Here is a 72,089-nt window from a genome sequence, read left to right as displayed (position 1 = left end):
CAAGAAGACCTAACAATTCTTAATATTTATGCACCCAGCTCAGGAGCACCCAGAGACATAAAGCAAACCCTATCTGATCTAAATAGCATGGTACACAATAACGTCATAATAGCCGGGGATTTTAACACCCCACTGACTGAACTAGATAGATCTTCCAAACAGAAAATAAGCAAAGAAATAATGGACTTAAACAGAGCTCTAGAACAAAAGGGTCTAACAGACATCTACAGAACATTCCACCCAAATAAAGCCGAATATACATTCTTCTCATCAGCTCATGGAACCTTCTCCAAAATAGATCACATACTAGGCCACAAATCAGACCTCAACAAATTCAAAAAAATAGAAATTATACCATGTATCTTCTCAGATCATAGTGGTATAAAATTAGAGCTCAATTCCAACAGAAATACCACTTCACAAAGTCATGGAGATTAAACAATCTATTGTTGAATAACTATTAGGTCAAGGAGGAAATACAGAGGGAAATCAAAAGATTCTTGGAACTAAATGATAATGGGGACATAAGTTATCAAATCTGTGGGATACAGCAAAAGCATTCCTGAGAGGAAAACTAATAGCATTAAATGCTCACATCCAAAAAACAGAAAGCTCAAAAATCAACAAACTAATAAACAGTCTCAAGGAACTGGAAAAGGAAGAGCAAATCAATTCCAAACCTAGCAGAAGAAAATAAATAACTAAGATCAGAGCAGAACTAAATGAAATTGAGAACAAAAGAACTACATAGAAGGTCAACAAAACCAAAAGCTGGTTTTTGGAAAAGATAAACAAAATTGACAGCCCTCTTGCTAGATGGACAAGAACTAGAAGAGAAAGGACTCTAATAAACTCAATTAGAAATGAAAAAGGAGAGGTCACAACAGACGCCACAGAAATATAAAACATTATCTTTGAATACTATAAAAACCTATATACCCAAAAACTACACAGTGTGGAGGAAATGGAAAAATTTCTGGAAACATACAACCTCCCTAAGTTCACCCAGGAGGAAACGGAATTTCTGAACAGACCAATATCAAGCACAGAAATTGGAGCAGCAATTAAAAACCTTCCAAAAAGGAAAAGTCCCAGACCAGATGGGTTCACTTCTGAGTTTTACCAAACATACAAAGAAGAACTCATACCTATACTACAGAAATTATTACACAACATTGAGAAAGATGGTATCCTCCCCAACTCATTCTATGAAGCCAATATCACTTTGATGCCAAAGCCAGGAAAGGACACAACAAAAAAAGAAAACTACAGACCAATATCCCTCATGAATGTAGATCCAAAAATCCTCAACAAAATTTTAGCAAATCAAATCCAACAGCAAATCAAAAAAATAATTCACCATGACCAGGTAGGCTTTATTCCTAGAGATGCAAGGCTGGTTCAACATACACAAATCTATAAATGCAATACACTTCATAAATAAAAGCAAGAACAAAGACCATATGATTCTCTCAATAGATGCAGAAAAAGCATTTGACAAAGTCCAGCACAACTTTATGATAAAAACTCTTAACAAAATTGGCACAGACGGGACATACCTTAAAATTATTAAGGCTACATACGATAAACCCACAGCCAATATCATACTGAATGGGGGAAAATTGAAACCATTCCCACTTAGAACTGGAACCAGACAAGGTTGCCCACTACCTCCCATTCAATGTAGTGCTGGAAGTCCTTGCTAGAGCAATTAGACAAGAGAGGGGAATTAAGAGTGTCCAAATGGGGGCAGAAGAGATCAAACTCTCATTGTTTGCTGATGATATGATATTATATCTAGAAAACCCCAAGGATTCAACCAAGAGACTCCTGGAATTGAAAGTCTCAGGATACAAAATCAATACACACCAATCAGAGGCATTCATATACACCAATAATAGTCAAGCCAAAAATCAAATAAAAAATGCAGTACCTTTTATAATACCCTCAAGGAAAATTAAATATCTAGGAATATGTTTAACAAAAGAGGTGAGAGACATATACAGGGAGGACTATGAAACACTAAGAAAAGAAATTGTAGAAGATGTAAACAGATGGAAAAAAATCTACCTTGCTCATGGATTGGCAGAATCAACATTGTTAAAATGTCCATACTACCCAAAGTGATCTATAGAATTAATGCAATCCCTATCAAAGTACTATCATCATTCTTTACAGATCTAGAAAAAATAATTCTACACTTTGTATGGAACCAGAGAAGACCTTGTATAGCCAAAGCAATCTTAAGCAAAAAGAACAAACTGGGAAGTATCAGTCTACCAGACTTCAAGCTGTACTACAAGGCTATAGTAACTAAAACAGCATGGTACTGCCACAAGAACAGAGCTATAGACCTTTGGAACAGGACTGAGAATCCAGAAATGAAACCATCCACATATTGTCATCTAATCTTTGACAAAGCAGACAAAAATATACACTGGGAAAAAGAATCTCTTTTCAATAAATGGTGCTGGGAAAATTGGATAACTACATGCAGAAGATTGAAACTGGATCCCCACCTCTCACCTCTTACAAAAATCAGTTCACAATGGGTAACAGACTTAAACCTAAGGCATGAAACCTTAAGAATTCTAGAAGAAAATGTAGGGAAGACTCTTTCAGACATTGGCCTAGGCAAAGAATTTATGAAGAAGACCCCCAAAGCAATCACAGCAGCAGCAAAAATAAATAAATGAGACCTGATCAAATTAAAAAGCTTTTGCACAACCAAGGAAACTATCATTAGAGCAAATAGCCTACAGAATGGGAGAAAATATTTGCTTTCTACACATCTGATAAAGGGCTGATAAAAAAAATCTATCTAGAACTCAAAAAAATCAACAAGAAAAAATCAAACAACCCCATCAAGAAATGGGCAAGGGACATGAACAGAAACTTTTCAAAAGAAAACAGAATGGCCAGAAAACATATAAAAAAAAATGCTCAACATCTCTAATCATTAGGGAAATGCAAATCAAAACCACAATGAGATATCACCTAACCCCAGTGAGATTGGCCTTTATCAAAAAATCCCAAAACAACAAATGCTGGCGAGGATGTGGAAAGATAGGAACACTCTTACACTGCTGGTGGGGCTGCAAATTAGTACAACCTCTATGGAAAAGAATTTGGAGATACCTCAAAGAGCCAAAAATAGAAATACCATTTGATCCAGCAATAGCGCTGTTAGGCATCTACCCAAAGGAACAAAGGACATTCCATAATAAAGACATGTGCACTTGAATGTTTATGGCAGCACAATTCACTATTGCAAGGATGTGGAAACAACCCAAGTGCCCATCAGTCCATGAGTGGATTAATAAAATATGGTATATGTATACAATGGAATACTACTCAATTACAAAAAAACGATGGTGATCTAGCACCTGTTATATTTTCTATTGCTTGAGCCCATCCTCCAAAGTGAGGTATCACAAGAATGGAAGAATAAGCACCACATGTACTCGCTATCAAATTGGCACTAACTGATCAACAGTAAGGTGCTCACATGGTAGTAATATTCATTGGGGGTTGGGAGGTTGGGGGCGGGTAAACTCACAACTAATGGACATGGTAAGCATTGTAGGAGAGAAAGAGCACACCTCAAATCATGGCTTGGGTGTGGCAAAGTCATAACATGTAACCAAAATGTACCCCCATAATATCCTGAAAAAAAAATTAAAAAATAATAAAAATGCAAACCTTGTAAGTGAAATGCTTTGTTAGAATTTCAGTTTTTTTTTTTCAAGGATCTACATTTAAAATTTTCTTTCAGTGTTAGGGTAGAAGATCACAGACAAACACAGCAATTCTCAGCAAGAACTATTTTAGGTGTATATACCGCCAGGAGTCTTGTCACCTCTCATGGAACACCACCGCCACTTCAAAATTAGAATTTTGCAAACATTTTTAAAAGATGTTCACAGCTATTAAAGATGATAGGTCTTCTGAAAAAATAATCATAGTTCCTTTTAGCTTCTACCACCACATATAGTATGTGCTCAATAAATGCTGAATTGACTAGCATTTAGCATATCAAGCATGGCACGTGAAAAGACTAATTTTGGCAAGACAGACACAGCTCCTTAACACTAAATATCAAAGGCATTTTAATAACTCTTCATGCCTATTTCTCATCGAAGAGTTTACAAATTCTTTTAGACTAATAATTCATTAAATCTCACTATAAGAATATTAGAAAGTTGGTATTTGTGTTTTCACGCTGTAATAGAAAACATGATCCAGAAGGTTAAGTGATTTGATTGCATGTGTGACAGTGACGATTTAAACCCAGACTTCCCATCTCGAGCCAGCACTGTTGCCACACATCCCACTGGTCCTGGTTGGCTGAGCGAGTGCAGACACCTGTCAGACGTTAGCAACCCTGCAGCATTTCAGCCCGTGTACCTTGCAACCTAGACCCTCTGTCTTTGTCCACTCAGGCTGCTATAACACAATACCTTAGAATGGAATAACTTATAAACAGAAATTTATTGATCACAGTTCCGGGCACTGGGAAGTCCAAGCTCAAGGTGCTAGCAGACCCAATGTCTGGTAAGGGCCCTCTTCCCCAAAGATGCTTGCTAGCTGTGTCCTCACATGGTGGAAGAAGAAAACTAGCTCCTTTGGGTATCTTTTATGAGTGCACCAATTCCATTCAAGAGGGCTTTGCCCTCATATCTAATCACCTCAGGGATTAGGATTCCAGCATATGGATTTTGGGGAGACACAAACATTCAGACCATAACACTCCCCAAGCCAGATCAGACCAGTAGAGGCAATAATGCTAAAGGGCATTATTCTGGCCAGCCCAGAGTGACCCTAATCTGCTTCCACCACATTCTACATGTTGTCATTAGCGAGTGACATTCACTGCATTAAGTCAGGAGTGTGGATGCCATCCTTCACAGGCATAATTCAGATTTAAAAAACCGTCAGTATAACTCAGCTGATGAACAGCTGTGTGTTTGCACACCAAGGAAAAGAAATGGGTCATTTTTGAAATAGGTTTTGAGCACAGCTCTTAGTTTGAAGTTAAACCCAAGTGGAGAAAAACAAATAACGGCTTTCACAAAACGTTTAACCTACCTTACTGAGCCAGATTTTACCTGCCTACCAGTCCCACAACCTCCTTGATCTCCCTCTTCTCTCACTGCCACACTGAGGCCTAGTTTTGCCTTCTTTCCCACACCCATCGATTTGAGAGACATAAAGACAGACTGCTCTCAAAGGAAGCTCCTGTATGTGTCTGACAGAGTCTGCAATTGCATCACTAGTATTAGAGAGTCTTCAGGTTCTCAGCAGCCCCTTAGTAAGAAATCCCCTGGGAAGCTTCCTTAGAGGTTACCAACTTGGTAATAGAAAAGGCCCTTAGCCCTATATCTCACATCTATTATTGAACAATTTTCCACATCTGTAAAACAAAGGTGTTGAGTCAGACAATCTCAAAGTCCTTCTTGCCCTAACATTACAAGAATGCTTCCAGAAATAAGATAATTGATCATAATAAGGAACATATCTAGCACTTGCTACGTGCCACGGATTGCACTAAACCCTTTATTTACATCATTTCATTTAATTCTTACTAATACCCCACCCCCCAGAGAGGGGGTCTTAATATTTACAGATGCAGAAAATGAGGATTGGCGAGCTTGGGCAGTAGAATCCCTCCCCATGGACCTTTACTTAGCCAATCCAGCAAATCGACAGACTCTAATTCATTTTTGTAAAACTACACTGTGATGAATGACCTCAGCGAGGTGAATGCTGGCATCGGGCAGCCTGCTTTCCGTTAGGCACAGTCTGCATATGGTTTCCCCCAGCAAAGTTGTATGTTTACCAAAAGTTAGTCGTGATTGTTCCCAAACTTTACACCAGTTATGCTTGTCATTGCAATGATACAATTTAATAAAAATAGTACATAAACCAATGAAATAGAATTATAAAAAGAAAATATGGTTTCAATAACTCCACAGGATGCTTTGAACAGTTAAGGCAAATTATACACACAAAAAATATTGTTGCATTAAACATGGGCGAGAAAACAGTGAAAGATTAGGGAATGGAAATCCTAAAAGTCTAGCCAGGTTCTATATTTATAGTGTTTCTCATGTGTCTTGAAGTTCTTATTCCACTTTAAAGAGAACCAAATGAGAAGAATTCTTAAAGAATGCATCATAAATGGAGATTTTGCAAGAAAGGCAATATGGTCCTACAACTAGGATCACACATTAAAACAAACAAACAAAAGAATCAAACCTGTCGAATGTGGATTTCTAGTTTAAATTTAACTAAAATGTTTATGGTATATAAGTTATCCCTTCAGGGGTTAGATATTTTTTCTGCCTTATGGAAGTATAATTGACATACAATAAACTAAATTTACTGAAAGTATACAATTTAGTAAGTTTTGACAGGTGTATGTATCTGTGAAACCATCCATCACCACTATCAAGATAATGAACACATTAGTCACCCCCAGAAGCTTCCTCAGGCCCCTTTGTAAGCACTTTCTCTCTCCCCTCCCCAACATTATCACTCTGCCCATCTTCAGGTAACCATCAATCTATCACTATGGATTCATTGGCATTTTCTAGAGCTTTATGTAAGTGGAATCATACAGTATGCGCTCTTTTTTCCTCTGGATTCTTTCACTACAGTGCAATTATTTTGAGGTTCATCCATGTTGTTGCATTTATCCAGAGTTTGTTCCTTTCTTACTGCCGAGTAGTATTCCACTGTATGGATATCACACTTTCGTTCATCCATTCTCCTGTTGATGGACATTTGGATTGTTTGGGGCTATTACAAATAGAGCTGCCATAAACCTTCATCAAAGTCTGTGTAGACACATGCTTTCATTTCTTGAGTAAATACACATAGGAGTGGAATGGCTGGGACAAGTATGTTTAAGTTTTTAAGAAACTGCCAAACTGTTTCCCACTGGCAGCGTAATAGAGTTTTAGTTACTTCACATCTTTGCCAGCACTTGGTATTGTCTTTTTAATTTTAGTCATTCCAGTGGGTGTGAAGTGGCATCACATGCAGTTTTAATTTGCATTTCCCTAATGACTAATGATGCTCAGTATCTTGTGTTTGTCATTCCTTCATTATTTTTGGCAACCTGTCTATTCAAATATTTTGGGCGTCATTTGTTTTACTATTAATATATATTGGGAGTTCTTTATATACTCTGGATACAAGACCTTTTCTTCCAGTCTGTGGGTTTTTTATTCTCTTAATTTCTTCTGAGAAGTTCTTAATTTTAATAAAATCTAATTTACCCATTTTTGGATCTTACATTTATACCTATGATCCATTTTGAATTCATTTATTTAATATGGTATGAGTATAAATCCAGGTTTAATTTTTTAACTTTCTTGCATATGGATATCAAATTGTTCCAGTTCCATGTTCCATTACCCTTTATTCACTGAATTGTCTTTTGTTAAGAATCATTTGACCATATGATCAACTTGTCTATCTTTATACCAACTGTTAGGTATCTATTTTCTTAACCAATTTTTATTTCCTGCCCAACTCATGTCTGGGTTGGTCGGGAGCTTTTACTGTATCCTGCTGGTTAAGAAACTTGATGCAAGAGTAAAGGCAAAAGAAAGAACAAGGTAGGAAAGAGAGAGACGGTCAGGCAGGGATAAGATAAGGCAAAAATATCACAACAGGTAAAAGGGAAAAGACTAGAAAAAATAGAGGACATTTTTTAAAATGGCATTTTCCCAATTCTGCCATCACCAAAGACCACCCGCCACCCAATAGGACCCTATCCTGTGTTTTGAAAGGTTATGTCTATAAAGTAAACAGCACTTATTAGGTAATAATTCATTTGTGTTCTCATATATTATTCATCAAAGGCAAATGCTAATCCCAGTGTTTCTGAGCAGCTTGAGATAACCAAGGTTGCTATAACTCCTGCCACAAGTAAATTGACCTTTTATAATACATATCCTGTGCAGCCTGTGGTGGGTAAGTAATTTTATGATCTCCGTTAAGGTTTTTGAAATATTCACAGTAGTCCCCAGGACGCCCACTATCCTACTGCCTGCCGAAATCACTCTCTTTTTAGAACCATGGGGTTCTGGAGCCTCAGAGAAACACTAGTCCATAGGCTTCACGGGGCTTTGCATACCTCATCACTTACCTGCTGTGTCATCAGAGCTTCAGAAAAGTATGTTCTTTGTTAATATGAAAATAACAAAGTGTAAAGCACTGATTCAACCCATGGTTTTGCGGTAACTTGGAACATCACTAATTAGCTAAAGGGATAGCCCCTTAATTCTCAAAAAGAAACTCGTAACCAGTATTTTTTCCCTCTAAGGTTGTGTGGAATTCAAATACACAGGAATTCAAATAAATCAGGTAAAGCAACTCCTAAAAGTCTGGGATACCAGAGCTCCAGACAAGATCCCAAGAAACTAAAAATGAAACACCCAGTGAGACTGTTCGAAAAATTAGTCAAAAAAAAGAAAACCCTGCCCAAACTGGATAGATCAATGCTATCAAATCCAACAGCTTGACATGTTTGAATCCAAGAATAACTCAGATCCCAAAGTGAATAAAATGATGGATCCTTAGACTGTTAAAACACCATCTTACACCCATAGTTCTCCTCAAGCAATAATCTATCTTAACACAAGGGAACAGATGTCAACAAATTAATACATGAAAAATGGGGTGGAAGATACAATCATCGATTTCAAATATTATTTTTCCCTTTTAGAAAGTATTGTTTCTTTTTCTAATAGGGGCTGCTTCCAAATGTTACTTGTCTGCCCCATGCAGAATTACTTCTGTTTTAGCACCTGTGTTGCTGAAGCAAAGGCAACTTTTGTATCTGTTGCCCTGTCAAAACAAACCTAAATTATTTCTCAACTGAATGAGAACCTGGTGGGGCTAAAAAAAAAAATTATTTCTCAACTGAAACCAAGTGCCCATCCACTGATACATATAATTAAAGAGATTTGTTCTATGAAGTTTGGATTCAGTGAGGGGCCGCACTTGGGGATCTGGAGGGCCACATGTGGCCTTGAGGCCGTGGGTTCCTCATCCTTCAAATGAGTTAGCTTAGTTATCATCTGGTAAAAGTGTATATGCCTGTAATTGACATTTTCTTCCCTTTATGGGTAGTATAACTGATACTCATCTAGGCTCCCAGATTTGTTACCGTTAGCATCAGAAAATGAAAATCAGTAAACACAAAATGAAAGCAACAACAACAAAAAAAAAATTAATTCCAGAATCTAGATAAAGTTCATGTTTAAAACAGTTGCTCAAGTAACACAAAGATCTTTGAAGGCATCTAATGCCTAAATCTGATCATTAATATGCTAGAGATGGCCTGTATGCAAATGGTAACGGAAAACAGAAGGGAAAACTGAAGACAACTCATGGATACTCTACCTCTAAACCATGATTAGCTGGCTATTTACCAAAATCTCATTTTGAGGACTAGGAGAGGGAATCAAGATTTAATTCCTAGTTAGCCATTAACTATGTGAAGTTATTTAAGTTGAAGTTCTTTGGGCCTCAGGGTTTTTTTTTTTAATCTCTAAAATGAATACAATTTTCAATGTAATTTAACAAATATTTACTATGTGAATAAAACAAAAAGCACAGCCCTTGCTCTAAATTCTGGCATTTCTAAATTCCATGACTGTTATGACTATGACGTTTCCACTTTTAGAATACTTGGGTTTATCAGGAAAACAATTAGACAGTTCAAAACTTAATTTTAAGATATCATCTGAATTTTTAATCAAGTGCATCAGAACCACTTGACATGGTACCCATTACCAAGAAATGGTGCTGAGGCGGCCAATTCCATTTGAAGGCTGACAAATGTAACCAGTGGTGTCCCACCGAACTTCATGAGGCAAACAAAGTGCTTTCTTTTTACTTTTGCTGTTTCTGAGGCTTAGCAATGACAGATGGAGCTAATAAAATTACCACAGTGCTCAAGGTCAGCAAGAAGTTTAATTAGACTCAGTTTTCACTTTGCTTCTAAAGCAGCAGCACACAATCAAATCTTTTCGTTATGAAATTGTTACAGGCCTAGGAACCAAAGAAAACACTCATATGATTATTTATTGTCAAAAATAAAATTATAGCAAATTTAAAAGTTGTAGAATTTTACTCTACATACAAAAGAACAGTTGGCAAACTGGGAGACCTCAAACCAAAGTGGTAAGCAGCCCCACGCACAGCTGTTACAGCACTGTTTACAAAGCATAAAGGAGGAAGTATTTTGCCCTCTTTTGTGACTTGCTGTTATATTGCACATTAACGTTCTTTTTAAGGGAAGAAGAGCAGTTTAGTTGATTTGTCTATACAGTGGTCCCCACCTTATCCTTGAGGGCTACCCTCCAAGACCTCCGGTGGATGCCTCAAACTCAAGTACCAAACCCTAATATACTATGGTTTTTCCTATGCATACATACCTATGATAATTTACAAATTTATAATTTACAAATTTAATTCATAAATTAGGCACTGTAAGAGATTAATAATTACAAAGTAGAACAACTGTAACAGTCCACTAGCATCACTACTCTTGTGCTATGCGACCACTATGTAAAACATGAACACAAGCACTGCAATACTGCAAGGGATTAAGCCGGCTCCTGAGTGACTAACGGTCAGGCAGCATCTACAGTGTGGATCCTCTGGACCAAGGGAGGACTCACCTCCTCAGAGGGACAGAGCAGGACTTCTCAAGATTTCATTATGCTACTCAGAATGGTGTGCAATTTAAATTGTAAGAACTGTTTCTAGAATTTTCCATTTAATATTTTTGGATTGCGGTTGACCATGGGTAACAAACTGCAGAAAGCAAAATCTTGGATACTTGGAGACGGGGAGACTACTGTAGTTGATTGGTTTGATTTCACCAAATCATGCTGACAAGGATGCAAAGCTTGTATTTTGTGTTTTGTTTATAAGCAGAACTAGTGTTTCAGGGAAATCAGGATGACTTAGTTTTGGCTAGGTGGCTATGGGTGGTTGATCTTAGGGTATATATCTAGACTGTGGCCTCAGTTTTTATTTTTCTTTAACATTCAATAGAATGTTCAATAGAATTCTAATATTCTATAGAATTCCCTATAACCAGGACAATAATTTTGGACTATCCTTATGGAATCAACTTTGTTAAATAGAATGCTTTTGTTGCAAAGGGATTTTACATGTGATACACGAGTTGTAAGCAGCACAAAAAGTTCACAGTTTTTATTAGCTGTAGTACTGACTTTGAAATGACTACCTGAATAGTAATCAAAACCTCAGAAAGCCTTCTCTATGTCTTCTCTGACTAGACAATCCCATCGTTCAAAAATCCCAACACACAAAAAAGTGACACACTGAATAGAGAGTACAATGTTAGTTTCTGAAATTTTATTATTTTTAATACATACATTTCACAAACAGAAACCCTCTAACACCACGCACAATTCCACAACCAAATGCTTCAATTTTATCAACATTCTTTAACTATTTACACTGTCTTCCCTCAACAAAAGTGCAATCCAAGACGTCTTGACAAGGTATCTTTATCGACAAGAATATATTTTTGAGCTGGTTTTAATTGTGCCCGTCCATTGTATTTTCTTTCAATTAGCTGGAATAATAATAAAGTCAACAGGACATGGAGATGAACTGAGTTAGGCAGCATCCTATCACAGGAAACAAAACACTAAACAAGAGCACTTCCTCCTCACCTCCTCCCCAACCTCCAATGACAATTACTTAACAGCTGCTACCAGGAGACTAAAAAAAAAAGCAAACTGGAGTTACCGACCTGGCCACAGGAGAACAGACTGCGTGTTAAGCATTGGTCTTGCAGGACTAAACAAAAGATTCGAGCAAGTTAGTTTTGGTGCTCTAGTAAGTTATATATCAGTCAATCTGTTATTAAATAGTTTTAGGGTTTGAAAACCTAGTAAGATTCTTTCTTGATGAGTTAATTTTCCCGAAACAAATATGAAAATAAATTTTTCTCAGCAAATCAACTTCCACAAAAAACAAAAATTAAAGGGCATTTTGGGAATGCTCCTCTGTAATCGGAATGGGAATTCACCCAGCTCCCCAATTTCACGGCACCATGTCTGCCTTTCAAGGTAGAAACCCGGTATATCAGTTGCTTCAGATGTAATCGGAGAGTGGACAGCTGAGATGGCCTGAAGAGACAATGATCAATCAGAAACTGTCTTCTCACTAAAGGAGGTAATTGTATTTGTTCAAGGTATAAAACTTTTAAAAATAAATGATAAAAAAAATTTTTAAGGTAGATGAAAAATGCTTCATGTTATTGAACACTATTCATCAGAGAAACAGAAGTTGGACCTCTTGGGTAGCTAATATTGTAACAACAATAAAAATAATCATCTTTCTTGACATATTCCAATTCCGATCAAGGTACTCAGGGCAAGTGTGGGGTATTAAGGCCAGCAGATTTCTAAAATAAGATTTATCTTTATAGTGTTGCATACCCAATTATATTTTATTCCCAAATCAGACAAATTTTCCCTTTTACATAAGAGTGAATTATTTTAAAGGCAATAGATATTCCGGGTATGATACCCTTCTCTTTTTAAACACCACATGTATCCATAGACTCCTAACTTTATCATCAAAATAACGTCCAGAAGTAATTTTACCCAATTATAGTGAAACCTCATCATACTTATTTTTCCAGGAGTAGAAAACAATCTAAAAAGAAAATATGGAATGCGACATACACTATGCCCACAGCAGTTTTAAACTTAGGAGCTTACTGAATATAGTGTACAGGTCAACTTTAAGCTTCAGAACAACAATATAAAGCAGGTTTCACTATAAAAATTTAGGTGGGTTAAAGACCAGCATTACAAATATTTACTATTTAAATTCAGAAATGAAATCTATATGGTATTCTGAAGACAAGAGAAACTTACCCATTTTTAGACTTGGATACATCAGAGAATCAATAGGGAAACAGTTAATTCACAATTACAGCTTTGTGTATTAAAAACAAATTTGCAAGAGGTTATGTCTTATAGTCCTCTTTTAGTTGCATCAAACACTGTCAAACCAATAATGATTTTCTGCTTCTTATAGGCATTTTGTGCATTTCCCCTCACTGTGAAATATTTTTCAGATCATCAAACATCAAACCAGATGCAACAAACCAAATAACAACCTTCCAAACTGAAAGATGAAAAATATTAGTTAACACATTGGCTCTTTAACGCTGTGCTGTTTCAAACAAAACATCAAATATTTCATGTAGAACTGAAACTCATTTGCAATAATGCCTAAACACTTCTGAAATGAAAAACCCCACTGAGAAAAAAATGGTATAAACCAAATGAGTAATATAAAATGTTCACATCAATCCCAAATTTGGCTATCCATAAAATGATTATGTTTCCAGCATTCTTTTAGCATATATGCATATCATACATGAAATTACCAAATTCATTTTTGAGAAATCATATTCCAGTTCTGTAAGGGTATAGGATGTCAGTCTATTTAAATCATTAAGATCTAATGAACAGAAGGTTGTATTTTGGAACGCCCAATGCTATGACTAATCAAGTTCTATATATGATCATCTTTTTTCACCAACAGTAAGGTATCATGAGATCTTTAGAATGATCTATTTTCAAACATACTGTTATACATTACAATCAGTGATTTTCCAAAGTAAAACACACTTTTTAAAGAAATATTAAAATTATTCTTTTCTTGATCATCCTCTCAAACAATATTTGTCCTTTCTCGCCTAACGTCAAATCTTTGATTTTGGAAACTCAGTATCAAATGGGTTAAATGTGGCCATAAGAAATCTTGGGGACAATAAATATGGCAATTTTTGGTTTTGAAACTCACCCGTTAGATTCTGTGGCTGTGAGATTTACCTGTGAGAAAAATCTGACACTAAATAGCACTCTGACAGTGCAACTTGTATAAATCATCACTGCCCAAATCACGTTATTCATGGATTCTCTTTAAGATCTATTTTGACAAACTTCAAAGACACAATTCAAGTGAGAGAACTCTGCCTTTGTGCCCTGAAATCAGTATGGATTATTTCCAAATTCATTTCATATATTCTCTGTTATAGGTCAACTTACCTAAAAACATTTGCAATACCCATATCTTTACTAGGTCTTACAATTTGGGTGTCATTTTCAGCATGAGAAATTGACTGTTAAATTACAACAGTGATGGAAACGGCCCTTGTGCCAATTTCAACCCATCTATTGGTGTGAGTAAACTGCATGTCAGCATGTGCTGCAGGACACTAAGCCGAGATGGACTAATACACTATTTGCTCTCCAGGCATAGACTTACATTCATTTGTCACATATTTTTGCCAAGGCCCAGAGAAGATCTAAAAGTGGGTCTTTAGAAAGTTAAGATTTTAGTAAGAGTTTTCTTCCAACTCCTATCATGCTTTTAGTCTACAGCCACATAATCCCTTTCTTCAACTCATGCCATCTTCCCCCATCACCTTAAAGCTGCACCAGAGACTCTGAGTGAGAGTGAACCCCTACCCAAACTCACGGGATTACCCACCTGGGCTCTGGTCATAACCACAGACTAACACTCAGGAATCGAGACAGGGCAAGGGGCAGCCCCCGTTTTAGTGGCGCACATACACAAAGTAACTCTCCTTTAAATTAGAAAAGAAATTAATGTCACAGAATGTTTCCCTATAAAAGATATGTAATAAAGTAATAATATCAATAAAATAGCTATTACTAAAGCAAAGCTTTCATCAATAAGCTTCGAGAACTTTGAAGGAGGAAAATGGCTTCACGAAATGGTAGTCCAGGTTCCCGCAGTGTGGACACTGCTGGACGTTGCTATACTCGGAGAAGTACTGCATCCCGATCCGCACGTCGATCACGGGCTTCCCACAGTGCTTACAGTTCAGGCGGGCCTGGGGAAACAGACACCATGAGCCACAACACCCTTTGGCTTCGCAGCACTTGTCAAAGTCATCTAAACCAAAATGCTGGGAAAACGATCAAGGCAAAGCATTCCTTTTACTACCAAAAGCAGGGTATGCCTAAAAGACTCCCAGTCTCTCTTGCGATATGCAGCACTGCTAGTCGTTCCACGTACTGGTGAGAAGAAAATTCTAGTACTGCCTAATCTTCTCCACTAAAGTTTCCCTGACGATAGGAAACCCTTCCCTCTGGATTCTAAGAGTGCCAGAAGCTGACTTCCTTCACCCAAACCTACATGAAACTTCTTTGAAGATTTTGGGTTTATTTTTAAAATCCACATTCATTTTTCATTCTACTCCATACATTTGTGTTTTCTTTGATGTCAAAATAAAATTTCCCTAAAATACTCAAGTAAAGTTAGCAATCCAGGAAGAAGAGTTGTGCTGATCCGGAGGATCCTAAACCCCCCAGCATGCCGCAACTTCCCTCACGCTCAGCCTCTCTTTAGCGGCACAGTCCGGGCACCTTTCAGCAATGTGCCAGGACTTAAGTAACTAGAAATGACAAATAAAACAGACTCTCGATATAGATTCATTTTTTAAATCTAAGAATAAAGTATACTCTCAACTTGTCCTCAAAACACTGTGAGGCAGGCAGTGTCATCTGCATTTTAGAGAAGGAAACTGAGGCACACAGTGATAACAGGCGCCAAGCCCGAGGTCACAGTCAGAAAGCAGAAGAGCTGAGACCGGAACCAGAGTAGCCTGGCCCACAGCTCGCTTTCAGCCATTACATGAACTACTTTCCTGTAACCTGCGATAAACTCCCTTTTAGCCACTAATCTCTCTGAACATTAAAAGTGAGGTTCTAAGCAAACCTCTCTAACCTGTTTTACCTTTCTAATAGCAATTATTTATTTTTGGCTCCGTCTTACTAGAAGACTTCTCTTGATGCCTTAATAGTGTCTAACACTTGTATCCTCACAGGAATACTGTCAATTGATTTTAAAAAAAACATTAATCAAACATGTTTTCCTGTTTATAATAGTAGGGGGCCAGCAGATAAAGTTCTGGGCTTAAATTGTTTTAAGGAAAAAATATAGTGTATAGTGAGTACCAAGAGGCTGAGTGTAGCTAGATGCTATTGTTTTTCTCCCTACAAATACAGAGCTAATCCCATTGCTTTTCAATGGTGCAGTAGAAAGAACACCAGAATGGGAATTTTAAGTTTTTGTCATGGCCACAATTTGTGTAGCCATGGGTAAAGCACTCACAGTTTTGAGGCCTCCATTGGTACGTGGAAGACAAGGAGCCGACACTAGATTGCCCAGGTCCTTTCCAATGCTAATATTCTTTGAGTTAACAGGCCCAAACCTTCTTTCACTTCCTTATTTCTTTAATTTAAAAAATAACCCTCTGTGGTATGTGTGCAGAGAGGGGAGCCACTTCCTGTGGTTTCTCTCATCTCAAGAGCTGGCTTAAGGCACAAAAACTATCATAAAATGCTATAGTAAATAACTAAAAGACTGTGATCTCATTTTCAAGGCTAAGTTTAAAAATAAAAATGTGGTTGGCCTGGTACGGTGGATCACACTTGTAATCCCAGCACTTTAGGAGGCAGAGGCAGGTCAACCACTTGAGACCAAGACTTTGAGACCAGCCTGGGCAACACAGAGAGGCCCTGTTTCTATGAAAAACAAAAAAAATTAGCCAGGAGCAGTTATGTGCATCTGTAGTCCCATCTACTTAGGAGGCTGAGGCAGGAGGATCACTTGAACCCAGGAGTCTGAGGATACAGTAAGCTACGATAACACCACTGTACTCCAGCCTGGGTGACAGAGCAAGATCCTGTCTCTAACAAAATCAATAAAGAAAAAGCTGGTCAGTGCATTAGAACTAGCATAAAATTAGTCAATCCTATCTGGATTCAAAGGATGGGCAGACTATGGATGACCATTTAGATCTCTCATGACCATATTTCTCTTCTGTAAAACGTTAGTATATACAAGACATAGCTGAAATATCGACTCTAACAATTTTTCAGTGCAACAGATACAGTCATTTTTGGAATAAACTGAAATAATAAGGCTATTCTCTTTCCAAAATCAAGTCATAATGCTAAAGATGGAAAACTATGCAGTAACTAATAACTAACTATCATCAGTTATTTGTATTAAAAAGCCAGGCCTTGGACACTGGAGAGCAAAGGAAAATTTCTCTCCTACCCATGACTATTAAGGAATTATACAGCAAGTTATTTTCTTCCCCAAATATCTGGAAATAAACCAAGATATTTCCAAGGATTTTGTCTCCTGTTCTATGGGTTTATTTAATGTGTTTTCATATGATAATATTAATATTTCCCTGTTTTCCTGATGACAGCTAAATTTCAGATGTTCTCTTAGCACCAGAAAATGCCTCCTCTTACAAATGCTTTAAGGACTACAAATCTTTCGTGTCAACCTCAAACACCTTACAAGGCAGACAATTCCTGGTAATTGCACTATCCCACAGAAAGGAAACAAGAAAATCTTGTCTCCTAAGTGAAACTTTCTTCTTCCTTTTAAATAATAATTTTTGTCATTAGAAATTTAGTATAAATTAATCATACAAAATATTAGGAAATATATGCAAACAGAAAGAAAACCAAAGGAATCACTCAGCCTCCTACCACCAGACCAGTCTGTAACCACCTGGTAACGAATGCATTAGCAGATCCCTTTTCATGTTCACTTATTTACAAATGCAAGCATGTTATTATGCCATGTTATAACCTGCTTTTTTGACTTAATATACTGGAAATACTTCCTACATAATTACATCTCATTCTACAATATCCCTTCTAATGACTGCATAGTATTCCACAAAATAGCTACATCACAATGTAGTGAATCAGTCATTATTGCTGGACTTTGGGGGAGTTTTATGACTGAATTTCTTCTTTACTGTCAGAAGTATCTTCTTCTATTTACTTGGGGACAGAAGCCTAATATCACCCACTGCTCCTGCTCCCCTCGCTGGGGTCGATACCAACCTGACAGCACGGAGAGGCGGCCAGGATGTCATAGGTGTACATGGTGCCCAGCTGGTGCCAGCTACCGTCCCATCGCGACTTACACTTGATGCAGATGATCTTGTGAACCCCTTCCAGGCAGTCCACACACACCGCATACAGGTGCATGAGTCTCCCTGTGCACAGAAGACACAAAGCTCAGAGCAGCCATCATGGAAATCACATTTTACCTCCAAAAGGGATAAAAATGCTTCATCTACCTATTATAAGCACATACTTATCATTTGAATAAACATAAAAAGCAAAACATATTTATCACACAAGCTGTCCTTTTAGAATAATTATTAATTACTAATTATCATAAAACAGGTACTTCAGGTTCAAGCTTATTAAAAACTTGCTTTAATTCATTTTTCCAAAAAGTGCTGCTAGGTTTACATAATATGTCCATCTAAATTCCAATAACAAAGCCACACATAATCAAAACCAGCCTGTACTGTATTCATGCAGGACTGTCTGCTCAGAAGTCACTGCATGGCACACACAGACTGAGCCAACATCGTTGGTCTTGTCATGGGCTCTCACCCACCAATTCCCATCATAAAAAAAGTCAATGTCTGTCTTGGAATTGACAGTCCAGAATTACACCACAGCCAAAATTACTATGTTAACTGTCCCTGTCCCCAAAATTGCTCAACCATCACCACATCTAATTTAGGAACCAGAATTACATCTTACTTGTGATTTTTTAAAATAAGTTCAATGTCTTATTAATATTTACTTGGTTCTTAAAAGTTACAACCCCATTCCTCCAGTATTTATCAATATCATAATGCTTGTAAAGGAAAGATGTCATCCTAGTTTGTATGGAAGGGTCCCAGCTGGTGCCAGCTACCATCCTGTTCAAATAACTGTGCAAGAGTCAGAATGTCCAGGATCTGGAGAGCAACATTTCTGCTCTCTGAGGAAACCAGGGAGCTCCACGAATCAGGAGAACACACATTCCTAAGTGGCTTCTTACTCAGAACATGCTGCTCACTTCCATCAGTTAGACCACGGGTCTTCACCATTCAAGTACTAAGGACCAACCTGCTTCTTACTCCTATATATGGTACTTAAAGAAAACCCTTCTACTGTATTTGCTTACATGACTCTCTACCTCCTTGAGGACAAGAACCATGTCTTTTTCATCTTCCTTGACTCAGTGTCTAGCCCAAAATCTGGAATGTGGAAAGAACTCTCTAAGTGTGTGTTGGGTGAATGGATAGGGCATGTTATCTATGCCAAAAATGGTTAAGGTGACAAGTGCTTCTTACAATACCACCCACCGCTGGGCTAGGGCACTGGAAATAAAAAGGTCTCACACGCTATGCCCACTCTGAGTGGCTTGGGGGCATGTCAGGAAGTCAGTTCAAGTATTAAGAGCCACAGACACACTTCATTTGCAGTCTCCATCTGTCCTAGACTTAACTGCAATTCTCCAGCTGCTGCCAGGAATGGTGAGGGCAGGGCCAGGTGCTGATAACAATGATCATGACAATGAAGACAAGTCACTTTTACTGAGTGCTTACCAAGGGTCTGGCACTGTGCTACAAGTTCTACATGAATCATTTAGCTCTCACAACAACACTATAAAGCAAAATCAGGTTACTCCCACTTAAGGTAGAAGGAACTGAAGCTGGAGAGTGTGGGCAGCTTGCCCAAGTTCACAATAAGTAGCAAAGTCCAAAGTACAGACTCCTAACCTACAGGCAAACTCATAAGAGCACCTGGCCTGGACTGAGTCTCTAGATTTGTCTCAGTTATACACTGTCCCAAGTACAGAGAATTCTAAATTCCTAAACCCTAGAATTGAGTTTAAACAAAAAGCAGATTCTTGAGAAAACAATCACATGTGGTTCAAAGTAAAGAAGCCCAATAAAAGAATGTCCTAATTAGATCAATCTTAATAAACTATTAAAACCAAACAAAACATTTTTTCAGAGGAAGAATGAGAACAGAGGCCAGAGGCGGAGTTGGGTGAGGGCAGTGAGGGGTAAAGGGCAGGGCACAGGAGTGACAACCCACAGGGTGCACCATGGAGGACAGTAAGCACTTTGCAACACATAATCAACTGCAGTCTGTTTAATCCTGTGGCCTGGAACGTGGCCTTTCCATTGGAGTTGAAAATGCTTCAAAGAACACATGGTCGGGACTGTGGGATGGAAGAAATGATTTAAACTAGCTTACTATAAATAAAAGCACATGGACTTCTCCAAGATGTGGCAATAAAAACGCTGATATGTGGTCAAGGACTCACTTGTGGCACTGAGGACTTCTTCAGTACTGATTAAACACCCTCATCTTCAGATTTCATAATCGATAGCTCAGCTTCTCAGTATCTTTGTAGTGCATACCTAACGCACCATTTATATGTATGCACACACGCGTACATACACACACTAGAACTCAGGCCTATCTAATTTTCACCTTCTTCTCCATCTTCTCCCTGGTAGCTACCCTCTAGATTAGTTGTGGGCTCTGTCATATCCTTTTCCTTTTGTTGTTCTTCTCTCCATTCAAGAGCTCTTCCACTCTCAGGATTTTAACCACCGTCATAAAATAAGCTCCCCAGTGTCCATCCCAAGTGCTTATTTCTAGCCATGCTTGCAAGACATCTCCACACAGAAGTCCCAACACCCCTTCAAATCCAACACACACAAATCTCATCTCCTGTCCCCTAAAATCAGGTCCTTTTCCTAACTTTCTCTACTTCTGTGATTGCACTATTTATCTGGTCGAGAAGAAAAGTGAGCCAACAAGGACTCCTCTTCATCCTTACAGTCAAGGTGAACTCAGAGCTGTAATTTCCTTTAAAATAATCTCTTAAAGATATCCCCCTCTTTTCCATCCACTGTCCCCACCCTGCAGTCTCTTATCTCCTCACACCTAGGCTAGAGAAATAAAGTTTCAACTCTCTCTCTAGGTCCTACCCCTTTCAAACTTTCCCCATGTCACTGTCTTCTTTTTAAAAAATGTTAAAAAAAAAAAAAAACCCACCTTCAACTCATATTCAAAAAGAATATGGCAAAGTTCTTCACTATGCGTTGAGAGGACTCCCCCCATCCATTCTCTAACTATCCTCCTCATTTTCCACTCTAGGATACTTGGCTCCAACCAGACAGTTCTCTCCCTAGCTCTTGATCACAACCTGTCCTTTTTTCTTCTGCCACCACCCTTTCTTTGCTCACATTGCTCCTTCTCCTCATCCACAAACACCTGACATGGCTAGATCCTCTGCCTATTAAGATACAGCCCACCTTTTCACATCTGCCTCCTCTCTGCCTCCCTTGATTAACCAGCCCAAGGTGGCTCCTTCCTCTTTAGAAATTACAAGACACTTAATGTATACAAAATCCAGGTGTTCCTAGTTCCACATGTAGTACTAGAACCTCAGGCCTGGTAAAATTAGTTACATTTTATAAAAGCATCTCATATGCTAAGATTATACACTGATGACAGGCAAGGACCCAATCAATGAATGGATTACATCAAAAGAATTTGTCCATCATGAATAGAAAAAGAACAATCCTACTCTCATCTACCCTCTACCCACGTACCCTCCTACCCTCATTCATTTTCATAAAGAATGTTTCAAGTTTTAAGATGAAGTAAAGGTGTTTCCATCCTCTTCCCTCTAAAATTACCCCCAAGCAGGATGAAGAACAAGAAACAAAACCACAAACTCCATCTTCCATGAAACAATGAGGTACCTGTAATTGTGAACCAAAATATGTGAGGTCAGAAAGTAGATGGAGGAATGGTAAACAGTTTAGCTCTCAAAACTGGACAACAAGCACTGGAGAAGGTAGGATGAAGTGCCAAAAGGGAAATAGTAGAGTGCAGTAAATTACAAACCACCATAAAGTCTACGCAACTCTTCCCATCGAGAAGCAGAGTACTTCAGCATGCTGTGAACCTGGGATAGCATTAAGGACTTACATTGAAGAACAAAAATTAATAGAAGTGATGTCACTCAGTTCCAAGCTTAAGCCTCTAGAGAGAGACCCTGCAGCTTCCACTCTCATCTCCTGAAGGCTGTCCTGGGAACGCCATGTGAAAAAGCCCAAGCTAGCCTACTGGAAGATGAAAGACTACACGCAACATAGACAAGCACTCCAGCTGAGGACTACTAGGCCAATCTAACTGTCCTAACTAATCAACCTGCAGATTTGTGAGAAATCACTAAATCATCACTGTTTTAAACCACTAAATTTTGGAGTGCTCCACTTTATAACAAAGGCTAAAAGATACAAGGGGGTAGATAAAATTCTCAAAACAAATGAGACTACACTTCCTGCAGTTTCAGCTCCCTCTCTTGCTCAGAAAGGCAACACAAGAAACTGCATCCATGAAAGAAGAACAGGATGCTATTAAAAATAGAGCTCTTGGAAATTCAAAATAGAAGAACAGAAAATTTTAAACTCAGTAAAAATACTAGAATATAAGGCCAAAAAAAATTTCCATAAAGCAAAGAGATAAACAACAGGGCCACATATATTAATATGTGTGTATACACATACATATATGTGTGTGTGTATAAAGGATTCCCCCACCCCCACAAAGAAAAAGGTATGAGAGTCCAATACCTGATTAATAGGGGTTCCACAGGTTTTCTCAAGTGAAAATAGTGAAGGGGAAATTATCAAAGAAGTAATAAAAAGAAAATTTCTTCAAATGGAAGACCATAAATCAAAGGGCCAAGAGAGTACAGAGAGCACAATGAATGGAGGGAAAAAAAAAAAAAGAACCATATTATGGTAAAATTTCAGAATATTAGGGACAGAAAGAGAAAATCTTAAAACCTTCAGAGAAGGGTGGAGGTGGAGGCAGGACAGGAATATTAGACTTCTCAATAGGGACATTTTAAGAGAGTAGGCAGTAAAGAATGCCTTCAAAAATCCAAGGGGAAAATATTTATAACCTAGAAGACTATGCCTAGCTAAACAGCAATCAAGAACCAAGATATGTTCAGACTTTGAAAATCTCAAATCAGCAACTCCCACACTCCCTTTCTTACAAAGCTCCTGGGGGATGTTTCCTAACGAATTGAGGGAATACACCAAGAAAATATAAAATATGGGATCTAGGAAACAAGATAAAAAATAGGAGAGAAATGAAGGCATTCCTAGGAGGACAGAGTATAGAACAGCAGGTCCTGAATTTGTCAGGACAGGCAGGAGCAGGAAGATTGACGTCTCCACAAAGGATATTTTCAGAAAAGAAAAAAATTCCAAAAATGTCTGACAGGTTATGTGGAAATGTTTTTGCAAGGTGGTTTGTGAAGCTGCTGGAAGAGTGAGAACTACCCAAAGTTTCAAAAAAACAAAAAACCATGCAAATGAAAATGTAATCAATCATTAACTCTAATAAAAATGAAAGGTATCCTAGGATATACTGTATTCTATAACAAGAAATAACCCCATATTTCTTGGCTCAACATTAAATATTTACATACCACAGTAAACACGTTAAGGATTTAACCAAGAACTGCTAGGTATCATCCAGAGAGAAAAGAGAAGGGGGATATGTAGTCATTCACCTTAAAAGTGAGTCAACAGATAATATCTAAAATTGGAGAATGAAGACAGCACTATTTAAAAATTTAATGTTAAAAATCTGAAGAATTAGTTGATTTGGAAGTATCTCTAGGGAACTGAGACAGCAGGGGCTGGTGGGAAGAAAGCAGGTGAGGATATACCACTTTTACTACTTCTTTGGCATACATTTAAAGTATAAGCATGTTATATGTTATGCATCTCATCTTTATGGAAGTTCAGTAGTTTTACATAAACTGTCAAATTTCTCACTTATACTAACCAACCCGTCATTCAATTTATGGATGAAATGTACCCAAGTCCTTGTATGTTATTCATAATAAGCTTCCCCACTGTCCCCCGTCTCCAACACCACCACCACCAGGCTAATGTCTGAGCTTCTGATAATCCTCTATTGTCATCAAGATGGTCTCATCCTTCACAAACTTCAAAATTGACTTAACTAATCTAAAAACACCTCAGCCCTTCCTGACCCCTACTCATCCTATTATGTTTACAAGGATCAAAGAGAATACATAGCTTGCTGGGCACATTAAAACAGGTTTCAAAGGCAACTATTTTACAAGTGACAATTATGCAATTCCTTCTCTAAATTTCTTCCCAATTACAAAAATATACACCAGCAATCCTCTCTTCAAATTACAGCAGAACAAAAATAAATAAATTACTCCACCAGGACAACTGTACTTGGTACAATGACATCAGAGTAAAAAAATCACCACCGCCTCACTGGGTAAAGCTGAAATAGTCAAACGTTACCTAACACCTGACTAGAACAAAAAGAAAATCAGTGAAAATTAAGCCAAAACAGAGCAATTTCATCTTGTTGGCTGTTTGGTTTTTAACAAACAGAAAGCAGGCAAGGTGAATGAACACCTATACCTTGAAGATGACAAGGAACATCATATTCGATCTCATCGTGTCTCGACGGGCTTAAGAACAGAGTTCCGTCCACCAGTGGGAACTGTTCGAACACTGGCAGCGCCCGGTGGCACAGTGCACAGTTCACGACGTTTCTGTGGCTGGCGCTGAGGGCTGCGAGAATGAACTTCCGCAGATCCTCCCCCTGGCCCACTTGGGCGTCGTCTTCCATCCGCACGTGGAAAGTGTTCAACTTATGCCTGGGGATGTGAGCGAGGAGCTCGGAGAGGTCCAGCCGGCGCAGGAACTGCACGGGGGCATCAAAGTGTCCCCCCCTATGAACAGACAGCCCGGGGCTGTAGTCAAAGTGGGCGTTTCTGAACACGTGGCTCCCGGCCAGGGCCTTCTTGTGAGGCTCCAGATGGATGGCGTTCTTTAGGAACTCCCCAAGGTACCTCGAGGAGCGGGGCCCACTGAAGTGGGCGGGGGAGAGGATGGAGTAGCCGGTGGGCGGGGACTGGCCCGGGGAGCCACACGGGGAGCGCGCACCATAGGCCCCAGCGCCGGCCTTCTCCTGGGAGTTCTGCCGGTCCATGGAGTGCCGCCGGGGCAGGTCGTGGCTCGGGCCTTTCTGGGGCTTATTCGGGGCCCTGCACTTTTTTGCCTCCTCTGCAGCCTCGCCAGGAGGTCTCCCTGTGTTCTTCTCGGAGCCAGACTTCTTCTTTTTCTCATCCTGCATCCTCTTCACCTGGTACCAGTCCGTGTCCTTCTTTAAGTGGCCCTGGCCACAGCGGCAGGAGCAGAAGCGGAAGGCCAGGTCGTAGCCCTTCTTTGTCCACATGTTCTGGCGGCACTGCTTCTCGTTCCAGCTGCGCGCCCGGCCGATGCAGTTGAACTGCACGAGGATGCTGCTCTCCCACTCGTAGAAGCACTGCAGGTGCATCCAGGTGCTGCAGGGGCAGTGCTCGTTGTTGCACACCACCTTCTGGTAGTCGTCCTTCTCCAGGTCCACCGGCCTCCCGAAGCTGCAGATCAGGGGCGTGGCACAGGGGGCTTCTGGGGTAGGAACAGAGAGAGAGAGAGAGATTGATTCAGGTCACAGCACACAGGGATCCAAGCGGACACCAACGCAGAGAGCAGAGCCCACACTAGCCCATTCGTGCCACAGGAACAATTTTCTTGGTGTCAAGATTTCTATCACTGGAAAACACACCAGACAGAATTGGAAAACATTTACCATTTTCTTCTGGTATGATGTTGTGCCAAGGAATTTATTTTCTAAATTTGTTATCTGCTGAAAAAACACACCAACGAGCTTCAAAAAACCCAAATCTTTCACAGTGTCAGTACAGGTGGAAGATCCCTAATCTGAAATGCTGCAAAATCCAAAACTTTTTGAGCACCAACATGACGCTCAAAGAAAATGCTCACTGGAGCATTTCAGATTTTGGATTTTCCAATTAGGGATGTTCAAGCTGGTCCTTGCAACAGTATGGTATGAGGTTGTTCTAAGATCTGCGGGTATAACAATAGGCAATTCCAAAGTTCCTTTAAAAAGTACCACTCCAGTGAACTAGGATATAATAAGATGAGGCCACTTAACCAACCAGTTCTGGTGGTTATTTCCCAAAGGGCCCTCAAAGCCTTTTATCAGATTTTAGGTTGTCCTAAATACAAGAAGCTAGAAAACAGCCCAGCCTCGTCTCCAATTCTCTTCTAGAGTAGTCTGACACCCAATGGCAGGGATATTTGGTCAAACTAATTGTTGGTCTAAACAGAATTATACGACCAGGTTGTGAAGGAAAAAACCAGAACTCTCCCAAAGCTATGAGGACAGAAAGTGGGGAGATATCTGTACCCTATCTTTAAACATATGCCCCCCACACAGGGTCCAAACAGCCAAGCAGGTCCTCAGAAAAAAAGAAAAACATGGTGACACAAGTAAAACCCATTTCTTAAGGAATAAATGTGATTTATGGAGATTGAAACTCCACTAATTCCTTTAGTGACAACTGCATATCTGAGCTTCGAACTTATTTTTTAAAATGTCAAAAAGACATGATGGAGACAGTAAAAGAGCAAGTGACTACCAGGGGTGAGAGGGATAATGACAGATGAACAAGTGGAACACAGAGGATTTTTTGGGCAGTAAAATTTTTCTGTATGATACTATAATGGTGGATACATGTCATACATTTGTCAAAATCCATAAGATGTACAACACCAAGAGTGAAGCATAAACTATGGAACTGACTGTAACAATGGGTCAATGTAGGTTCATCCATTATAACACATTTTGTGTTGATAGTAGGAAGGCTGGAGGCAGGAGGTATATGGGAACTCTCCATACTTTCAATTTTTTTCTGTGAACCTAAAACTGCTCTAAAAAATGAAATCTATTTTTTAAAATGGGGGGGAAAAAAGGCATGTGTAAGTCCCAGTTCCACAGAATACTAGCTGAGTAAAAGTGAACTGGTTACTTCATTTGGTTAATCCTCAATTTTCTCAACTATAAATGGCATTAAGTATAGTAGCTACCGTGTAGAGATCTTTGTGAGGATTAAATAAGAAATGCTTATAAAGTGTGTAGCACGGTACTTGGTACATAGGGTTCATTAACGTCATTGCTGTTGTTCTTGTCATCAACCAACACTGAAAGATACAGCTTGGGATGTTTTTATTTACAAAAGCAATTGTGTAAAGAGGTGGCTGGGGCCTAAGTCAGAGATGGCAAAACTTACCAAATGTCGGTCCACACTGGGAGACTGACAATCTGGCAGTGCAGGACCAAGGAAGGAGACCTCAGGCCACGGGTCCAATCTAGGGGCTGTCAGCTGTGTGGAGTGGGGGCTGAGTATGACTCACAGGCCAGGGACAAGAATGGCACTGCAGAGAGCAACACAACTGACAGCCTCCCCACTGTGTCTTTGCATTTCTACGATTTCCAATACAATTTATCACTCCCTGGTATATCCAGGCTGTCATATTATCATCCGGTTCTTCTTTTGCCTTCCATTCCCTAAAATAAGTGCTCAGGACTAGTGCTGAGCATTTCTCTTCACTTCTCATAGGCAGAAGCTAAAAATTAAATCTTCCATTTCTCACTGAGGCACTACTGGCATCTGGAAAATTCTCTGCAGAGAAGGACCGTGCAGTGCATTACAGGAAGTGAGCATCACTGGACCCTAATGCTCAGTATCTGTACTCTCCACCCTCCCTACCTTCCTTGTCATGCTACCCCAATGTCCATGTTTTCAAAAGGCCCCTTGGTCACGAAGTTCCACATGCCATGTATAGTAGTTCAGACTGTATCTCTCATAGGTGAGAAGCTAAACGAAGACTCTCGGCCTCAGAGTTCTTTCTAGATAGCTCCCCTGGTGGCAGTGTGGGGCATGGGACTGGAGGCAGGGAGGCCAGAGGGAGGGGGCCGCAGTAATCTAGGCTTGGAAATGATGAGTGCCCAAGCTTCGGGAGCAGTGCAAGATGACTCGGCGGGCACGTGTCCGCAAACATAGCAGCAAGAAGCTGGATGGAAGAAGACTTTGGCCTGCCCTTCTGGACCTGCTGAGTGCTTGTGCACCACTGAGGTAGAGAAAGACATGAATCTCAGTGGAGCTCAAAAGAGCTAGAGCTATGAATACAAACATGGAGTCAGTCGCCCAGAGACACAAATCAAATCCCTGGGACTAACGAGACGCCCAAGAAGAATGTGAGGAGTGGGCAGAGATGTAGGACCAGCAAAGCAAGGGAAGCAGGCACTGGAATCACAGCTGGAGGAGAAGAGTCCTTCACAGAGATTGGTAAGGAACAAACTGAGAATTCACTGGAAGACAAGTCAGGAGAAAACTGTCTAGGCAGTCAGGGGAAAGTTTTAAGAATAGAGAACTGTGAAATGTCTCAGAGTACCAGGTAAGATCAGTGTTCCTCAACCTCTGCGCTGCTGGCATGCTGCCTGTGGTGGGAGCCACCCTGAGCACTGTAGGATGTTCAGCAACATCCCCACCCCAATGGATGACGACACAAATGTCCCCCATGAAATGTCTCTGGCATTGCCAGATACACCCTAGGGGCAAAATCACCGGAAAAAAGAAAAGTCGCCTTGAAGACACTGGCACATCAAACCCACATGTGTCGAGAGGAACAGAAAGAAAAGAGAGCTGTAATCCTAGACAGAAAGACCTGAACATACTGAAGCCCACGAAAAAGAAGTGGAAAAGAAGAGGGGTTTGAAACTCTGAGTAAATTAATCACAGTCATCTGGGCTATGACCTTTAGTGTCCTGTAAAATGTTAATTAGTCTATTAAGTTCAGTTGTTTTTATCTTCAGTCCTTCAGAGCAACAGCCTTGATGGGAATGTCTCTGAAATGTAATGGCAGTAACCAAAATATATTAGCCTAGGACCAATAAAATCAAATTAAAAGATGGCCTAACTATACCTTTGCATTCACAATATTCAAAATGTAAATGCTGAGACTGGCTTGGTATTTCCTTTGAAAGTATTTTCACACTAAAGAAAGGTAGACTAAGAGGGGGAAAATCCTATTTCTATCTTTTTTAAAAAGCAGCAAATGTATCATTTAACCAATGCTGAGCACTTACTACATACCAGGTCTCCAGCTGGAAAGACTGGTAACTTGTGCTAAGAGCTCTGATAGAAGTACATGCACGGAACACAGAGGAGGTACCATACCTCTGCTCACGTCTCTGGCCCTGTAACAGCATCTGTCATCACAGCCGTGCTCACCTGCCTCCTACCCTCCAGGCCTCTTCCTTGTGTGAAGAGGACTCACTCCAACTTGCCAGCCCTGCTTATTGACATGTCAGCCACTTTGATGTGGCCTTGTGGCTGAGCCTCAAAAACAAGTACAAAGCCAAGAGCTTGTTAATTAGCCAGTAAAATGTTCAACAGACACCTCACCCTATTGCACGGCTCCATCCTCGAGGGTGAGGCTCCCAGGGAGGCAGGTGAAATGGGGTAACAGGGTGAGTGTTGGGAACAGTCAGAGGACTTCTGACAATGTTTGTGCCGAGGTGTGCTGGCCTCTAAACCCAAAGACATTATTTCTTTTCAAGGTTTGGTTCAAACTTATCTCCCTCCCTAGTTAATATCCCCCTTCCACTGCGCACACTGGAAAGGCAGCAGGGAATAACAGGAAAGACAAGTTTGAGTGCCAGTTCTGTTACTGATTAGTTGTTTGACACTGAGCAGTTTCCTCATCTGTAAAGTGAGGATAAAAATGCTTGCCCTTGTCAGCTTAAATGTATGTGTAAACACTTCATAAACAAAATTCCATAAAAACATCTGCTCTTAGCCAGGCGCCGTGGCTCATGCCTGTAATCCTAGCACTCTGGGAGGCCGAGGCAGGTGGATCGCTTGAGGTCAGGAGTTCGAGACCAGCCTGAGCAAGAGCGAGACCCCGTCTCTACTAAAAATAGAAAGAAATTATCTGGCCAACTAAAAATATATATAGAAAAAATTAGCTGGGCATGGTGGCGCATGCCTGTAGTCCCAGCTACTCGGGAGGCTGAGGCAGTAGGTCGTTTAAGCCCAGGACTTTGAGGTTGCTGTGAGCTAGGCTGATGCCACAGCACTCACTCTAGCCCAGGCAACAAAGTGAGACTCTGTCTCAAAAAAAAAAAAAAAAAAAAAAAAAATTTGCTCTTCTATGTTATTTCTACCATAACTTTATGCCTGGGCATCTGATTCATCAAATAAATGTAAACTGTTCCAGTATATTATCTACTTTTCCTAATGCTTTAGACATGCCAAACAATAGGTATTTAGAAATTAAGTAAATAAATAAATAATGCCACCCCTCTTTTTCTATTTCCTAAGTTTTACAATCAACCAAAACATATAGGAAAAGATTTTTTAACTCTAAGAAACAGCACTGGTAGCATTCAAAATCAGACCTGTAACAAACTAGTTGTGGTACAGAAACATTCAATTGCTTCCTGAAAGCTATACATTTACAAAATCCCTAGTTCTTAAGAATAGCAGTGCCACAAAGGTATAAATAGAACATAGATTGATCTAACTAAACCTTTAGCGGGAGAGAGGGGAAAGGGAACTCCACATTCAGTGAGGGCCTGTGGCACAAACACCCCTTGGGCATTAGTCACTAAACTGTCATAACCTGACTAACCAGCAATACGGAAAAATGTTCCTTTACACAGAGTCAGCACTATTAAAAAAAAAAAGTCTATAAACCCTCCAAGGCCTGTTTTTACAGGTTCATCCGTACCCAGCTTCTGTTTCTCTCTGCCCAGGTGAGAATAAACAAGCTTCATGTCATCCTGTGCAAAAATCTCAAGGAATTTCAAGTCTGGACAATAGTGGGACTAGGCTGCGGGCACCTGGGCGAAGTCTGACCTGCTCCCACTCCTTGGTACTCCACACTCCCCACCTATTAAAAGGGCTCACACTGGCTGCCCAACGAAGCCAAACTCCTCAACAAACCCATTCTCACTGAGGAGCCCTGTAAACCAGACATTGCTACTTTCTGCTTTTTTTTAACCGTGAAATTAAGTATTTTCACCTCTCTTTAAAAAGCTGCAAGCGGCCAGGCATGGTGGCTCACACCTGTAATCCTAGCACTCTGGGAGGCTGAGGCGGGAGAATGGCCTGAGCTCAGGAGTTCGAGACCAGCCTGAGCAAGAGCAAGACCCCATCTCTACTAAATATACGAAATAAATACACAAACAGATAAATAGATAGAGAGATAAATAAATAAAATAAAAATCTGCAAGCATCACAAGCAGATGGGAAGGTGGGTGGAGTGCAGGGTCTTCTGAAGTTACACAAGGCTTTCTAGGCAAAATCTAAGGTGGGGGCTTCATCATATGCATCCTATAAACCCACTACTGTGAAAATCCTATTAAATGTTTAATAAATCTTTTGAAGGAAGAATGGCCCGACCAGATTTAGTGCTCTGGCAGTGGCTGAAGTACCAGAGGAGGGGGTGAGCCCCTGGGGAGAAGCAGCCCAACTGCTGGCCAGCAGCCAGGGAGCTCAAATCAGGTCTTCCAGACTCGGTCCATTCTTTATCAGGACAGAGCCCGGCCCTCACACTCACTTCCTCAAACCAACATCAGCTAATGCTACCCTCCTCTGTACCCAGGTTTCCAAGCACAAATTTCGGGGTTTCTGAGCAATTATTTTATTACACTGCTGATTTTTTACATACAGTAGTTCCTCTTATGTGGAGACACATCCCCTTGTTTGCAGAGAGCTCATTCCTCTCAGGGTATGAAGTTTCTGACAACTGTGTCTCTGGGCATGAGGATATGAGAATACAGACTATGGAGCCAGCCTGCCTGGATTGAACTCTAGCTTCACAACTTATTAGTTTTAAGATCTTTGGCAAATCACTTAACTTCCTAGTGCCTCTGTTTTCTTACCTGTAAAATGGCAGAAATTATAGTACCTACCCCAAAGTGTTGTTATGAGGATTAAAGGAGTTACTAAGGAAGGCACTTCAAACAGTGCCTGGCACCTAAGCACCATTTAACTAGAAGCAACTATGGTTTTTGTTTGTTTGTTTGTTTGGAGATGGGGTCTTGCTCTATCACCTAGACTGGAGTGCAGTGGCCCAAACCTAGCTCACTATAACCTCAAATTTGTGGGCTCAAGCAATCCTCCCACTTCAGCCTTCCCAGTAGCTAGGACTACAGGTGAGCTAGGACTACAGGTGCGTGCCACCACACCTAGTAAATTTTTTTTTTTTTATTTTTTTGTAGAGACGGGGTCTTGCTATGTTGCTCAGGCTGGTCTCAAACTCCTGGACTCAAGCGATCCTCTTGCCTTGGCCTCCCAAAGTGCTGGGATTATAGGTGTGAATCACTGTGATTGGCCCAGCAATTATTATTAAGTGCCACATCACTTCACATTACTTGTTGTAAAAACTAAGAATTTTTGAATGAGTTCAGGGTGACGTCACAACCAGGAGGTGACCATCCTTCCTCCACATGTGAGGTCTGCCTAGGCTTGCCAGGAGTTGAGCACTCCAGACAGTGTTACTTTCACCCCTTTTCATCTGCTCCTTTTCGCTACACACCCTCCTTTTACCGTGCCTTTCCTCAATCTTTTCCCAGCCCCAAATCCCTTCCACGCCTCCCAGGCCCAGAGAGGGGCCCACTGCTCTTCGCTAGGAAAGCTAGCCCATACCAACTCCCCTCCACAGTCCTCAACTCTCATATTACTCTTGAGTCAAAGGTTGCCACTGTCTTGCATGCTCTTCCAACTTACTCTTTTGTCAATCATGACTTCTCATGTGTATTTTAAGCTAATGAAGGGCAAGAAATGTATTTCTTCCCCACCACAAAGCAGTATGGTATGCATAAAATAATTCACTCCACATTTACTGATTAGCTTCAAAGAAGTAGAAGGAAAAGGTGACCTTCAAAATTCTCTATCCCTTAAAGATGTTTTCCCCAGTGTCAGATAAATAAGTACCTTGTCATATGTCTTTTTCAACCTAAGCTATCTTTTCCAAGCCTGGATAACAGGAATTCATAAAGCATGGTTGAATTTTATTCATAGAATGTGGTCCTGAAGAACTTACATAATTCAAAGACTGATTATTCCATAGTCTGGAGGTAGGGTCTGGGCAATGCATGCTCAGAACACATAAATCTGTAGTCACTCTGTTGTATTTTTGCTTTACTGGTGCTTTTTAATTGAATCAGCATTATCTCTAATACTTCTCAGTTTTATCTCACAAATTAACAGCGTGGCATGTCATAGTGTCTTTTATCACATATAATTTCTATTCCAAAGTTAATGATTTTCAGCACCACTATTAACACATTTGGATACTATTTTGAAAGCTATAATATAGATTTTAAATTGCAACAGTGAATGTCAAAATAACACAAATGTCACCAAAATCCTTGAAGAAGTTCCATCAACAACAAGAGTTCACATATTACCAAAGGTTAGTTTGTATTTCTGTTTGTAAGAAAAGGTGGTGCCACTGAGTAACAAAGCATTTGAATTCAGTTGCCTGCCAGCTTAAAAATATGAGATAGCTTGATGCATAATACTAGTGAATATGTTTGTTGAAATTTTGCACATAATGTGAAGCTTTTATTAATATTATTTATGCGTCATTAGTTGAAATTTGCAAAATTCAATTTGTATATAATGGGATAACATTGTACTAGAAAATAAATTAGCAGTCTGACTTTCCTTGTGTTTGAAGGTTTAGATCTTGTGGGTACTACATCAGTGAAAACTATACAGCACATGAGCACATACATGCACTGCATGATTGTACTCTGAAGGAAAGGTAGATCCAGGAGCTCTTGGAACCAAGTCACAATATCATAAGATGGGAACAGGACTCCAGATTAAGTACATGTGTAAGTGCATGTATGTATATACAGATGTGTGCATACACAGCCACGTGCCATATAATGATGTTTCATTCTAGGATGAACTATACACACGATGGTCCCATAAGATTATAATGGAACTGAAAAATTCCTATCACCGCATAACGTTGTAGCACAACTACTTAATTTTTTTTATGAATTCAGTGTAGCCTAAGTACACAGTGTTTACAAAGTCTACAGTAGTGTATAGTAATGTCCTAGGCCTTCACATTCACTCACCACTCACTGACTCACCCACAGCAACTTCCAGTCTCGCAAGCGCCATTCACGGTAAGTACCCTATATAAGTGTACCATTTTTTATCTTTTATACCGTATTTTTACTACCTTTTCTATGTTTAGATACACAAATACTGTGTTACAGCTGACTACAGTATTTAGTACAGTACCATGCTGTATAGATTTGTAGCCTAGGAGCAACAGGCTATACCATATAGCCTAGGTGTGTTGTAGGCTATACTTGAGTATAAGTACACTCTATGATGCACACCTGACAATTAAATTGTCTAAGGACACATTTCTCAGAACACATCCCATCGTTAAGCGATGTATGACTGTATATATATACAACTGCAGAGAAACTGTCCAGACAGTTGTTAAACTATGCCATTTTTAAAGGCTCCAGAAAAGACTTCATGGCATTCTTTAGTACTGCATTCCAATGTTAAGGCATTTTCCTTGCTAGGAAAATGAGCTTGATTTTGATTATCCTTGTCAATGTCCTCCTCTGTCAACATAAATATTCAAAACTTGGCCAAAATTCCTTAATTATATGTCACATATGTGACTTTCATTTACCACCTAAGTTACAGTGCCGTATCCCCAAATGCTGGATCTGCTGCTTCTCTCTTGGTAAGCCCCAAAATGGTGCCTTGGAGGCCAAAGGCCAGATGAGAGTTTCCCCCTTCCCTTACCTCTGGAATCCCAATGACCTCAGCTGAAGAGACTACAACTTTACCTCTTCCCTAGTCTGACCAACAGGTAAAGCATACGACTGCACAGTTAACTGGCAACATGGGCCATCTGGAGGCCAGGTACCCATCAGAGAATACAACCACAACTCTCTGCTGTTCAGTATCTTCCAAAAGCTCAAATGAGAAGCAGTGACTATACGTTCCTCCAGACCAGGGTTCCAATGGAGCAATTTGGCCTGCAGGATGTCTTATTAAAGCCACCCAGGGTTTTCCTTATAGAAGTGAATCAGAATGCTATTTACGTGCAGCATGTACTCTCTGGGCAGCCAGGCCTCCACCTCAGCCCAATTTACATATAGTCATCCCCCTATCCCCTGTATCGGTGGGTTCTGCATCAATTGGCAGTTCAACCAACTGCCAGTCAAAAATATTCAGGGAAAACAAATCGATGGTTGTGTCTGTATGGAATACGTACAGACTTTTTGGTCATTATTGCCTAAACAATAGTATCACAACTATTTACATAGTATTTACACTGTATTAGGTATTCTAAGTAATCTAGAAATGATTTAAAGTACTGCATAGGTTATATGCAAAAACTATGCCATTTCATATCAGGGATGTGAGTATCCATGATTTTGGCGTGGAGGTTCATTCTGGATATCAAGGGACAACTGTATTTACTCATGTGCCAGGCCCCTGGAGGCATTTGGTGTGGGAGTCTTGTACTAAATAAAACCAAGACCACAACTACGATTAAGCCACATTAGAAGAGAGCTGATTACCTTGACCACTCTGTTTCATTCCCTGGACAGACTGCTTTTAATGATGAGAGCAGGCCTAATAAATGTGTTTTATTTACAAAAGGATATTGTCATGTACATTGTGCAGTATTTTACAATGTTTTATAAATCGTTAAGTGACTGGTTTTTGTCTTCTAACCTGATGGACATTATAGAACACACTATTACTTCTGTTTGCCTCTTCTCTCTGTGTACTAGAAATCTGAAAGCTCAATTTGTGACCTACCTCTTACGACTCAGGACATGCATTATTTTTCCTAATAGTATTGTCCCTATCACTAATACCTTCACATTTATTATTTATCTTATAGTATTACGTGTACTTTTGAAAGCCACTTTAATTTTGGAACAAGGAGGGTATACAAAATCCATTTACCACCTCTTCTCATAACTTTCAGATCAGTTTTGCCAAATATGCATTTAAGTCCATACCTGATGGGTGCCAAAATTACTCACTTTCCAGAGTCAGCAACAGAAGGGTGCCTACTTGGCCTCAATGCAAACTCAGTAAGCATCTTTTCCTTTATAGTGACACACAATTTTGAGGCTTGCCAGTCTGATAAGTTTACTTCACCTTTTTGTGTGAGACACTGGAGCAAAAGAGTATGATGGTAAATGGAGAAAAATATACACAAATGGATGGATTTGAGGCCATATTTTTTATCAGCATGTGCTGATAAGTAGCATTAACACTCATTTAATAGGCCTGACACACACACAAAAAAAACCTCTAAATTGTTACAATAAAGAAGTCAAATACAAGATAATATGGGTAGTTGCCGAAAAGTCTCTAGAAATACAGACATCTGCAAAGTATTAATACTTATATTCCCCAAATGCTTTTAAAACTCAAACTATAAACATAAACTTCATATAGGAAACATTTCAAAGTGATCTGATCTCTGAGTAAGTCAGTTTTCTTGGCAGCTTTGTTGTATATAATTGCCTAAGGAAAGAGCCTTCAAATTTTCCAGGATACTAACAAACACTTATTTGGGCAAATATAAGGGCTTTTGGGTTTTTTTAATAACAATCGTTTAATAAGGACCCTGTTCTAGGAGACATAAAAAAACAACCAGGTTCATCTTAGCATTAAACCATTTACTGAAAAAGAAAAAAATACATGAGGTCTCTGAAAATAACCTATTTCCAAACAGCTACCAATCAATGTAAGTAAATTCAAGTAATGTTTTGAACACCTCTTATGTGAGGGGAGTTTAGTGCAGGGGACGCCAATGGTGAAAAATATGGTAAGCCATACTTTCCTATTTCTTTGTGTGCCTCATACTTTTTTGTTGAAAACTGGACACTTTACATCATATAAGGAACCAACTCTTAAAATCAGATTACTTCAACAATTTGTTATTGCTTTTGCTGTTACTGCTGTTTAGTGACTTTCCTGGATTAATTCTATAAAATCTGTATTTTTTTGTCACATACAGTCACCAAAGTCTCTGCTCGGTTATCTTAGTGGTCAGCTAATAGCTAGACAGAGACTTCCTTAAATGACTTGAGCAAATAAGTCTCCCACACCTTTTACAGAGGAGCTCTGTGTATGTGTTAGGGCAGGGGTCCCCAACCTATGGTGAGTTGTATAATTATTTCATTATATATTACAATGTAATAATGATAGAAATAAAGTGCACAATAAATGTAATGTGCTTGAATCATCCCAAAACTATCCTCCTCTCCCTGGTCCGTGGAAAAATTGTCTTCCATGAAAACAGTCCCTGGTGCCAAAAAAGTTGGGGACTACTGTGTTAGGGCACACCTTCAGAATGCCTTAGCCGTTTATAACTCTGTTTTTGCCTTTACTTTCTGCTTGTCTAGAGCCTCTAGGCCAGCCAGAGAGGAGAATTACGGCCTCCTCAGGTCTTTCCTGAGCATGCACATAGCCCTGCCCGTGCACATGGCCTTCTAGAGCATCAAAAATATATCATAACTTTCAAAGTCCCCTATGGACATCTCATTCCAGTTTCTTAGATCACCTCTCATTTTCCCCAGTTGGTACTTCTGGCAGCTGCGGTGTTAAATAATTGCTGCTAATTGTTTTCAACAGATACCCTTGGAACAGGGCTTTTACCAATGGTAAGCTCTGAGTCAGGTCAAATAAAGACATGCCCTATCAAGAAGGCCTTACCAGGGAGGTTTCAGACAAGTCAAATAGTGACAATTCTCTGAAGCTAGGGCTTTTGGAGGAACTTCAAACCTATTCTTCATCCTCCATGACTACTAGAATGGTGGTTTTGAAAGCTAGCACAGAGCTAGAGAAAGGCGGTAGGAACAAGGCAAGTTAAAACACCTCAAAGGTCACTGCTCTTACTGTGATTCAGTCATTTCTCTTGAATAACCACTCTAAGAATTACTGCAAGCCTTTGGTTAATTTCCAGGGTTCCCGAAAAGTTGCTCTTGGTAATTCTTGCCAGTGTTCTCATTGTTTTTATGAAGAACATTTCTGGTGGCCCTTACTCTGCCATTCTGGAAGTCCTTCTTAATATAAATTTAAGTTTACATACATATTTTGTTATAGAAAAATATGATAGGATGATCAATAAAAGACTTTAAAGTAGGATGATACCCTCTCTTAGGATCAAATTCCGAGTAAAAATTCAATGTAAACATAAAATGTAAAATTTCTATTATTTTTAAAACAGCTAGTAGTGGTTATGAAGTTACTATGAAAATTAGGGTTCTGTTTGAATACATATAAATGACAAAACTGGAAACTGTATCCTCTGCATCTCTATTTAAACCTGTAAAACACTGGGTGTGACAACTTAAAATGTCCAAGAGGAATTCCAGTTTTTCTAATTCTTTTGGGAGATACACAAGCAAAAAACTTTTATTTCTACCTTCAGATCAGCATTCTGAAAACGGGACTAAGATCATGTCATGTATACATTCAGAAATCTCAGAAATTCACAGACTGAAGCCCCCAGTCTTTAGGTTATGTTCAAGGAGCTCCATAATTGGGCCCCAGCCTGGTGTTTCCACCTGATCACCCACCAGGCCACAGGCAAAGCCTCTGTTTCAGCCTTGCCCCCTCCCTGTGGTTGCATCGTACAAATGAGAGGAGATGGGAAAGCCGTGGGCACGGAGGCTATCTGCAGCCCCCTGGGACCCCGCACCACACCACAAATTCACTAGGTGTTTAAGAATCATCTCCTGATTAAACGGTGAATATTTTTAAGTGAAAATTCAAAAGGTTTTAATACAAATTTTCTCAAATATTTTTGAGACTTTTTTCCTACTGAAAATAAAAATAAGACACTAAGTCCTATACGTAACAGAAAGCTAGTACATACAAAAATATTTTGTCAACTTGTTTTAATTAGCACAGGAGCTACAATAAGATCACTTCAGCTTATCTGTCTTAACCTCTGATTTAGTTTAACCTCCCTTATGTTATTTTAGTATGTGAAACTGCTCCAAAGTGGGAAGCAAATTGAGTACACAGCGATTAAGTTCAGTTAAACATGCTTTTCTTTGCTTAAAGTAGGGTTTAAACACAAGGCTTTTACTCAGGCAAACCACTCTATCCAAATAAACATGGAAGCGTCACATACCAAAAAAAAAAAAAAAAAAATACAAAAACCAACCAGCATAGGTTTTAACATTCTCAATATATCCAGCCTATTCTCCTAGATCCACTGTTTTCTTACTTTCAATTAAAACTCACAAGGCTACCTAGCCTCAAATTCAAACTAAATAGAAAACAGCAGCTACTATTTTACTTTTTGTATTTCTATTCTGGCTCCAACACTCTGATAGCAGTAAAAAAAATATTCACAAAAATAGTGACTACAAAGTAGAAAACTCCTATTTTCCTTATCTAACAGATACCATGTCAAGACCCAAAAGGACATGGACCCAAAATATGCCTGATTTAAGCTGAACATCAAGATGAAGATAATGGTTTCATAATTTTTCCTGAATATTTCTTTAAAATATCAAAGTTCCACAGGTAGTAACAGGGCAATCCTTGGTCCAGAGTCTACACACATTTACTGAGGAGGCTATTGGAGTCTCCCATAGCTAGTAAGTGGCCCTCCTTCTTCCATCCCCACCCATACTACACACAAGTCAACCAAGAGCACAGAGCAGCTCATATGGAGAGGCAGTGACCAATACTTTGTGTAATCAGATCACAGCATGCAGTTCTATAATCTAAAATAATGTCTTATTCAGAATGTTCAATATGCACATTAATCCTCAGACTTACTTTAAAACTAGGTATAAGGTAAACCAAATTAAAGAAATAAGTATCAGGCTGGGAATAGCAAATCACACCTATAATCCCAGCACTTTGGGAGGCCAAGGCAGGAGGATTGCTTATAGCCAGGAGTTCAAGATCAGCCTTGGCAACACAGCAAGAGCCCATCTCTATAAAAAATTAGCCAGCGCGGTGGAAGCACCACCTGAGCAGTCCCAGCTACTCATGAGGCTGGGACATGAGGTTCACTTGAGGCCAGGAGTTGGAGGCTACAGTGAACTATGATCACGCCACTGCACTCTAGTCTGGGTGACAGAGTCTCACTCTGCCTCTAAAAAAAAAAAAAAAAAGCAACCAGTACTTAAACTCAATTTTAGTATAAAGGCTTCCTGATCCCCATCTTTACACTCCTTAAAAACAAGGAGGGATATATACCTACATGATGGGTGCAACGTGCACTATCTGGGGAACAGACACGCCTGGAGCTCTGACTTGGGGAGAAAGGCGGTACATGGGCAACGTATGTAACCTGCAATTCTGTATCCCCCATAACAATAAGATGAAATAAAATAAAAAAAAAAAAAAAAAAAAACAAAGACAATGCAGTAAGTCTACTCTACTGATAGAACTGATAAACTCAAAAGGGGGAGGAAGTAATGCGTAAAGGCTCATTTGTCATTTAATGAAAATAAAACAATTTTCCTTGGAAAGAATGTTAAACAAACATCATTCTCTCAGTATGGAGAATATCACATTAGATGGCAGAAAAAGCACTGACAGGGAGAAATAGAAGTTCAGCTGCCCTTGCTTGTATCCTGTTTGGGTCAATGGATTGGGTTAACATACCAACTCCCAAGATGATTTTAAGACTACTATATTTAAATCAATAAAATCTAAGCATGATGTAGCTAAATTCACTTCTTTACCCTATCCATACCCAAAAATAAACTAAATCCTTATACTTTTGTTTTCCAGCTGCCTTTTCTGCCCTGCTGAACTCCCTGAAATACACACTCTTTCTGCTCCCCTGCCTTGTCTTCAAAATAACCTGATAAATGCTTTATATCCATCACTCTGGCAGTCATTCTGCTGGGATCTAGGGAGAAAAGACAAAGCTTTCGCCTGGGGCCACACTGAAAAGCTGCATCAGCAACCAACAAAGCAAGCCACAGAATCTGTTGCAACAGGGAAAGACTTGTCAAAGAAGAGGGCATGTCTAAGTCTTATCCATACCTCAGTAAAAATGAAAACTAGACCCAAGAACCAGTCATGACTATGTCTTGGCCTAGCAGTTGCCACATATATACATTTGATATGACTTGTTTTCAAGAAAGTATTTCATGCAATTTTCTAAGGAAAACTAAGGAACTCAAAGTTACAGACTTCCAGTGACAGTTTAAGCTAGTGATGTTACTATAACTAGACATTCAATCCTTTTCCAATTACTAACTTTTGTGGAACACAGATATAATTTTATAGAATGGCCATTCTCCAAGACACAAAACTATTCATTCAAAACTAGGGGTAAAAAAAACCCTTAGAAATTTCTTTTTGCCATAAAAGAATGTGTTATATTAAATATATTAAAATATATGAATATATAAAAATGTGTATATAATTCTATTCTAAATGAATTCTAAATAGTATTTCCAAATTCATTAAAACAGTAAACATTTAAAACTAATTTCTTAAAAATTCAGGCCAACCCAGAGGCTTATACCTGTAATCCCAGTACTCTGGGAGGCTGAGGTTAGAAGATCCCTTGAGCCCAGGAGTTTGAGACAAGCCTGGGCAACATAGCAAGACCTTATCTCTGCAAAAAATTTAAAAATTAGCTAGGCATAGTGGCACGTGCCTATAGTCCTATCTACTCGGGAGGTTGAGGCAGGAGGATCGCTTGAGCCCAGGAGTTGGAAGTTACAATGAACTATGATCACACCACTGCACTTCAGCCTTGGCAACAGAGCAACACTGTGTCTCTAAAAATAAATAAATACACAAATAAAATTGAAGTCATCTTTAGATGTATCTCATGGAACATTAAAAAATACATGAGAAAAACTGATGTATTCCAAAGTCCAAAATTTCAAATCTGAATATCTTTCTGTTAATCAAATGGTTAAATTCAAAGTGGACTCTGCTGTTATAATGAAACCAGGAAAGACTGAAGACAGGATGATTCACAGATCACAACAAAACAATCCCAAAGTCATCTATACTCGCACTGGTGAAAGAACCTTCCTCGAGGCTTCAGTTGCCACAGTCCTTCCCCACTGAGGAGTCAGAAAGGCCTTTTGCAATAACTCCTGAAGGGCTCACTCAAGGAACAATGCTTGCCCTGAAACCAGCCAGAGGAATGAACACTATAGATTCTCTGGGGGAAATCAGCACAACAGAAGCTACCATATCCAAGCTTGCAGAGAACCGAAAGCCTCCTCCAAAGAAGCAGAATACAGGTTTTGGATGATCAGCATTCACTGCAAACTCCCTGGGGGAAGCCAAGGTCTGCCCTGGGTTCTTCCAACAAGTCAGAGTGTGTATGCAGCATCACTAGCTGGGAAGCAGCCACACTACTAAAAACCAAAAACTCACCTAGAAAACACTAAAAACCCCAAATAATGGCACAACTATTTGCTTTTTCAAACAGCTCTACAGTTTGCAAAGTTCATCATAACAATATGTTATCCTCACTTTCTGCAGATAAAACTTGGACTTGGAAAGGTTCAACGGCCTTGCAAAATAGTATAGCCAGTTCTCCAACTATAACCTGTCTTCCAAATCTCACACTCTTCAGCACAAGCAATGGGTCTGGGAACCTCTTCCAAATTACAGGCATCCGAGAAGGCACAAAGGCTGCCTGGATCAGCATGATGCACAGAATGTGAAAAAGCTCTCGGTTCAATTGAGTGCTATGTTTTCATTTTTATTAATATACACATGTAATTTAGGTTCAAGTCCTAGAATGAGAAAAATGAGAATTTTCTTATATTCAGCACTTAGTTTGTTATCACAAGCAAACTATGGGCAATTTAGCCTCAAGAGGCCTCAGTTTGCAGCTTGATTCTCAAGAAGAGGTGACTACAAGTAAATAATGAGTCTTTATCTACAAGTTTCAAAGACCTAGGTAGCTGGAATAAAAATTACAGGGGATTTTAGGAATGTGCAAGAAGAGACAGGTGTTGAGCGCCAGAGCTGGGCTGTCCACTAGACAATGGTGACCAGGGACCCAGAGGGTCAGGAGAAGGGCAGGGGTTGCAACCAATTCTGAGAAACAGGTCCTCCCAAATTAAAAACAAAAAGTAAACAAAACCTCACAAATGACTGCATTACTGTGCACCAGTATCCAAATGAACTCAGAGTCACTAACCTTATGCCATGCCCAAACCATTTTGCCTACAAGTCATTTCACAACTTTCCTCTCTCCCCCCTTCTTCCTTTACTGAGGTTCTATCACTATGTGGGTGTTACGTGATCATACAAAATTGTAACACTTCCAGCCAGCAAAGACCACCTTAAATAAAGCTGAAAGACAAATAATAAACTAGGGAAAACATATGTCAAAAAGTATCCTGAATATAAAAGGACTTTGTGCAAATCAGTAAGAATACAAATATCTTAGTAAAATGGACAAAAATCATAAACAGTAAAAAAATACAAATAATCAGTATACATATAAAAAGATATTCATTCACTAACAATCCAACAAATGCAGATAAAAATAACAATGAGATATCATTTTTCATCTACCTGATTGCCAAAGTTGAAAATAGTTTTCAAACTTTACGTTAGGGAGTGCAAGGAAATGAGCACTCTGTGCACTGCCAGTGTTAGAGTGTAAACAGGCAAACCCTGTCTGGAGAGCAGTTTGACAATATGTACCATACCTGTGATCCCACTTCCAGGACTTTACCCTAAAGAAGACAATCACATCCTAGTTACGTACTCTGGTTCATTGAGAACAGGAAGTACCAGTTCAAATGTTCACAATCTCCAAAATGCCAAGACCAGGAAGTCCTTCTGTTATTAGAAGGAGGAAAAAGATCAACATATGTGTACAATGTGTGAGTAAAGCACTTCCTTGATCAAGTGTTTTCTTGCTTTACAAATTTAATTTCAATTCAAGTACCAGAATGACAAGCATAAGGCCTTTTAAAAGTAATTTAAAAGTTCCTATTGCTTCCTTGATGTTTTTATACTGAATTTAAGTCCTCTACTTGAAAAACCTGCATATATTTTTCACTATTTACACACATTATGTGTGAGAGTAAAGATGAACCCAACATCAACTAGGATCCAACAGTAGCACGGGGGTCGGGCCCATTTCTCTATTTCCAAGCATGCCTTTTCTGAAAAAGGGGAAGAAGCCCATCTCTGAAGCTTAGAGTCCTCCTCCTCAAATGTAGACTGCAGACTGCAGGATGTTGCAACTGGCTTGTAAGCAAGCACTCGATCAGGGCAGTTGTGGTACCTTCATTGTTCCTGTCACTAGGAATGGCTACTTCTCCTTTCTGTAGGCATTGCTGCCCCAGTATACGGATCACCCAGCAATCTTATCTAATTGGCTCTGTACTGTAACACATTACATTCACTACTAAAACTAAATGCCTAATATAGTGGAACCGTATCAGTACAGGGCATTGCCCAATAAGAACAGATCAAAGAGCTGAAAACCATTTGGAAGAACTCTTTGAGCTATCCTGCATTTCAGATATGCAATTTCGGCCTCTACCACTGAAGGGCATATTCTACTTCTCAATGCTGTGCTGGGCTCTCTCCAGGGCTTCTGGCAGCACTGCTCTGGGCTTTCCAAGTCTGTTCACTGACACCCATCACCAGCCATCTCAGGCTTAGCCTCTCAGATTACAGACTGCACCTGCTGCCAATCAAAAATAGCCAGAACTTGATTCAGTACATTCCCCAGTTTCCATTTCTGCCTAGACACTGAGCTACGGTAGGCATAACAAGTAGTGAGTGTTACTTTAATAAGAAGTTGTGCTATACTAAATATTATACTGAAATAATGATTATACTCAGGAGTGCTCATTTAGAAAACTAAAACAAAAGCTTGTGATTCAGTTTCAACATTAGTGTTGAAAGACTCTCCTGAGATGCTTTTGCAACTTAAAGGGACAAGATCTAAAGAATAATCAAACTTATGCTTACCCCTAGGGAAAAAATATACATTTTAAATGTGGCAAATAGCTCCCTACCTCCTTACATGAGGAATTTGATACCCTACTAACTTTTGCCTAAATTCATCCTCTTGATCAGTTTTTTAAAGGCATATACCTTAAGGCATCTCTATTTCTAATGAATTTCCAATAAAATGAAATCAATAGAAATCATGAATTATGACACTTGGGCCATCTTTTCCTCTATCTGTAATTGCTCTACGGGGAGTGATATGATTTGAATGGCAATATATTTTGAAGAGGTTCAGAAGATGCCACTGTGGCATACAAATTATTCTGAGCTGAAAGAACCTGACTTCCTGAAATCTCTTATCTGTCTAGAAGCAGAGCCTCCCAAACAACTCAATTGTCAAAAGTCCCCTCCCTGAGAGCAACCAGGGAAGACTGACTCTTATCATCAGAGATGAGAAGTCTCCACACCACACTAAACAGACATGCTCACCAAACCATCATATCTCCCATCTATTCTCCTAAGGGCCCATTTATCTTTACAAAAAGTCATTTATATTCCTTTTCTCCCCTCCCTTTCCCCTATTAAAATGATATGTAAGCCCCAAATTCTAACCACCCCCTTGAGTCTCATTTTCCTATGATTAAACCTGTCTTTTGTTAATTCCTCTTTTGCCAATTTAACATGCAGGCCCTCAATCACTAAACCCAAGAGGGTAGAGAAAAGTTTTTCCTCTCCGATAATTTAAATCTTGAAATGCACTGTATTATGAGTATACATGAGAATCATGCTAACTTTCTTATTAAATGCAGTCTAAGCAAATTATATGACTAACATTTCACACTTCCTCTTTTCTCATTTTTCTTTAAACTTCTCAACATCTTTCTTGTCTCTCTTAGACTATTTTCATGTATTATCCTCATAAGTATAATTTAGTAGAAATAATGTTTTCCCTTTCTACTTCTGAAAAATCAGAACATATTTTTAAGTATTAAAAATACACTCACTTTTTGCCAGTTTATAGAAAGCTCTCAAGTATAATCAAGCTAAAACATCCTGTTGATTAAATAAAGCTATTTCACCAACCACTGAAAACTGGAAGCTTTCTGAAATATACAAAATTAAAACACACAGTCACTTCATACAAAACAATGACATCTCCCCTCCCTAGAGTTTGTTATTTTAAAACTGATGATAAAAAAAAAATGACAAACCAAGATAATTAATCCAACTTGGCACACAGATATACACTTTCTACTAAGGTATGAAAAATAAACCGTAGGAATGATCCCCTCCAACCCCTCTTTCTAGAGAAAATCCCATCTGCTCAGATGGTGCCAACCCCTCCCCTTGGGATTCAGTTCTCTGAAGTTAACTTCAATTGGCTACCTCCCATGGCTTGGAAAGCATAGGAATGCTGGTGTCCGCAATTAACACAGACTTTCCATACAGTAGCCTTGGGTGCTGTGACACTGCCATCCTGCTGGGCAGAAAAGTAGCATGTACCATGTGCCTCCTACTTCACTGAGAAATCACAATTGCAGGTCCATGGCAGGTCTGGCCTCCAATCCCTGACTAGCTGTATCAAAAGATACCCATTCTGTTAAAATATACAATAACTTTACAAGTTTATCAACAATTTATGATTATCCCCTTTTGCAGATTCAGCTGACCCTGTCCCTGCTTATAAACCTCTGTGGATGGTTCCCCACTGGCTACAAAATATGCAGATTTCATTGTCTGCCCCCATGCCTTCCCAGCCTCATGTCCTACCAGCACCTCACACCAGCCACATCAAACTCCTGGCAGCAAGCAGAACTCAAGGCCCTCTCCCACCTCCCTCTGCTTGGAACATCCTTCCTCTGCTTTCAGAACTAACTGCCTCTCTTCCTGCAAGACTCAGCTCAAATGTCCCCTCCTCCAGGAAACAAATCATTTTTTTCCACTGGGCATCCACAGCACATTATGGTGGCACCTGTTGGCACCATACCTCTCTGCCAGCTTCACCATGAGCCCTCCAGGGTGTGGATTCTGATGTTCCCAAGTATAATTCAATATTGTACTTCTAGTCATAGAAGACAGTAGGCATATAATAAATGTTTAATAAATGGGTAAGTGCATACATAAACAAAACAATGAAAGAACAAACGAATGAACTCTCCAGTTGCTACCTGAAGAGACGAAAGGAACTTTTATTCAATTCTCAGTAATATAAGCCCTGACTGATCCTCAAAGAACACCGTGGGCTCCTCCCATCCTTGCAGCTACTCATCAACTCCACATACTCATTTCATGTCCCCATCTTTAACTCCTATCCCTACATTTAATCCAGTATTTTACCTACTCATGTGCTCCTGCCCTCTATTTCACAGCTGCCCTAGTGTAACACAGGTAATAACTTACTTGCATCTATTTCTATACAAGGAAGATGCAATCATTTTCACAGTTTGCTTTTTATTTATTTAGTTTTTGTTTTGGGGTTTTTTTGTTTTGTTTTGTTTTTTTCTAAGGCATCTGATTTTTTCCAGGTAAACTATGATCAGAGAGAAAAGACAGAGGAAGAATAGATGATCATTCATAATCAAAGCAGTGTCTGAATACCAACCCATATAATATACCATAGTCTTTTTCTACAGTAATATTTACAGACCCTTTACCGTCATCTTAATGTCTCTCACCATCTGTTCTCAACAGCAAAAAGGCTTTAAGTTTTGTAGTTGGATAAGGTTGAACAAAGCATAAAACTTACAAAGCTATTGTTGATAGAGCCCATATCTGCCAGGCCCCATGCCAAGATTTTTCACATACATTGTTTTCCTTCAAAAATACCCCAAGCTGGGCACAGTTGCCCCAGCCTGTATTCCCAGCACTTTGGAAGGCTGAGGCAGGAGGACTGCTTTGAGGTTAGGAGTTCGAGACCAGCCTGAACAAGAGCGAGACCCCTGTCTCTACAAAAAATAGCAAAATTAGCCATGTGTAGTGGCAGTCACCTGTAGTCCCAGCTACTCAGGGGCTAAGGCAGGAGGATTGCTTGGGCCCAGGAATTTGAGGTTGCAGTGAGCTATGATCACACAACTTCACTCTAGCCCAAATGACAGAGTGAGACCCTATCTCAAAAAATAAACAAACAAACAAACCCAAAGGGTTGCATTTAGAAAATGGAGGCTGAGAAAGGTTAAATAACTTGCCCCAAAGTCACTTTACTAGTAAGTTGTGGAACCTAGCTTTACACCCACGTCTGTTCAAACCCCATGCTTTTTGACTAAAACTTTAAAAACTCTAGACCTTATTTACTTTATAAGATTGGTATAATGATGTAGACAGAATTTCAAAGCCCCATGCTTTCATCTCCACTAACTTACCAGCTACTAAAATACCATTCAACACTGTCACATACTTTGCTGAATCCCTGTTAGCCACCAAATCACTAAAGACCACAGAAGTCCCCAGTAGAAAAAAAATCCAGCCTTGGAAAGTCCCCCTAAGTATGATAGTATCTGCTCCAGGCTCTGGATCCAAATGATCTCTCCTGTTGCTGAGACATTTTGGGGTACCAGCAATTCCCCAGCACACCTTTAAAACAATAAGAACCACGGACTGGCAAGACCATGGAGAAAAGGCACTGTGACCACATCAATGTCAAACTGGTACATTTCGATGGGGCAATCTGTCAGCATGTGTTAAAAGTCATAAAAATATGCACATCCTTTGACATGACAAGTCCACATTAAGCATCTGTCCTAAAAAGGGGTATGGTTTGAATGTTTATGTTCCTTCGAAATTTCATGTTGAAACTTAATCCCCAATGCAATAGTATGAAGAGGCAGGGCCTTTAGAAGATGACTAGGCTACAGGGGCTCTGCCCTCATGCATGGGATTAGTGCCTTTACTTATAAAAAGCACTTGAGGGAACAAGTTCGTCCCTTTTGCCTTTTCTACCATGTGACAACACTGTTAGAAAATGCCATCCGTGGAACAGGCCCTCACTAGATATGGAATCTGCTGGCACCATGATCTTGGACTTCTCAGCCTCTACTACTATGAGAAATGAATTTCTATTGTTTATAAATTACCCAGCCTGTGGTATTTTGTTATGGCAGCAGAAACAAACTATAGGAAGTATATAACTAGATAAATGCCCAGCAATGTATGAATGAGAACCTAAAAGTAAAAAATAGTGTAATGATCAAATTATCCAAGGTGCAGACATATGAGGGCATATCATGCAATCATTTAAAAATATGATTCACCTGTATATTTACTGCTCTGCTAAAATGTCCACAGAATATTTTAAGTGTAAAAACAAGATTATAAAATATACAATCTTTTTACAAAACCTACATATGTACTTTTAGAAGTCTGTAAGAAAAAATTTTAAAAGGCTGTGAGAATATATATCAAAATGTTTTCCCAGGCAAGTTTTAAAAAAAAAGTTAGCAATGGTGATCTCTAAATGGTGGAATTATGTGTTTGACTAGAAAGTCAAAGACGACTTTTCCTTGTTTTAAAAGATATTCCACAATGCTTATTTTATTACTGGTAAAACAATACAATATTTTTAATTAAATAAATCCCTTAAAAATGCCAAAGATTTGGTGATCAGAGTCAGGACAGACTTTCCCCCCTTAAAATCTCCCTCTAATACCTTCAAGTCCTTTAACTAAAATACTCATAGCTAAAAGCCTGAAGTAAACTCATAGGAGGATTATGCTATGAGAGATTTCTCAGGTTTATTACCTGTTTTCAGTTCTCCATGGAATGAAATATATTCATGGACTTAGAGGAAAACTGACATTAAAGATTTCGTTTCTAGAACTTAAGCAAAGGTCCGGTAACATGTGAAGAGAGAAAGACCAGACTGTGCATAAATCACCATTAGTAGGGCACAGAAGAGTTCCTCACTATAATATAAAGTACACAGGAAGAATCCTTGATGGGTGAGACAGTATTTTTTAACCAACCCTCATTACAAAGGTGAGTTTCAAAAGACAATGTCCAGAAGTAGCAGATATTTTTTAAAGACCTGACAAAACTTATTTCTAGATAAAGCAAGAAAATGTCTTCCAAGATCACAATGGTGCTTTACATACCTTAAACCCTAATAGATATTCCTTGATTTGAAAATAAACAGCAAACACTCTTTATTTCCTTCTGATGGATATAAGAAATTTAAATGTAGTAGGAATTAAATATCTGAAAAGAGAAACTATTTAAAATATACTACAAACCTAGGGTTATAAAAAGTGTGTTTAGTGGCCTAAATATGCAGCAAAACATAAATCTCGTTCATAGGGAACAGGTGGTGCTTCAAAAAAAAATCTACTTGTAAACAGATGTATGGAATTCAGAACACATTTTCCCATCAAAACATTGCTGTAACGGTGGTTAACTCCCAGTCGGGTTCACAAGGCCTATTCACTTGTTGGTGAGAAATATTTATCCCACACCTGTGTTGTATGTGACTGGGGAATAACAATGGCTCTCCTTTGACTCAGAGCAGAAGTCTCTCAGCTGAGTCTCGCTCCACAAAAGCTCACAGCTGAAGAGATGCCACCCTCAAGGTAATACTCTCTTCCTGGGGCAGTTCAAGTCCAAATGACCAGTCAGTGGGGTGGGGGAGGACCTGCCCCCATACCTCAAGATGAAATAACCCCAGCTCCAGAGCTCCCCACTGGGAGATCAGCTGGGGTCTGTTGCAGCCACAGCACAGATCAACTTCTCTCTTTCCACTAGGAATGATGCTAAGAGCACCCCCCAGTAAACCTCTAACACACAAACTTCTGTTTCAGAGACTAATCCCAGGATCTATGACAAACAGCAAATACTTCATAAGCTCATATTATAAGTACTCCTCGAACATATACATATAAATACATGTTTATATATTAATAGATATAATAGATATAGAGATATCTTACAATATACATATGAATGAGTAGGTACTATAATCCCATTTTATACAGGCAGAAACCAAATTAGGCCCAGAGAAGTTAAATACCCAAGGTCATGTGGCAAATAACTTGAAGAGCCAGGATTTGAATCCAGGTCTACCAAATGCAAAGCCAATCACTGTGTAAACTAACTCCATCCACTAAAGAGTTGCTGAGTGAATTAAGACAGCCTCAGCAGCCTAGGTGTGCTGGTGGCAGTCAGGAATGAGTAGAGTGGTGAACCACTGTCATCTACGAAACAGGAATTTATAAAAAAATACTTGGAATCCAGGCCCACTGAAAACTAGATACACTATGATCAAGGTTTCACATATTTTTAGGTCTGAAGCAAAAAAACAAAGGCCTAATGGAACCAGAATTCCAGAATGAAACTAGATAGATATAATCTAACATGATTACTAGATCATAAAAATAACTTGTCCACCTACCACCAAAATGCTACAATATGTGCAGGCAGATGTTTACTATGTAGGAGGATGGCACTTCCTCATGCTTCTTTGTCTTTTACTCTAATCCCTGCAAAAAGCCTCAAAAACTAGTATCTAAAAACTAGTATCTAATAAAATTTCTTATTAGAGGCACAATAGCCTCATGATTAATATTCAACTTACTCAAGATGGACAATTGTAACTGGTTCAACTTCTTCAACTACAACCACACCATAGCTTCCCCAAGCATTCCCTAGCTAGCAAATCTTCTTTTACAGAATAAGTAGTTATTTACACCTACTGACAGTGAACTAAGAGCTAATATTGCCCTGCCCTGCTGGCCACATTGCCCAAGAGCTACAAGACATAAAACCATCCTATAAAATCTAAACAACTACAAATAAAACTACTAACTTTAAGTGAAGTCATTACGTTTGCATGTTTGCAGATGCAGATAAAAACCGACTTCAACAGTGAGAACAAACCATTTAAAAGTTTAACAGAATGTCGATTACCTCCTTCCTTGGAATAATTATTTTGATTTGCAATATTCATAATCACAAAATATAATCCCACAGTTAAGCAAAAAACTGAAATATACTTTAAAATACTAAAAATAGTCCAATTAATGTCATTTTAAAAATCAAAAATTGAGCCTTGTTGAGAGTTTACTCATCTGTTGCCTCTTCCTTTAAAAATTCAATGCCACCTCTCCCACACCCCTACATTATAAAGATCAGCTTTATAATAGCCCCCCAAAAGGCGTTATTTGTATTATTAGTTTCCTTATTCATTGATTTTGCACACAGGAGGCCTCAGCATCCATGTTCAGTTACCATGAACCACAGAACTGTAGTGAGGGATTCTTCAAATCAAGGTATATCACTCACTGAGACTTCACGCCATGACCGAACCAAAAACTGGACATCATAAAATTCACCTCACTGCTCTAATATAAGTTGTACCTTCTCTGATCCTGATTATAGCAATGTTTGGCCCATTTCTTTCTTCCCCTCCTTCACTTAATAAGCTCTTAATCAGAAATACACAGCTTCACACAAATATATGCAGCACTGTTAAATGTACCTGCATTTGCCATTTCAGAGAGTAGTAACAAGGGCACCATAACCAATTTAATGCTTACAAACTAGGAGGTACCACCAGCCTAAGAAAAAATTTTCCTCATACCACCTTATAGTGGTCTTATCTTTTAGAGCAAGAACAAAAAGCAAATAGCCAACTTGAAGCTTCCACACAGGCCAATAAAAAAAAAAAAATAGCAGAGTAAACCAGAACCACCATCAGAACAGGAATGCAAGCTCCATGAGGACCAGGATGCCCTGTCTTGATTACCACTGTATCCTTAAGTATTTAACACAGTCTTTGGAACACTGTAAGTGGTTAATATTTTTTGAATGAATAAATGATAGCTATCATTCATTGTTCACGTACTCTGTATAAGGAATTTTACTAAGCTCATTAAGTATGTAACAACCCTTTAAAATAACTAGGGACTTGATAGGGAAGGGGCACTCTGAGCCTTACAAGGTAACACTATGAGGGGGCCAGTATAATTTTTCTTCAATTTTACAGATAAGGAAATTGAGGCTCAGAAGGACTGGCCTTCCCAAGATAACAAACCTGTAAACGGCTGAGCAAGTTGGCTGTCTTACCCAGTCTGGGCACCTTTCTCTCTGCCTCATCAATACCAAAATGAAGGTTAGAGCCAGGGGGGAAAAAAAAAAAAAACATGGAGAATACAGGCTGGCCAAAAGTGGTATTCTCAAACATTCACAAATGGAGTTAAGTTTGTTCCTGAAAATAAATAAGTAAATCTTCCCAGTTCAATATTGCAGAGATACAGCCAACGGGGCCTATGGTTCTGTTTCCAATAAGCTACATTCTATCGTCTATGTTCAGAGCACTGTGGGGTTCTTTAAAGTGCAGGTGTCCTGTTTAAAAAGTCACTGATCTACATTAACAATGGCTTCAAAAGCTGAAGCTGTAAATAAATAGCTAGAGATAACAATTCTAAACCTCCCTTCATTAAAATATACCTACGTTCTCTTCCAGGAAAAACTGCCAGACCAAAGGAATTCAAAGAACTGGCCAGACAAGTGAAGTGTTTGCCCAGTACCCTCTAAGGAAAACCACCTCTGCAGTGAGAACAGATATCCTGTCATATCTTGGCTATTCTCTAAGTGTCCCCTCGAAAGCAGCATTCAGGCACTACCTAAGATTATTAGGCTTCCTACTAAAAATGTGAAGCAGAATTATACAGAGGATGATTTTTTTTTTTTTAAACTCCGGGCTGGGAACGGAAGTCAAGTTCAGATTCTCTTCCTTCCTCAAGCGAGCGAATTAAAGAGCACCCCTCCACATACACACGCCCTACGGTAAAACATGTCTCGGGGCCTCTTCACCTGTGGCACTCAACCCACCAAGCCTGGATGTGCTGGGAATTAAGGCTCTCCACTCCGGGGAACAGGCGGGTGGGTGGGAGCAGCGGAGAGAATGGACTGGAGCCTAAGTTTTCAATCGGATCATTCCTCTCAACTTGAGCAGCTCTTTCCTTCCTTCCTTCTCTCCTCCCTCGGGCCCCGGCACGCACCCAGGCTCTGTCAGCATGGGCAGGGCCGGGCCGGAGGGCAGCGCTGCCGCAGCCCAGCGCCCCTTAGGGTCTGGGGCGCGGGCTGCCCCCGGCACGGATACCGCGCAGGGGCCGCAGATCAGTCCTCGCCGCTAGGCGTGGGGACCGCGAAGGGGCAGCCGCGGCGGGGCGGAGGGGCGGGGTGAGCACTTCCTGACTCTCGCATTGTCCACGCATCGCCCGCGCCACCCAGGGCCCCGCCACCAAGCCGTCCCCGTCGGGCAGGAAGTTGGCGTTCGCCCCGCCAGCCCCGTCTTACCGTTCTTGGCGTCGCCTGCGGCTGCAGCCCCCGCGGCGGCCGCGGCGTTCGCGGCGCCAGTGCCCGCGCCTCCTGCGCCCGCCGCGCCCCCGGTGCCCGGCGCGCCCGCCGCCACCGCCCCGCAGCCGGCCGCAGCCGCCAGGGCCCCCCCGGCCGCCGCGCCCGCCGCTGCCAGGGCCCCGGCTCCATTTTCCTGCTCGTCCCCGCTGCTGTTGGCGCGCTTGTTTTTGCGGCCGCCTTTGCTGTTTTTGGGGTTGGGCATCTCGCTCGCGAGCGTCCAGGTGCCCGGCGTCAACGAAGGCGGCTCCCCGCGGCGCGGCCGCTCCCCGCGCGAAGCAGGCGCCGGGAAAGGACAGAGGGCGCGGGCCGGCGGCTCCTTCGACGTCCGTCTAGCCGCGCGGCCCGCGCCGCGCCATCCCGGCCGCCGCGCCCTCCCCGGCTTCCTGGAGCCGGCGCGCGGCCACCGAGGCTCGCAGCCGCGCGGGCGCCACGGGCCCGGGGCGCGAGCGAGACGCTCCCAAGCAGGAGGGAAAAGGCGGGTGTCCGGCTTGTTTTGATTCGGCTGCGCTGACACGCTCTGGGCCCGCCCCCTCCCGTGACGACACTGGGGATTCGGCCTGGCCGCGCCCACCCAGTGACCTCACGGCGGGCAGGCCCGCCCGCGTGACGTCACGGCCCGCGCGAGCCGCCCGCCTCGGTGACGTCATCCTGGCGTCCGCACCGGGCCTCCAGAGCTGCCCCGGGTCTGTGAGCCGCCCTTGTAAAGATAGCTGCAAACGCCAAGACCACTGCGTGTCAAGTTATTCGGTGGCCTCCTGACCTTAGTGCAATTGAGGCTTAGAACAATACAGTCTGGGAAATCAAGCGGGTAACGAACAGGAATTGAAAACAAAGGATTTCAGATTAATAATCCATTCAAAGGCTATGCCATTTAATGACAGTAATGAAAGAAATGTCCCTAGACAATGGGCTGAACAGCAGGGTCCTGAATGGGAAGCCTTCACAGTGGTGGTGAAAACAGTTCATTCAACAGGACCCGCCATCCAGGGACGTAACTAAGTGTTTCCTGCGACTATGAAGCAGGCCTGCCTAGGAGGAAACCCATTCCTGTGGGTCGGACTGAGCTGTCCTGAAAGATAGGTGGCCAGGTTGTGAGCAAGAGAAGATTAGGTGTCACCTGTGAAGAGAGGAAATTACCTGAGGACAGGTGACCCCTGGGAAGAGCTTCCTCTCCATTTTCTGCAGCTCTATTCGCAGGCCACCTCCTTCCCATCCCTCAGATCTCAGCTCAAATACATCACTTCCTTCAGAGTGATAGCAGAGAGACACCTTCACAGAAGAGCTATCAGAAGTACCACCGTGTTTATTTCCTTTGTCCATCTCTAATTATGTTGGCGATGTATATATTTACATATTTCTTGTCTGTTTCCCTCTCGCTCATATGAAACCTTCATAGATGGATTTTATCTATCCTGGCCACTTCAGGGAACAGCTAGCATAATTTTTTTGAGTGTACAAATTAGGTTCTTTTCCCATGAACTATGGAGGAATGACTGTTTGAGCTGACAGTTTTACAGTGTCCTCCTTTTATGGTATAATGTGTAATTAACCCACCTCCTCAGTACAGGCTCTGTGGCCCTGTTGTGAAGCATAGAGATACAGACAGGAAAGTATAGGGGCAAGTAGCCTCCCCACATTCACCTAATGGGGGGATTCTGATTGGGAGCTCTAGGCAGCCATAGCAGAGCCTGAAGCAACAGAGCCCTGGATACTCAGAAGAAATTGCTGGTTAAACGGTTTTGTAGGAAAAATGATGACACTTTTAACTCCCTAATATATGGTAAAGGAGAGTGACCTCTCCATAACTGAGACTTAAGAATTGGAAACTTTCCCACAAAAATATCTTAATTGGCTTTATTGATAGTTATATAGATACATAGATATTTTGCTCTTATATTTTTGTGTTTATTTTTCCCCTACCTCAACATCCTCTAAGCATTAATACTAGGAGAGCAGGGATTGTGTCCATCTTCTAACTAACTCTGCAGAGTCTAGCATAAAGCCTGACCTACAGTAAATGTGCAGTAAAAATTTGTTGAATGGAAAATACCTAAAGCACTCTTCTTCTGGCTACATTTTTCTAAACCTTAAAGTCTCAGCTAAATCATCAGTTCTCTAGGAAGTCTTCTGTGTCCATGTGCTCCCTGCACCTTCCTCACCACAACAGCTTGATAGTGATTTGGTGGCCACTAGAAGACAAGGGATGAAGGAGAGAGTGAAGTCAAGAAATGCTGACAAACAGAGGAAATGATGATGGTAGTTAATGAAATGGAGACTTCAGGGGAGGACAGTGGAGTAGAGGAAGATAAGGAGTTATTATTGCCCTTTCAGACTTTCTTTAACTTCATTACTAATATGCCTTGCTAGAGGTGGTTGGGAGATCCCAAAATATTTGGGTGACATTAGCTTTGGCTTTTCTTTTTATTTTTTTTTAAATGATAGAGACGAAGATGTTTTAGATTAGAGTACAAGAAAATTGAGATAATTGTTTTCTTGGATAAGCACATTGCTGTCATGCCATATTGGATCAGAGTAAGTGCGCATGTACCCTGCAGACAGACATTCACACCAGCTGCCTCCCACCTCTCCATAACTGAGACTTAAGAATTGGAAACTTTCCCACAAAAATATCCTAATTGGCTAAAAGCACACAGACATCCAGCCAGCTGCTGTTCTGGTTAACTGTGTGAGCTACCTCCTCATTCAAACTGAAACAAAATGAAAAGGAAGAAGGAGAAGCTGGGCCACTTCCATGCTCGACCTCGCTCATCTATTTTTAGCCTTAGTCAAATTTGATGCAGAGAGGATAGTTCCGATTCTATTGCTACAAAGATGATATACTAAAATCAGGATGATAGAAACAAAATTTAGGTAAAGCTAAAGGATTCCAATTCCTATGTTCCATGCAAGGTATGGAATTTCACAGGAATCACGCTGCCCTGGATCCTTTCTTTCCCTTTTCCCACCATTTCTGAAGGTGAAAGAGAAAACCTACAGCAAGAGCAGAAGATGGCTGATGATGGGACAGAGCCCTCCCCTCAGACACTTCCAGAAGGAAATATTATGTAAAGAGCTCTAGGAAACTGAGGAAGCCACTGTGCTCTGTACATCTACACTTGGCTTCTCATTTTTTAGTTTCCCTGAACAACTCATGTGCTCTAAAATAGAATTCTATCCCAGGTTTCCTTCTTCCAGACTTCATTCCCCCCCATCCCCCCCCCACCATCACTCAGTTCTCTGCAAAAAATGAAATAAAATCTAGCAACAAATTAAGGCCATCAAAGGCAAACAAGTTAAACCTTTGAGAAAAGGGCTATGCTAATCTTTAGGGCTGGATTGGAATAAGCAATCATTGTTTCAATGTTCTGGTTTTGTTCGTTTGGCATTTTGTGTCTATCTTCTGAGCTCTTAGGTTCAGCTAAGTTTGGGTTAGAGTTAGGGTATATAACATGTGTTAGTATTCTTGAAGACAGAACAGAAGGTGAGAAGCTGAGTATTAAAATACAGCTTGATCCCAAAATCATGTAGGAACTCAGAAGGAATCCCAGAGATAACACAGTAATGCACACAAGGATATATCCACAACTGAAACATAAGCTGAAAAGGTACTAAACTTGATCTGCTATAAAGTTACTTCAAGTAAGTATACCTTGAACAATGTATTGCCTTTATGCATCAGTTTTCTCTTCTGAAAATAACCTCCCCTATGCCCATATAATGATAATTGTGATTGTAAAAACTTTGGAAAATGGAATATTAATGCAAATAATATTGTTGATTATTAAATGCCATAGATCTGCTCTCCCATTAGGCTGTTCCCAATTGCAAATATTAATATTTTTCTCAAATATATACACTTAAAATCTTTTTTCAGTCCTTTAGTTATCACTTTTACATTATTTTCATAATCTATAAAAGCAATCGTAGAAAAGGGGTCAGAATTCTGTTCTCAGTGTCCTGTGAACTTACTGCTTATTCCAACCTTTGTGCCTTCCTTGTTCATACTGTTGTATTAACTCAGCATCAACACTGTCTTAGACTCCAGTAATCCCAAAAGGACGCTTCCTTCAAGTGATAGATCAAGTATAATCTTTTCAAGACAGACTTCCCCGTATCCCTACCACTCCATACTCTCTCTGACCACACACTTCCCTGTGCTCACCACCTGGCTACACCAGTGTTTTCCAAGCTGTGTGTCATGTTCTGTTGGTGAGTTATAAAATCCATTCAGAGGGTTTCCATCAGCATTTTTGGAAAACAAGAACAGAATAAAAAATATCTGCATGCATTGCATATAAAAATTAAGTATTTTTTATAAAATATAAGTATTTTATAAAATTTAGATTGTACACACATACACAAAGATAATGTATGTGAATATTATATATTGAGTCATGATGTAAAATCCATTTCTCATTGTGGGTAAAAGACAAAAAAAAAAAAAAAGATCTGAAAGACACTTGCTATACCATGCCATTAAGTATTTGGTTTTATAGACTGTCTTTCCACTGTCTTCTTACCTCAGGGAGAGCACCGTGTATCTTCCTAAATATATTTGAAGTTATCCAAAGACTGAGAGATCATATCTTTTGACTTTTATATTTCTTCTTAATTAATATACCATCAAGAATGCTTTGCTTGCAAGTTCCATACATGTGCAAAAACAAACACATCAAACTCAAAGACCTGAAATTCTAAAATGGGGGTGTGCAGCATAATAAACACATGAAACAAATACACATTAATTGACTATTAACCTGAAAACAAAAATACCACATATATATATTTATGTGGGGTCGGGGTGATTGTATTCTGTTTTGTTTCCTTTTTCTGGAGGGGGGATGGTCCCCCCAGATCTCCAGAATATAGGGGGAGCCAGGGGAGGCTAGAATTGTCAAAGAAGGCTTCATAGGAAGCCTTTTAAAAAGGCATGAAAGTAAGAATCAGTATGGAGCATACAGAGGAGAAAGAGGAAGCCACAGAGACTCTGGGGTTTTTTGGCCAGTGTTGGAAAACAGTCGGAACAAGATGGGTCCAGTGCTCCTGTGGACACACAGCTGGTTATAGTCCAGACCTTGATAACCGACAAGGAAGCCAGAACTCACTGTACCCTCCCAATCTCCCTTTTCTGCTTTCTTTTTCCCAGTGGTACTTCATTCCTATACTCTATTTTTAAAATTTTTATTACTACATGATTTATGTTGTTTTAATGTTTGTTTGCTGTTTACTGTCTGTCTTTTCCCACTAGAATGTAAGTTTCAAGAAGGTGAGGATTTTTCTGTTGAACCTTCAGTGCCTAAAACAGTGCCTGGCACATAGTAAGTGTTTAATATCTATCTGTGGAATAAAAAAGCCTATAGAGGAGCGCCTCAATGGAATAATTTAAGCCAGACTTCAAGAAAAAAAAAGGTGCCTTCTAAAACCACATCCATATGTCCTTGTTAGACATAACACCCTTCCCCCATAGCTAGCATAATATTTAAACCAAAAGGGGATGGCTCTGTATGAGGTTAGCTTTATATAACAAGGAGCCATATGACCCCAGTATCTTCTTCAGCAATTGCATTGGCCATGGAATGATCGATTTTTACACCTGATATTTCTGATGTCTCCTCTGGAAGTGGCACTGAAATCTCAGACTTAGTGAGATTCCTTCAGAAATCTAGAATTTGGGAAATTCTAAGTTGAGGGTAAGCAGGTTTCCTAGATTTTATTGCCACCTAGGTTTTATCTTCAAGATCCCCTATGTTTCTTCCCAATTAAAGCAGCATTTTTTTTCTATCCTGCCATTCTAACGCATGATTTAACACCTTGCTTTTAGTCCTTCCTTAGGCTTTCTGCAAGATTTGACTTAGATAAGATAGCATTGGCCCTCTCTAAATGCCTCTTTTAATACTGCTCTAGTTATCTATTGCTGCCTAGCAAATGATCCCACAATTTAGCAGCTTAAAACAACAAGCATTTGTTAGCTCACAGTTTCTGTTACCCAGTAATGCGGGCGTGACTTAGCTGGGTCCTCTAGTGCAGGATCTCTCACAAGGCTGCAGTCGTGTCCACTGGGGGAGGATCCACTTTCAAACTCACTCCCAAGGCTGTTGGCAGGATTCAGTTCCTCGTGGGCTGCTGGCCCCAGGCCTCCCTCAGTTCCTGGCCACATAAGCTCCAGCATAGGGTGGCTCACAACAGGGCAGCTGGCTTCATCCAAGTGAGCAAGCCAGAGAGCACGAGAGAGCTAACAAGACAGAAGCCAGTCTTTTTTTGTAACCTAATCTCAGAAGTAACATCCATTATTTTTGCCATACTCTATTCCTCAGAAGCAAGTCACTAGGTGTAGCCCAAACACAAGGGGAGGAGATTAGGAGGGCATGAATACCAGGAGATGGGGATCCTTAAAATCCACCTTAGAAGCTACCTACCAGAAAAATGTTAATGTACTTCTTGCAACTAAATTCTAATTTTCAAGGGCTTCAAGTTTAGTTTATGAGACAAGAAGGGTGTAAAAAGGCAAGAACTTATTGTGATCCTTCCTTTCTACATAACTGTTTCAACTAATCAATCTTTGATGATCTTGGATGATTAAATTTCATGAATTTACAATAACCTTTGCAAAACATCTTTGCAACGTGTTTCAGGCCTCTGTATTTAAAGCACTATTGACTTTTAGAATAAGCACAATCAGTGTAGTACATTTCTGGATCTGAGGGTCTGCTTCAAGGATAACTGGGTTTTTTTTTCTAAGTGCTGAGACGACTGCTATGCCTGTTTCTGGAGTTAATTTTGATCGATCTTGACTAGAATTCTCCCTCAAGATTTCTCTTCCACTTTTATTTCTACTTGGAACAATTTCTACCAAGAGTATTCTGAGGAACACTAGTTATGTAAGATGTGCCTCTATTTCTGTGGTTAAATAAGTCCAGGAAACACTGTATATTTTATGAGTCACAATATGCATTTGCATAGTAAAGACTCTAAGATGTCCAGCAGTAAAGAAACCTGTTTACTCTCAAATTGGAATTTCCCAAATTTATATAATTTATAAACCCATTTACATGTAATGCCCGTTAACATTCTGAGGAACTAGAGTCCCGCTAAATACTTTTTTGGCAAATAGTGCCTTGGAACAAAAAATATCTATTTCTAGCACTAGCATTCGAGTGAGTTGATTCAACTCCAAGGAAAAAAATAGACATTGGATCCCTCTTGTAAACAACCAGGTTCTTTAGAAATCTTTTTTGGAAATATCTTTAAAACTCTATAAACTCTAACTATTATATGACATAAATGCATTATGTACTAATCCTAAGTGACGTGAACAGTTGAACATTCGCGATGGTGCTTCAATGATGCTACAATTGTTATGTTGAACAAACATTTACTATCACATGAACAATCACTTTCACCTTTAGTCCAGTAATAAGGACTACTATGTACTAGAGTTAATTTCTATTGATATTGAATAGAATTATGTCTTAAGATTTCCTCTCCTGTGGATTTTTTGTTTGTTTTGGGGGGTTTTTTGTTTGTTTGTTTTTGTTTTTTTGTTTGTTTGTTTGTTTTTGAGACAGAGTCTCGCTCTGTCACCCAAGCTAGAGTGCCGTGGCGCCTGCTTAGCTCACAGTAACTTCAAACTCCTGAGCTCAAGTAATCCTACTGCCTCAGTCTCCCAGGTAGCTGGGACTACAGTCACACACCACCACCCCTGGCTAATTTTTTCTATTTTTAGTAGAGACAGGCTCTCGCTCTTGCTCAGGCTAGTTTCAAACTCCTGAGCTCAAGTGATCCTCCCAGCTTGGCCTCCCAGAATGCTAGGATACAGGCATGAGCCATCATGCCCAGCCCTGTGGAATATTTTTTCTAAGATATTGAATGCAAACATGGTACTTCATGGATTAGAGAGGAACACAAATTTGCTACTCCTCTCTTCAAAAGGTGAAGTCTATTTCCCCTCCCCTTAAATCTGACCTGGCCTTGTGACTTGCTCTAACCAATTAGGAAAGCAGCAAAAGTGCAGTTGCTCCAATGTGGCACCCTAACTTTTGCTCTTTTCAAAGCCAGCCACCATGCTGAAAAGAAACTTGAGCCAGACTACAGAATGATGGGAGACCCCATGGAGAAGATAGCAAAGACTCCCTCCTTGACCAAACTTGAGTCAGGCTCCTCTGAGGCCTCTTTTTGACAAGGCCTGAACCTTGAATTCTGTCCTCGGCCTGCTTAGTCTACTTTTAGCAAGAATATTTCAGTTTCACAAAAGTCTCCGACTTTTGTGATCTGATCACCTTGGCCTGCCTTCAGCAAGAATCCTGTCAAATCAGTTAGCCAGAATCCCCCTCACCTTGGTGTTTCCTCTTAGTAATTTTTCATCCAGTGACCCCCCACCCTGCTCCTTGGTTATAAATTCCTACTTTTCCTTGTTGTATTTGGAATTGAGTGCAATCTCGCTCCCCTACTACAAAACCCCATTATAATAGTGTCCCTGAAGAAAGTCTGCTTCACCATTTTTAGCAAGTGTCATTAATAAAATTTTTCTTTAATAAAGGATCCTAGACACTTGGAAGATGAGAAGCCGTCTTTGATGTTCCAGCCTCAGCCAAGCTCAGTGGTTCTCATCCGGGGTAATTTTGCCCCTAGGGGACATTTAGCAATGTCTGGAGACATTTTTTGGTTGTAACTACTAGCATCTAGTAGGTAGAGGCCAGGGATGCTGCTAAACATCCTACACCACACAGGACAGCCTCCACAACAAAGAATTATCCAGCCCCCAATCTAGTGCCAAGGTTGAGAAATCCTATCCTAGCTGAATGCAGCCATATGAGTCACCACAGCTTCACCACATGGAACAGATTGCCCGGATGAGCCCAGTCAACCCACAGAATTGTGAGCAATAATAAATAGTTGCTGTTTTAAGCAACTACTGAGGTAGTTTTAGTGCTGTGCTGTTGCTAAACCAACTGGGGAGAGAAGTGGGAGGGAGCCCCAATTTGCAGCATTCCCGGTTGCCCGTGGTATAAACATTCCTACCGTGGCGACTTTCAGGCTATCAACATGAGCCACTGAATTCAAGGTTGGAAAGAGGTACCCACAACCCACAACTGGCTCTTGTGAGCCAGGGGGAGTTGGTTACATTGTAATAGACAAGGGAGACAAGATCCCATGTACAGTGTCTTTTTATTCCTGAAATTCCAGGTCTGGCCATTTCCTATGTTCTATTGGCCACCCAGTCGTCATTCTCTCCTTGTATGGTGTGGTAACATTTGCACTGAAAGCCTCTTCTTTAAATGCTGAGGCATCGATTCTTCAGTCTTCCTCACTTAGGCCATTTTTGCACCATTAAAATTGTCAAGTTGGGTTCAGTCAAGAGGCCCCCACAGGCCGGGTGCAGTGGCTCACACCTGTCATCCTAGCACTCTGGGAGGCCGAGGCAGGAGGATTGTTTGAGCTTAGGAGTTAGAGACCACCCTGAGCAAGAGCAAGACACTGTCTCTACTAAAAATAGAAAGAAGTTATATGGACAGCTAAAAATATATATATAGAAAAATTAGCCGGGCATGGTGGCGCATGCCTGTAGTCCCAGCTACTCGGGAGGCTGAGGCAGGAGGATCACTTGAGGACAGGAGTTTGAGGTTGCTGTGAGCTAGGCTGATGCCACGGCACTCTAGCCCAGCAACAGAGTGAGACTCTGTCTCAAAAAAAAAAAAAAAAAGGGAGGCTCCCACAGAGGATCACAGCATGGAGTCCACTCCAAACTAATTCTATAACACTCTCAAATTTGTAGTGCCAGATGAGTCACCACACATGGCGAATGGTCTGGTTTGGTAAAACACTGCCCTTGCTAACCTGTGGGGTTTCTTTGTAAATGAAACAACTGAACAATGACCAAAGGAGCTGGTCAAAAGTGAAAACAAGGGTGGTAAGAGTACTACCTATGTCAGGCTTGGGCCCATGCTAGAGCGTGCTTTTGTTCAGACAAAAACCTTTTCCTTCAAGATAGGGGGAATTCCTTCTAGTGCATAAAAGCAAAACATTCTTTGTTATTTCCTAAAGCAGCCACTTCTCAGGTTTCAGGGTAGATGCTGGCTTTAGTTCTATCAAGAGTTATTACTTCAAGACACAGGTTGGGCAGTCAAAAAAATAAAGAGTTATTACAGTTTTGTGGTTAGGAACCAATGTATGCAACTAGACTTCTTGGGTTTTAGTCTTGGCTTACTAGCTGTGTGATCTTGGGTAAGGTATTTCTAAAATGGGGATATTTTTTTTTTTTTTTTTTTTTGAGACAGAGTCTCACTCTGTTGCCCAGGCAAGAGTGAGTGCCGTGGCGTCAGCCTAGCTCACAGCAACCTCAAACTCCTGAGCTCAAGCGATCCTCCTGTCTCAGCCTCCCGAGTAGCTGGGACTACAGGCATGCGCCACCATGCCCGGCTAATTTTTTCTATATATATTTTTAGCTGTCCATATAATTTCTTTCTATTTTTAGTAGAGGTGGGGTCTCGCTCTTGCTCAGGCTGGTCTCGAACTCCTGAGCTCAAACGATCCGTAAAATGGGGATATTAATGGTATCTATTTCAGAGTTCAGATAGACAATGTTTGTGTGGTGTCCCCTAGCACATAGTAAGCTCTCCATAAATAATAGCTATTAATATTATTATTACCAGGAGCATTTAAAGTTTATATTCATTGCCTATTGCTACTTATCTTTCTTCCTTTTAACCGTAAATGCTATTTAACTTTCTCCATTTTAACGGTACACAAGATTTTTTTCCCTAAAAGCAGTGCTAGTTCTAGGTCAAGGATAAACTGTTTTCAACATACAACTTAAGTCTCATCCAAGAACAAACCACACCCCACTTCCTGTTACATGCAAATACGGATACCTTAAAGGGACAGTCAAAACCGGCAACCCACGCAGAATGCTAATGTTGCAACAGAGCGCACTCTGGTGTGCAAAGCTGGGAGCCAGGATGGGAGGAGATTATGAGGAACAATGCTTTGCCCAGCTTTGAAGTTGATTTGTCCAGCTATGAGAAGTTATTGTAAGTTACTAGATAAGAAATGATATGATGAAAATAATATTTGGAAGGATAATCTGACAGTAACATTCTGGATCAATTTGATAGAAAAAGTGGTGATAGGGAAGTCAGCTGGAAATGTACTTATCATTGTTGGGATGAGATCATGAGAATTTGGGATTAAGGGATTAAAAGGGGAACCAAGAGGAAAGGATGAATTAGGGAGACATTTTGAGGGAAGAAATCATAGGACTTAAAGATGAAAACCTTGATCTTAAAGAAAAGCCATCCAACCAACATATTATTCTGTTTTGACCTATACCATAAATTTCAACACTCATAAATAAATTGCTAGAATTTTCTATCCTAAAGCCCATAAAGGTAAAAGGAACCCAATATTTGCCATGTTGGTTTGTTTGCTTTAGGAACAAAATTAATCTATAAATCAAGATTTGAAAATTCTAGGTGAAATAGGGCATTTTGTTATCAAAAGACATTGGCCAGTGAGCTAAATGTCTTTTGTATGACTCTGGATTAAATCAACAATCTTAAATTGGAAACTTAATGGTTTCCTGAGATGTTTTAGATTTCAGTCTGATAAAAAAGAAATTCCAGACATTTCCTGACAAGCATTCTAGATGACTCTGTTTCCTAACCTAATATTCAAAGAGGTAAGCTTAATTCAACATGTATTTATCTCATACCAATTATGTGCAAAGCTCTGTGATAGATGGACGACAAGCATCTTTCATTTTGCTTGGTTTATAAGCCACAAAATTGTCATGAGCACAGCATCAACAGGTTAAAAAAGAAGAAACTTTAAATCTAGTTCATCTTTGTATGCTTGACTCATAAGGAATATCTTCTACCTTCTTATTTATAGATGACAACTAAATTCACAGTCTTTTCCTTTTGTCTTACCATGAAAGAGAAAACTGGCATTGCTCAAATTACCAGATGATTCCTTTCTATTTTATAATGGCAACTTCATTTAGCTTACTTCCAAAAATATTTAGTGATCATACAGTAAAGTCTGTGCCAGATCCAAGTATAAAGTGATAAAGAAACAGCCCCAGTCCACTCCCAAGGAGCTCAGAGCCTCATGAGACTAAGATGCAGATACATCTTTCTTCTCATGCCTTTCTTCAAAGGGAGTTTTAGAGGAGAAGGAAGAGAAGTACAACACAAGAAAATAAAGTCCATTAGAAACAAGTGAGAAAGAGAAGGCAAAGCGAAAGGAATGATGGGCTCATATGATAGAGGCAGGCCAATACACAAACATGATGAAAACCTACATGTATTTGCTAAGGATCCAACAGGAATTTGGCTCTAAGATTTTTAGCAATTTCTGTAAAGGGAAAAAACCTGATCAGTTACACAATCCACAGATTCCACCAGATAAAAGCAGACCAATTGCTCAAGAAAAACATACCTATTCCTGACATAAAGCCAAACAAACAAACAAGCAGCAACAACAAAAAACCTTCAAGGCTCCTCCAAAGGCAATATTATGTGATATACAGAAGAACATTTTCAGTAGTATCGTTATAGCAAATGTAATGGGGCTGTTTATTACAGCATATCTCAGTATGGGCTGATGGTTTATCACCAAAGCCCAGTTCAGAAAAGGATGTTTACAGGGGTTTACTTAAGCAGATAATTTCATTATAATGTGGTAAGTGCAGTGTTAGAAATAGGCTTAGAGTGCTATGTGATAACAGAGGGAACACAATTATGGTTTTATTATTCAAGGTTGGAGCTGAAATCTTACTGAGGAGAGATTCTGGGAACTTCTATTCTATTTCCAAAGAAAATATGCAGATTTTGTTGCAAACACCTGACTTTCTTAGAAAGCAAATATTTATTATGGATGGAATATTGTTTTCAAAAGGCTATTTTTTCACAGCAACCTTCACATGGAGAAATCAAAATAGGCCTTTAATTGAAAGATTCTAATTTTCTTTGCATTTTATATATCTTGGCTCACCCTTATTATTAAATATAATGAATGATAAATTAAGAAAATATAGTCTACCTACCTGAGGGATGAGTGCCCAAAGAACCAATGAGGATTTACAGTTATATCAAGTTTAAAGTAGGTTTCCACAGGAATCTAAGACCATAGAACAATAGGAGTTCTTTGGGGAATGGTTCTGGTTCCATGTTGGACTGTAGTTTTAAAAAGTAATACGCTCAAGAGTTATATTTCTACTGAATAATAGAAAGAGTAAAATAGAAAAGGAAGTTCTAAACATAAAATCCACACATCTGGTGTCAAAGAAAAAGTCTTAGATTTCTCATCTATTCAGTAAAAAAGGGCATTAAGATTTGCCTTGAAGCAAAAGAAAAATAGAAGGGATATATGCTTCTGTGGTTGGTTTTATGAAGGTAGTATTTTTCTTTGAGATTCAGCCAGGTATGAAAGGGAAGTAGCGCTTTCCAACTTCTAAATACCGTGACTAGCTTCCTCATCAGCAGATACAGAGGAGCCTCTATTCCCAGTGCAGGTGTGTGGCAGAAGGGACCTCCATGACAATGTGCCTGGCACTAACACCAGATAACGAAGGATAATGTCAAGTTTCCACAGATAAAAATGCACAAAATGGAAATGACTGGCACAGATGATAAATCTGAGGTCTTATGTGCCGAGAACCAGGCAGAGAGCTTCAGAAGCATTGGCATCGACTTCTCTACTTCTGAGTAGTAGTGATTATTTCCTGAGATGACAAAACCACATTAAAAATCTTTACCCAGAAGTGTCCTAGATACCAAGATTGACAACATTTTGGTGTGTCACAGAAATGTAAAGAGGGTGGATCTTTTAGCAAAAGGATCTTTTGTTTGCTGAGCACAAATGAAGTCACCCTCAGGTTTGCAGACACTTGAAGGCAGTATTAAGTGACAGGTGAGGAGGAGACGGGTGAGGTACGTTTGTATGCATAAGAGAGTGGAAAGACAGGTGGAGAAAACACCAGGAAGGAAAGGAAGCTGGAGACTGTATGAGAGGAAGGAGGAAGAAGACAGCAAGAGTCCCATCAGCTGGGCGAGGGAAGGTAATTTGGGGGAGAAAGAAGATTTGGAGGAGACCTGTCTCAGTAAATGTCTTGCCTGATAACCACTTTCTACTCACCCCAGTCTCCACAAACTCACACATACACATATAAAATCACAAGTAAAACACCAACTTCTCAACACTGGCTGTTGGGGTGGATTTTCTTCTTGGAATCAATAGTAGTGTTCAATCATAGGCTGCCATGAGAGGTGAGGCACATCCATCCTCTGTGTTTCCTGACTCTGACAAAACAGTAGGAATAACTGGAAGCCTGCTGGAATCTTTGACTTCATCTCTCTCTTGCCCACTTTATCCACCAAGGTCCCAGATCCTGTGGATTCTGCCTCCACAGGCCCTCGCGTGTAGATGTCCCTCTGTTCTACAGCCACTGCCATCTCCTCTGTGTGACCTTCCCTGACTTCTGGCAGAGTGTAGTCTCTTTCACCTCTCAAAACCCGTCACACTTTCTGTACTTCACTTATACCGCTGGGCCTGTTCAAGCTTACATTTGAATTATTTATGAAGATGCTGCATCTCTCAGTGTAGAAACAGCTATATGAGGGCCGTTTTCTTCTCAACTTTATAGATTTTAAAAAGTCTTGTACACCAGTAGTGTTAAAGAATTCTTTGTGAAAGCAAAGGAGAGAAAAGGACAAAGGGAAGGAAAAAAGAATTAGAAAGAAATGGAATGGAAAGGGAGAGAAGGGAAGGACAGGAAAGGAGTGGAAGAAATTCTGTAGTGTCTTTTCATGTGGGGTATATAATAGGCCTTCAGTACAGGTCTAATTTTATTTCTTTTCAAAATAACCTTTTCCATACCCTTTCTTTTTCCATAACCAGATCTTTATTTTCTTTGGAATGGGTGTCTCAGTTGCACCTTCTAAGAACCTAAGTCACACAGCATTTATATATATTCAGATATCAATGTTTAGCCCTGTATTTTTCTCTTACTCAAATACCTCTTCTATTTTGTTTTCTTTACAGTCAGTGTTCTTTATTCTTTTTTGATTTTTTGTTTGTTTATTTGTTGTTGGTTTTTTCTGTTTTAGAGACAGTGTCTTGCTCTGTCGCCCAGGCTGGAGTGCAGGGGCGCAATCATAGCTCACTGCAGCCTGGAACTCCTGGGCTCAAGCCATCCTCCTGCCTCAGCCTTCCGAGTAGCTGGAACTAGAGGCACGAGCCACCACACCCAGCTTATTCTTAAGATAATAGAAAAGTAGACTAAATAGTTTGGAGACTGTTCAAAATAATTTTATTTTAGTGTATATTTCATGTATCCTTCCTGAATATCTGAGGTATTTCATGAAGACTAGTATGTCACAGATGTAAAATGATTATTTTTCTCATTTCTGTGGCTAAAAAAAAATCTGACAAGAGCCCCTGCAGCTGCACTGGTTATGGTGTCAGCCTGTGGTCCCCAGCCGGGTGAGTGCCTATTAATGTCTCTGTGCCAGCTGTTGTCCCCACACGTGCAGCTGACGAGGAGAACTTCGTTTTCTCTGCAGCCGCCTCTGTTTTTGGTAAGGAATATACTTTGCTATCAGCTTTAAAATAGCTCCTAATGAGTTGAAATAAATTGTGTCTTATGTAATATGTTTTTCAGCCAAGGCACCAATGACAGACCCTTTGGGGCAACCTAACTTGCAAGGTATATACAGAGCACAGGACTTCCAGCTCTAGAGGTTTGGTGAAAAAATGTGTGTGATTTCACTTAGGCTACAATGGAAATCAATCTTCTATGAAAGTACCCTGTAATCAGGTATAATGAATAGGTAAAACATGAAACAGAAGAACACATTGGCAGGTAAGAGGTAAGGGAGACCAGGGGAACACATATTAAAGGAATCCTCCAAGACTATAAACTGGGTGATATTTTGGTTTTTTAAAATACTGACAGAGTCACCTAAGGAACTCCCATTATAATGGGAGGCTCCAGTGGAGCTCTAGTATACAGATAGGCCACACTCTTTATTTTCTCACTTTTAAGTTAGTGCCTCATCATAAATACTTACTGAATTGAACTATCTTTTAAAATCAGAAAGGTGGCAGCAACCAAAGTATTCAGTGTCAGATTTATTTTATCCAAAGATATATAATCTTATATCGAGAAGAGACCTCGCAATCCAACCCCATCAGGCACTGGAATTTCTTCTACAACATCCTAAGCAGATGATCATTTAGTCTTATCTTGACTCTAGTCTTAGTCTAAGCATTTAGAGTTAGTTTGAATTCCTCCCATGACAGTGAGCTAAGCCCTCTGTAAGGTAGTCTACTACATTATTGGACATTTTTGGTTCCCAGAAGCTTCCTTGAGATGAATCTTGCATTTCTATAATTTCTATCCATTGATCATGGCTTTGTTATCTGGAAGATGCTATATTATAATTTACGGAGAAGCCCCTAGGTAGATAGGGTGATGATTTAAAATGTCCTAGGTCCAAAGTGGAGGGAATTAAGAGAAATGAAATAAGATACATACTTTGATATTCAACAATTCTTTTTGGATCTAAGTAAATAGGATAGCTCGTTATTCTAACATATTCAAGGTGTATTCAGAGTTAGTATCTGTGACACATAAGTACAATGTGATACTTTAACTTGACTCAACTGCCATCATTTAGTTTATGTTGACCTAATTCCTGTAACCTCCCCAGCCTAAGGCCAAGCAAGTTAAAAGCTTTAGGAGCAGGGCACATCAGGGAAATAATTTTTCAAAGAATGTTTTACCAGAATATATTAGGGGGACCGAATTTATTTTCCAGTCCAATAAACTTGATGTTGAAATTGTTGCTTATAATCAGAGGCCTTGGGAGACATCTACATTGCTCCAGCCTTGGGTAGAACTTCATATTCTGCAAGCAACATCAAACTCTACCACTTCCCTTCTTCTGAGGTTCAAAGCAAGTGTCTGCCCTCATTGCAATAGTTAAGATCTTATCTTCTCTTGTTTTTCTACCTCTGATAGGCTGTCTTGGTACTTCTCATGGGCAAAATAGAAAAGTGGTTAATATTTTCTTTACTAAAGGCTCAAACTGAAAGAAGATCATCAGGAACATGCAATATCTCTCACTGTCTGCCTCTCTCTCTCTCTCTCTCTCTCTCTGTCTCTTTCTCTCACATCCACACACACACACACATGCAGCATTAGTCTCCCTGAGCCTTCAAGCCCATGAGCTATTGCATTTCTAACTCTTCTCCATCATTAGTGATGAGTAAATCACCATGTCCTCTATCTGCTTTGGGGTTTTGTAACTATAAATTTATAAAAGAGATTTGCTCATGTTAGGTAATTCATTTTTTTTTCCTCTAAACAAATTTCAAAAGGACTATATTTTAAACATTATATATTTGTTCTTTCGTAGGTTACTAATATGCTAAATTCCTTTTGGACAACAATGGGGTTTATATTTCTTTCAGCTGCTTCAAAGACTACAGCAGAATAAGCTCTGGGAAATCTGCCAGAAACATTTTTTGAATCCAAATGGCCAGGTTAATCCAGGTTATGCTGGGAAACTTTCATATATTTCATAATTGTTAAAACTGAAGATTCAATATTCAAACACAAAATAGTTATTTTTCTCTTTACCTTTTCAAGTCAGTAAAAGGTGGTTCTCACAATTTTACAACTGTTAAAACATTAAACTACATATCACCCACTTTCATAAATATTTATCTAATTTAAACCTCAAAACAAGCCTAGAGGCATTACTCTCCACATTTTTGTAAATAAGGAAACTGGCTTAAAAGGGAAGATCTGACACATGCCCAATATCCTAGGAGCTGCACTTAAATGGGTCTCA

At 40.0% G+C, this 72,089-nt stretch overlaps 1 protein-coding gene across 1 annotated transcript; it reads right to left on the bottom strand.

Moving 5' to 3' along the window:
• Window positions 1-13,703: 13,703 nt before the first annotated feature.
• HECA (hdc homolog, cell cycle regulator) lies at window positions 13,704-54,487 on the bottom strand. The gene is made up of 4 exons (XM_069488003.1): window positions 54,175-54,487; window positions 24,440-25,474; window positions 17,982-18,136; window positions 13,704-14,938 (listed from the first exon to the last, which is right to left on the bottom strand). Exons 1-4 carry the CDS (start codon window positions 54,434-54,436, stop codon window positions 14,774-14,776), a joined length of 1,617 nt encoding a protein of 538 aa, XP_069344104.1. The 5' UTR covers window positions 54,437-54,487; the 3' UTR covers window positions 13,704-14,773.
• Between the last annotated feature and the right edge of the window lie 17,602 nt (window positions 54,488-72,089).

This window comes from Eulemur rufifrons, chromosome 15 (genome assembly GCF_041146395.1).
Source record: "Eulemur rufifrons isolate Redbay chromosome 15, OSU_ERuf_1, whole genome shotgun sequence".
Taxonomy (NCBI): Eukaryota; Metazoa; Chordata; class Mammalia; order Primates; family Lemuridae; genus Eulemur; species Eulemur rufifrons.
The sequence above is the reverse complement of the archived record's forward strand: the minus strand, read 5'-3'. Positions and strand labels throughout refer to the sequence as shown.

Excerpts from the sequence above, each read along its gene's own strand:
- HECA (XM_069488003.1), bottom strand. The coding sequence starts at position 54,436 with ATGCCCAACCCCAAAAACAGCAAAGGCGGCCGCAAAAACAAGCGCGCC. Across the intron at positions 25,475-54,174 it reads CGCAGGCGACGCCAAGAACG|AAGCCCCCTGTGCCACGCCC; the intron begins GTAAGACGGGGC and ends TTCCTACCCCAG. Across the intron at positions 18,137-24,439 it reads TGTTCCTTGTCATCTTCAAG|GGAGACTCATGCACCTGTAT; the intron begins GTATAGGTGTTC and ends TTCTGTGCACAG.